The 71648-nt window shown below is 33.5% G+C and overlaps 5 protein-coding genes and 1 long non-coding RNA gene across 12 annotated transcripts; 2 read left to right on the top strand and 4 right to left on the bottom strand.

Annotated features, from left to right (window-relative positions):
• Window positions 1-2418: 2418 nt before the first annotated feature.
• LOC110600588 (A-kinase anchor protein 200-like) lies at window positions 2419-7063 on the bottom strand. Its single transcript, XM_043950740.1, has 6 exons — window positions 6858-7063; window positions 4676-4703; window positions 3793-4572; window positions 3226-3576; window positions 2856-3057; window positions 2419-2708 (listed from the first exon to the last, which is right to left on the bottom strand). The coding sequence occupies exons 1-6, from the start codon at window positions 7061-7063 to the stop codon at window positions 2419-2421; spliced, it is 1857 nt and encodes a 618-aa protein (XP_043806675.1).
• A 7616-nt stretch (window positions 7064-14679) lies between these two features.
• Window positions 14680-32202, top strand: LOC110631013 (aminotransferase ALD1, chloroplastic-like). Of its 5 annotated transcripts, XM_043950037.1 has the most exons (15): window positions 14680-14820; window positions 14942-15048; window positions 15149-16036; window positions 16110-16435; window positions 23180-23320; window positions 23400-23413; window positions 26092-26117; window positions 26221-26288; window positions 26485-26601; window positions 27113-27175; window positions 28574-28678; window positions 28805-28855; window positions 30142-30462; window positions 31135-31341; window positions 31703-32202. In XM_043950037.1, exons 5-15 carry the CDS (start codon window positions 23237-23239, stop codon window positions 31994-31996), a joined length of 1350 nt encoding a protein of 449 aa, XP_043805972.1. In that variant the 5' UTR covers window positions 14680-14820; window positions 14942-15048; window positions 15149-16036; window positions 16110-16435; window positions 23180-23236; the 3' UTR covers window positions 31997-32202. The 5 variants fall into 5 exon arrangements, with proteins under 5 accessions (XP_043805972.1, XP_043805971.1, XP_043805973.1 ...); XM_043950036.1 differs by having other exon boundaries at window positions 14717-15564; XM_043950038.1 differs by lacking the exons at window positions 23400-23413; window positions 26092-26117; window positions 26221-26288 and having other exon boundaries at window positions 14718-16036.
• LOC110631015 lies at window positions 19842-22300 on the bottom strand. Of its 2 annotated transcripts, none has more exons than XR_006348381.1 (2): window positions 22054-22300; window positions 19842-21886 (listed from the first exon to the last, which is right to left on the bottom strand). It is a non-coding gene; the product is annotated as an uncharacterized LOC110631015 (long non-coding RNA). The 2 variants fall into 2 exon arrangements; XR_006348382.1 differs by having other exon boundaries at window positions 19842-21875.
• A 1165-nt stretch (window positions 32203-33367) lies between the features above and the next one.
• Window positions 33368-35841, bottom strand: LOC110631012 (F-box/kelch-repeat protein At1g22040). The gene is made up of 2 exons (XM_021778703.2): window positions 35718-35841; window positions 33368-35315 (listed from the first exon to the last, which is right to left on the bottom strand). The coding sequence occupies exon 2, from the start codon at window positions 35072-35074 to the stop codon at window positions 33647-33649; it is 1428 nt and encodes a 475-aa protein (XP_021634395.1). The 5' UTR covers window positions 35075-35315; window positions 35718-35841; the 3' UTR covers window positions 33368-33646.
• Window positions 35842-51213: 15372 nt separating this feature from the next.
• Window positions 51214-56900, top strand: LOC110600270 (sulfate transporter 1.2). Of its 2 annotated transcripts, none has more exons than XM_021737082.2 (14): window positions 51214-51452; window positions 53347-53724; window positions 53814-53862; window positions 54155-54362; window positions 54446-54620; window positions 54709-54774; window positions 54872-54985; window positions 55085-55201; window positions 55299-55425; window positions 55600-55886; window positions 55975-56165; window positions 56263-56348; window positions 56431-56507; window positions 56598-56900. In XM_021737082.2, exons 2-14 carry the CDS (start codon window positions 53422-53424, stop codon window positions 56736-56738), a joined length of 1941 nt encoding a protein of 646 aa, XP_021592774.1. In that variant the 5' UTR covers window positions 51214-51452; window positions 53347-53421; the 3' UTR covers window positions 56739-56900. The 2 variants fall into 2 exon arrangements, with proteins under 2 accessions (XP_021592774.1, XP_043806064.1); XM_043950129.1 differs by lacking the exon at window positions 51214-51452 and adding an exon at window positions 51477-53256.
• Window positions 56901-59379: 2479 nt separating this feature from the next.
• LOC110600587 (chaperone protein dnaJ 20, chloroplastic) lies at window positions 59380-59919 on the bottom strand. Its single transcript, XM_021737453.1, has one exon. The coding sequence runs from the start codon at window positions 59917-59919 to the stop codon at window positions 59380-59382; it is 540 nt and encodes a 179-aa protein (XP_021593145.1).
• Between the last annotated feature and the right edge of the window lie 11729 nt (window positions 59920-71648).

Here is a 71648-nt window from a genome sequence, read left to right as displayed (position 1 = left end):
AGAGTTTGTCCGGAGGTGCGACGTATGTCAGCGATTTGCTAATGCCATCAGAACCCCCGCCACTCCTCAAGCAAGCATATCCAGTCCATGGCCTTTCTCACAATGGGGAATCGACATCCTGGGACCTTTCCCCAAGACTACGGGGCAAAGGAAATTTGTAGTGGTGGCTGTGGAGTACTTCTCGAAATGGCCAGAGGCAGAAGCAATAGCCACAATCACAGCTCGCAAGATGATAGATTTCGTATGGGGGCATATCATCTGCAGATTTGGCATACCTAGAGTACTTATCTCAGACAACGGCAGACAATTTGACTGCAGCGTTTTCAGAGCCTTCACGACGAACATAGGCATCTGGCATAAGTTCTCCTCCGTGGCTCACCCTCAGACTAATGGCCAAACAGAAGTCACTAACAGAGCTATCCTTCAAGGATTAAAGAAACGGCTGGATGGCGCAAAGGAGAATTGGGCAGAAGAACTCAATAGCATACTATGGGCACTCCGAACCACTCCCAGAGCGCCCACTAAAGAAACACCGTTTGCACTTGCTTATGGCACATAAGCCGTAGTCCCAGTTGAACTGCAGATCCCCACTCATCGAGTCCAATTTGCTGATGAGAATACCAATGAGGATAAGTTAAGAAGCAACCTGGATGCTCTTGAGGAAGTCAGGGAAGAAGCCCAAGTCCGAACTGCCGCTTATCAACAACGCGCAGCAAGATATTACAACCAAAAAGTCAGAGAAAGAAGCTTAAAAGTGGGAGACCTGACCCTAAGAAACCTGGAAGCTACAGGAAAAAGAGTGGCCGCGGGCAAGTTAGCTTCGACCTGGGAAGGTCCTTTCAAGGTGACAAAAGTGGTCAAGCCAGGGGTATACCGAATCGAAGATATGCAAGGAAACCCCGAGCCCCACGCTTGGAACATCCAGCACCTAAAGAGGTATTTTCCTTGAAGTAATTGTAAAGAAAAACATTGTATTTTGATGAATATGAGTAAATAAAATTGTTTATTCAACATGATTGTCTCTATGAATAATATTCTTCCATAAAAAAGAAAAGAACAGGGCTCAGAGAGATCCCCTGAAAAAACAAGACCTCAGTTAGGTCCAAAACCAGCTGAGATGACGAAGCGACAGTAAGGCCAATGAGCCTGAATCTTGCGCAAAACCTCAAAAGGTACAAAAAACAGCCGGCGGGGCCCCGAGGTCACCCCAGAACGGCCGGTGAGGATCATAAAGATGCCTCCCGGAGCATGAAGACCGGGATCCCCTAGAACTCCCGGGTAAACAAAGAAGACCGGGATCCCCCAGAACTCCCGGGAAAACAAAACAAAACAAAAAACAGCCGGCGGGGCCCCGAGGTCACCCCGGAACGGCCGGTGAGGATCATAAAGATGCCTCCCGGAGCTTGAAGACCGGGATCCCCTAGAACTCCCGGGTAAACAAAGAAGACCGGGATCCCCCAGAACTCCCGGGAAAACAAAACAAAACAAAAAACAGCCGGCGGGGCCCCGAGGTCACCCCGGAACGGCCGGTGAGGATCATAAAGATGCCTCTCGGAGCATGAAGACCGGGATCCCCTAGAACTCCCGGGTAAACAAAGAAGACCGGGATCCCCCAGAACTCCCGGGAAAACAAAACAAAACAAAAAACAGCCGGCAGGGCCCCGAGGTCACCCCGGAACGGCCAGTGAGGATCATAAGGATGCCTCCCGGAGCATGAAGACCGGGATCCCCCAGAACTCCCGGGAAAACGAAAAACCGCGGGAAGGGCCCTGAGGTCACCCCGGAACAACAACAGCCAGGATCTCGTAAGATCCCCTGAAAACAAAAATGGTCGGTGAAGGGCTTAAAAGCCTCTCGAAATGAAAATTTTCCATGCAGGGACAAACTCATAAAAACACAGTTCCGACCTCAAAAACGAAAGGAGCCCAGAGCTACCAAGACAAAAGCAGGTTTCGACCTCATGACGAGGTTCGGGGCACAATGGTTAAAAAAGCGTCGACCTCAAAATAGATGCTAACGCTAAAAGTTTGGCTATCGAGCAAAAGGCCGAGCTCCCAGCTCGGATAGACTTGCATCATCAAAAACCCAAGGCATGAAAGCCAAAACAAAAGGCCGAGCTCCCTCTCTCAAAAGGTTCATAAAGGAAGAAACTTGTTTATCTGGAACAAACATCCAAATTCACAACCAAGAAGAAAAGGCTAAAAGCAAAAGGCAGACATGCTAATCGCCATTAAAAGGTATGAAATTTGATTTCTCAGACTATTAGCTAAGAGCTGAGCCCGTAACTTAAGATCAATTCAAAGTTTGTGCATACGTGGCATACATTAAAAGTAGAGTTAAATTCCAAGATATACGTAGAACAAGAAAAGTTTGAGAAAAAAGAAAAATTGATATTTCATTAGAAATAATTATTACAGTTTATCTCTTTGACGAGGTGGGGGGATATATAGTCCTTAAAGGACTTACATTAGTTAAAACCTCCTCGCCTACATTATCTCTATTGGCAGTCATATCTGCAGGAAGCTCGGTATCCCTTGGATCAGAGCTCTCAATATTAACAGCAGGAGCAACCTCTGACCCAAGGTTAGGGTTCTCCCCCTCAGAAACAGGGTCATCATCCTTCGACCCAAGGACTTCCACGTCCTCTCTTTCTAGCTCGGACTCTTCCGAAGAAGACTCAGCTGGCCGGCATATGTCCCTCCGACAATCTCCTCGGGGCATAGGAAAATCATCCTCCCCATACAACACTGGCTCGCCATCTGAGTCCGCTTCGTACTTGCGAAGCTCGGCCAAAGGAGTATCAGGAGCGTGTTTGGCTTCTCTTAAACCGCGATTATAGCCGGTTACATACATACGGAAGGCTTTCTTAAGAACAGCCGCTTTCATTTCACCAGAAGCCCTAAATTCATCAAGATGTGCTTCACAGGCCTCAGCTACAAATTCCTTAAGCTCAGAAGAGTCCTTATAGTCCTGGAGGTGAGCCTCACAGGCCTGCTCGATCTTCCTTTTCAGCTCATCGGACTCCTGATATTCCGCTATGCATTGCTCACGCACCAGCTGAGATTTGTCTTCAAAATGCTTTACTACCTTAAGCAGGGCTGAACACTTACGCTCCAAGGTCCTGACTTCATGGTTGAGCTGCTGGTGGCGAAGGTTGAACTCTTCAGCCGATGAAGCCAGGTCTCTGATACGATCAGAGCTCGTACTCAACTCCTGCTCAAGGACCTCCATCCGAGCTAGGGCCTTTTCCTTCTGAGTTTTCACTTCATTAAGATGCGCCTGAAGTCCTTCAAAATCGGCCTTTACAGCATCACATTGACGCTGGACCTTAGCTTTTTGGCTCAAAGCCTCATTCCTCTCTTGACGAGCATCTGCCATAGAGGACAGCTGCTCCGAAACTCCTTTGCAGCGAACCTCCAAGGCAGCTGCCCTCTCATCAGACACTTTGAGGACCCCACGAGTTCGAGACAGCTCTGCTTCTAAGGACGAGGTATGCTTTGCTGTCTCAGCTGCTTTTTCCTCAGCCTTTTTTAGGGCTTCCAGTGCAGAGTGCAATTCCACTTGGAGGGACTGGATCTGCTCCCGAGCGGCTACCAGATTCCCCCTCGCGTCATTGGTTGCAGATATGTTCTCCTCCAGACGCGCCTCTTCAATCCGGCGGTCTACGGACTCCCGGAGGGAACGATCACGGATATCCACCTCCATAAGGAGGCCCGTCACCTAGTACAGGAGAACAACTGTCAGGAAAAGGAAAAAGAACAAACTGAAAAAAAAAGGGGCAAAATGATTTACCATCAGAAGCATTTCCCTAATCGAGGATCCGAGCTCCTCACGAGAGCGAGACTGGAAGGATGCTTGCTCCTTAGTAGAACTGGCTAAAAGACCAGTCAGGGTAAGAAGGCGAGGGTCCGAAGCCTCTGTAACTCCACCAAACATTTGCTCTCTGAGAAAGTCAGCAACAGCACTGGCCGGAGACTCGGAGGTAATGTCTGGTGCTTTCAGAGAATTGTCAGAAGAAAACAACGGAGGCTCGGCAGCCACACTTTTTCCTTTCCCAATGGAAGGAAGAGCCGGAGAAGACCCTGCAGCAGCCCTGGACTTCTTCCGAGCAGGAGATGGGGCAGCTGTTCCAGAAGGGGCTGGGCGCTTGTCCCCGGTCTTTGACGGAACGCCCTCAGAACCCTCAGGTTCAGTCCTCGCAGGGGCAGGGGCATCTTGGGTAGGAACCTCTAGAGCTGAGTCCTCTATAAGGACGATCTCCAGCCCTGTCCCTGAGGCCTCTTTGTCTTCAATAGGGGACTTAGATTTTCCCCCCGATACCTCTCCAGAAGAATGGGCAGTACCCCGCTCCACCTGTTCAACAACGGAGGACTGCTCCGCAATAGCCAGGGAAGCTTCCCTCACGCCCTCTGAGGAGGCTGGAGCAGACCTAGACCCTTCAACAGGCCTAAGAGCTGAGCTCGACCCACCACGGCTAGATGGCTGAGACGACTTGGTGCTGCGGGAGCTCGGCTTTGAAGCTTGAGAAGAAGCTTTGGCGGGAGGTCGGCTAACCTCCTTGGAGGAAGCAGCCTGAACCAACTCCGCAGCAATCTCAGTTACCGAACGCCCATCCCCAAAGGCATCAAAAATTGCATGCATATTGTCCCGAGAGAGGACAAAGTTCTTGGGAAACTTTATGTCGTCCATTTTTACTTCGGAAGCTGCAAAAATACAAAATTATGAAGAGTCATCATACTTTCTGATATTACGGGCAAAGAGAAAACAGAATAACTGGACAAAGTGCTATACCCATGGCCCGGACGTCCCTACGATTGGACACGAACAAACACTTCTCGACGTCATACTTCCTTTCAAAGGAAGTCAGTCGAAGCAACCCCACTTGCTCAATAAGACTCAATTGGGGCAGGTCGTTGCAACCCGGATAAATCTCTCCCCAACTTAGATCCACCTCCCACGTCTGAGCGGACCCTAATTTCAGCTCCGCCACAAGGAAATTCTCTACCCATCCCTTTATAGAATCCTTGTAGCCCGTGAGAAGAGATAACCCCCTACGGGGGGAAAAGTAATAGAAGTTTTGAACCGCCTTAACCAAACGGAAAAAAGTAACAAACAGACATGCTGTGGGTGTAAAACCCCAACTCAGGCAGATGGACTCGAAACAGGACATGAACAAAATAGAGTTTGGGGATAACATCCGAGGAGTCACCCCGAAGTATTCAAAAACCTCAACAAAGAAAGGGGTAAAAGGAAGCGATAAACCGAATTCTCTCTGCTTCAAGAAAAACACTATACTACGATTCTCTTGGGGATCCACCAAACCCGGAGGGGGAGGATAAGGAAGGACTATCCTTTCGTTTGAAAGGGGGGCTCGAATCAGATACAGAGGAGTATCTAAGAGCCTCCGAGAAATGTACTTAGTTATGTTGGAAGGAGTAATACGTGATTCAATGTTAACAACATCAGGAAGCTCTGAAAGGGCCATGGAAGAACAAGGAAGCGTACCTGAAAATGCAATAAGGTGAAAAAGCAGAAGGAGTTGCAGGGAGACAGAGAGCAGAAAAGAACTTGTTTCTTCAGAAGACAGAAGGAATTCGAAATGAAAGGCAATAATGAGACGGAACGTTGATCTGAACGGTTTTGTCTTGGAGCGGCGCGATCATTAATTACTCTCGAAGTTTACCCTCTCAACGGTTAGATAAATAACTGGTGAGAAGGTAAAGGGGCAAAGAGATAATCGCTAGACTCCTCCACATCCGTTAAAGGCCAAATTCGTGATAACAGCCCATCACTCAAGAGCCCATTTGCTGTCCACAATCCCAACTCGGCAATCAGAGCAACTTAGCCCACAGATGGAAGCATGATAAAGGTCAGACCTGCTTACTATTTAAAAAGTTATAAGTTCTGACTCGATTGTTATTGAACAAATACTGCGAGATCGGAGGCAATAAGGGCACCTCGAAATCATACAGAGCTAAGGGCTCTGAGTTCAACTTATAGAGCTCACAAGTCGGTATTAGCTCGGAAAAAGCAAACCGAAATAGAGCTCACAAGTCGGCCAGTCCAGTCCGGAAAACGAAACTTGAGAGCTCAGCCGGCTAAGGAGGTTCAGAGCTCAATCCATCAAATAAGGGCCGAGCTTACAGGTCGGTTGGTTCAGCTCGGAAAAGCAAACTGACCTCCCAGTTGGCTAAGTAGGTCCAAAGCTCGGCTCATTGATTAAAAGCGAGAGTTCATAAGTACGGTCAGTTCAGCTCGGACGAAACGAAACAAAGTTTAGTTGGTTAAAACTATGAAGAGAACAGTACCAGTACTTCATCCACAACAAAGAAAAGAATAAGCTCAAGTATGAACGGAAAACAAGAATTTCATTAAAGGAAAAGTACATTACAGAATGGAAGACTATCCTTAAAGGATTTACATGTCCGGACCTACATTACAGAATGGAAGACTATCCTTAAGGGATTTACATGTCCGGATATTTCACCACCTATCCTACTATTCTAATCTTTAGCTCGGAAGAACTCTCGCAGCTCGAAATGTGAGTTTGGCAGAAAAGGCCAAGATATGTCTCGCTATCATAGGGGAATTGAACAAGTTGATTCCCATAAGTATTTCTCACTGTTCCCCTATAATAGGTCGACACCCTGATTGCCCAGATGTGATTCACGATGCATACGGACAGGATATAATATCCGAGCTTGTCCGTATGTACCATGAAAACACGAGCTTTCAAGTTACGGCTCCAAGGAGATCGCTGAGCATACATTCGAAGGTATCGCCAGAAGCTTGACTGAGCGCAGCAGATCTCAGTCCCGCATAATACTGGTACTTCACACCAAAGTCTTGCATAATACTGGTACTTCACATCAAAGGGAACAATAAGTTGATCATTCTCTCCACTTCCATTTATATCAAAAGAAGGCGACGGGGGCATTAAGGAAATTTCCTTTTTCTTCTCGGAAGAAGGAGCAGACCTTTCATCGGCCCAGAACCTCTTTGGAGTTCGGACAGCAAACTGAGGAGGAGGCCGGCCAGACAACCTGGGTAAAACAGTTTCCATAGCTTGCCGAATAATCCCATACATCGGCCGTCCTACCAGCAGGATCTCCGAAGCACCGTCCAGACTCCTTAGAGGTAACATCAAATTTTCAAGAATTTTGAACTGACCCATTCTTATCTCAGGTACTGCAAAAAGTTTCAAAACAGAGACAAGTCAGAAACAATTCTCCATCGAGATGATAAAAACAAGATTAACCTTTGGGGCAACAAAGCAATGCAAACTCAAGCTCACCTCATTCCGTTTGAAGAAGGCGTCAAATGGATCCTTTGCAGAGAAACGGAAAGGAAGAACCTCTTGTTCCAACAGAAGATTTGAGAATGAAGAAAAGCTAGCGTTGATATACATCCAGAGCTTGAGACCTTAGCACGGAGCAGAGCTATGCTCTAAGCTAACGGTGTCAGAATTTTAAAAGATAGTCATGGAAAAGGAAAGAAAGGACATGTCCAGATAATGATGACAGGAAAATAAAGACAGCAAAGAACACGAAGAATGAAGAAAAGCCAGAAAAGGGAAAGAGCAGATAGGACTCGGAAACTGCACAATGACAGAAAGATGAAAGGATGTTATTAAGGCACCTGACCACGAACAGGCGCGGTCATAATGGTTCTTGATATTCACCCCCTCGGCAGTAGGGGCAATAACTACCGAGAAGGTGAAGGGGCAATTGATGACCGCTGGATTTCTCCATCCTGGCCCAGGGCCTGGATCATAGCCAAAAGCCCATCTTGCAAAGGCCCACGCACCTGATATGCACAACAAGCCTGGCTCATTCAACCTTCAAGGCCGGGCTCAACCAAGGTCCTTCACCCAAATCGGCCCAGTCCGCGACCAGCAGGCCCTCTCCTCTCAGACTCAGCGTCCGGCCCGACTCTCGGCCCAGTCTAGTATCCAGAGCCATATCCAGACAGCCTAGCAGATCCGCTCGAACGTACGCACGAGGAGAATCAGAGGTCGTTACGCATGAAGCAGGCTGCTGATACCCTCGTACATCCAAATCTGTATGTCAGAGACGCGTGTCCCAATCATGGAAAGGCCTTTACACGTCATCAGCAAGCATAGCGAAATGGATAAAAGGGGGAACCCCCAGAAAGTTTAAGTTTTATCTTTTAATACAAAAACCCTTGTAAAACCCTACTCTATTGGATCTCAGATCATCAATTTGAAATATGTTGAATGCCTAAAATTTTTAAGTTAATAAATTTAGTATAATTTTAAAAACTTTAACTGTGAATTATAGGCTTTTTTTTTTTGTAAGTTAGCAATGAATTTAAATATTTCTTAAAAAATTCTTTACCTATGTTTTTCTTATCAAAAGTTTTTTTAACGAAGTCTAAAATTTATTGGTAAATTTAAATTATCATACATTTTTAAATTTGTTGATAAAATAAAATAATTTAGTAATAAATTTTAAAAGCCATCAAATTTAATAATATAATTGAAAATTCATTTTTACTTTGTTGGTAATGAGAAAATTTGTACTCAAATAATAAATGAAATATTAATTGTAATTAAGTTGCTAACTTGCAATAAATGGTAATTCATTGTAAATCCAAATTTATATTGTGATTAAAAGTTTGTTTCCTTTGATTCAAATTCAAATCTCAATTAAAATTATTCATCACAAACCAATTAGTAAACATATTTTTATCAACTTAATTTTATTTTAATTACATATTAATAAAAAATTATCGTAAATTACGTATATATTTTAGAAGCTCTCTTCTCATTAGTAAATTAATCATAATTTTATTATATAATTAAAAGATTTCATCACTAGACTGAGAAAAGAAAGAGTATAACACCACCATCCCATACTCTTTTCTTGCACTTCTCACTTTTTCTCTGTTTTCCTTATTATTTCTTTCTATTCCTTTTTCTTCTGGAACCTCTGATTAAATGAACCATGATATTACTCAAACATATGTGCATTCTAATTTGTGGTTAAGAGAGGCCAACAAATTATGTAGAATTCCTTATTGGTATAACTTAGACATTATTGCTGCTCGTATATACAGGTTATTTTATTAATTTTTGTCTTATTTTCTGAGGAGTGGGAATAAATCAAGTTTTGATGAGCTATTTAAGATTCGACTCGATAAAAATTAGAGGAGTGAAAATGAATCAAGTTTTGATGAGCTATTTAAGACTCAGCTCGATAAAAATTAGACCACTTTTAGCTTGTTAAGAGACTTGCACGTTAGCTCGTTAAAAAGCTCGTGCGAGCTAAATTTATTTATAAGGCTTATTAATAGATTTAATAATAGTTTACAGGGTGAGCATTCGGTCGGTTCGGTTCAAAATCAAACTGAATTGAATAAACCAAAAATTAAAAATTTAATATTTATAAAAATTAAACTGAATTGATTTTGATCAGAAATCGAATCGAACTAAACCATTCTGATTCAATTCGATTTAATCAATTTGAATTTTTAATAAATTTTTTTATTTTTTACACTTTATTTTTAATATTTTAAAATTTAATTGAAATATTTTAACCTTAATATGATCTAACATCTCTATATTATTGAAAATAATATATTATTATTACTAATCGGTTCGGTTCAGTTTTTTCTATTTTTTCCTGATCAAAACCGAACTGAATTGAAATAACCAAAATTTTTAAAATTAAAAATCAAATCGAAACGAATCAAAATGAATAAAAAACCAAATTGAATTTTTAAATTAATTCAATTTGATCAATTTTTTCAATTTAAACCGAATGCTGCTCACTCCTAATAGTCTCATATATGAATTCATTAAATATGGGTATTATAAAAATATATATTTATAAAATATAATATAATTATTTATAATTTTATTTTAAATTTATAAAAAATTAACAAATTAATACAATCACTATATATAGAAAGAAATTTAATGTATCATATAAAAATATGTCTAATGTAAAATAATAAATACTACTAATAAATATTAAGTAATATCTCTTTAAAAATTAAGTAATTTTATGAATACTATTTAATATATATTTGTATTATTTGTCTCTCTTCCTTTATTTTTGAACTATTTTTGTTTTTTTGAAATGGTTATTTTTGAACTATTAAAAGGTTTAATAATACTAAATTATGTAACCATATATATTATTTATCTATATATTTATATCTATTTATTATATAATTATATTATTAATTTATATATTTATTATTTCATATATGTCTCATTTAAATGCATACTCTCTTTATACTTTTAGAAAGTATCTACATTAAGTCTCTCTTAATTAGCTATTGTTATTATTAAATGCACTTTATATAATTAATTTGTTATCAATATTTCAACAAATAATTATTGAATTCACGTCAATCAATTTTATATTAAATGCAATTTATATAATTAATTAAAAATTTTATAAGTAATATTTAATAAAAAATATTTAAAGTTATAAATAAATATTGAAACCTTAAAATATTTAATATTTTATCATATAATATTTTTTTATCTAAATAATAAAAAAATAAAATAAAACAAATTTCAACAAAATCCATTTACCGGGAATCAAACTCAGAACCACAACAAAAGAAAAGCTCCAACACGTTAACAATTAGACCATAGGCCCATCCTTGCATAACATTCCACTCCACGTAACATTACATATACATTCAAATTAGTTGCTGAACCATTTCGCACATTCCATATCGGAAACTTCTCGGTAAATAAAGAATTCCTATTCTATTATGATTCAAATTAAGATCTTGATTAGGAGAGACTCTAAATAAATTAAGTCAATTGATTTAAAAAATTCAACGTTGATGTGTATTTATATTTTAATTTTAATTTTAATTTTTTAATTTTGATTTAATTATCCTAACTTTTATATTTTAATATAATTTTAATCAATCTACATCAATTAAAATAGTTTAGTTGATATGCCACATGTATTATTATTATTATTATTATTTTTATATAAATTAATTACTAAATAATTAAAAAATCTCAATGTTATATTATTATTTTATATTTTAATCTAAATATTTAAATTTTGATTTAATTGATCCAATATTTACATTTGAATATCATTTATATTTAAATATAATTTTAGTCAATTTTCAAAAATTAAAATATAAGAGTTCAAATGGAATATCAAATGTAATATTTTATTATTTTTTAAATTAGACTAATTATATATATGAAAATGATATTAACTCATACTTAATCATAGTTAAATGGTATATTTAATTTTAAAAATAATAGTAATCTAACCGTAAATATGTCGTGGATAACTTCAATATAAATTTTATTTTGCATTAATAATTATAAAAATTTTATATAGATATATTATTTTTAAATATTTTATATATAATGCTATTTTGAATTAAATAATATATCTATTATAAAATATTCATAATTATTATTATAAAATAAAATTTATCACCGTTAAAAATGTAAACTTCATATTTAATAATTATATATTGTTTATTTTTAATTTTGATTTTGAAAATTGATCAAAATTATATTTAAATATAAATGTTAGGCCAAATTTAAATGTTTGGATTAAAATGCAAATGATACAAATGTTAGGTTTTTTCGATCAATTGACTAATTAAAAAATAATTATAATAATACACATAACATGTCAGCTAGACAATCAAATTGTCACATAGACTATCAAATTTACGAATTTACAGATTGGCTAAAATTGCACTAAAATATAAAGATTGTGCCAATTAAATCAAAATTAAAAGATTTAGATTAAAATATAAATACACACAAACATTGGATTTTTTTTTTAGGTCAATTGGCCAATAAATTATATTTAGTTTTATTTTAAGTCTTTAATTTTTAGTTTAAAGTTTAAAATTTTAAATTAATTAAGTTTAAACTAAATGAGTTTGTTAACAATTCGAGCTTGAGTTAGCTCATTTAAGTGATGATATATAATGCAATGTACCTTTTTTCTATGGTTTTTTTTTGGTGCAATCAGATTATGATGAATATTAAATACAAGATAAAACTCTCTTTTATCACTGGATAGGAAATTTACTATTATAAGGTGATGCTTTTTTATTTAAAAAATGTTGAAGAGATCTATTAAAGAACGACAACTATGCTTTTTTAAGACATAATTTACAAGGAGATACAAATATATATATAGACAACATATCAAGTCAGCTATAAAAGAAGATCACTTTGAATTCTTAGAGAAATTCCTAAGTATGTGTTTACGATGATTGTTAGGAAACTTTTAAGTCATTAAATTAATCAGAGATTAAATCAGTCAGAGGAGAATAGAAGTGAGTTCATTATAGAGATATATACACCACATATTGAAAAGCAAGTCGGTACATCAGAAGATTCATTGCCAAGCTTGCAACCATTTTTAAGCTGATTTTCAAGCTATTAAGGAAGATTAGCCAATCAAATGGAATGATGAATGTTAAGAAGCCTTTAAGAAGATCACGCAGTACCTGGCAAATCCTCTTGTGTTGTCTCAACTTGTGCTTGGTATTCCTTTAACCCTGCACTTGTTTATGGAAGAAATAGCCTTAGGAGCAATGCTTATTAAAGAGATAGAAAGTATTGAGAGGGTGGGTCGTGTACTACATTAGTAACAACTTGTTGCCTTACGAGCACATTTAAAAACTGATTCACGAAAATTAAAACTAAAGACTACTTTATTATAAAATAAAATCTTATAACTAAATTTATAAATATTTTAACTAAATTATATTTTTATAAAATTTTAAAGACTAAAATATAACTTATTCCCATTAAAATTATTTTTAAGTGTCATAAAAATAATTATTAATATTATTAAATAAAAAAAATCATTTTGCTAGTAAAATGAAAATTTATCAGCCTTTTTATTACAAAATTAAATTACAGAACCAGTTACTCCAATTATGAATTACTCCTCTCTTTCGCTTTTCCAGAGAAAGGAAATTCTATCTTTGAATTTTGTTCTTTTGTTTTTTTTCTTTCTTCGGAATACAATTGAAGCTTTCTCATCGGCTTCTGGAGCAAGGCAAGCGAGGCTTTGTTGTCATCGAAAGGAAGTCTCAACCTCGATTTTTTCTCAGCTTGGTTTTGTTGTCATAGATTTTGGATCACAGAACCGGTGTATGCATGGTGAGATTGTCTCTTTGGATTTGGGTTTAGTGTTTTGTATGTGGAGCTATCTTCATCCATTTACTCTGGTCGACTGACTGCTATCGGAGGCGTAGAAGATTGATGGACAGGCGTCGAAGTGCAGAAAGCCTCAAAACAGCAGCTCCATGGTTATAAAAGATCAGAAGTGCCATGGGTCGGACCTTCTCTCTGGTGGCAAACAATGTTAAGCTTGTGAAGTTTTGTTTCTGAGATTCGATCATTCAGTTCGAGCTAGGTGAGTTTCTTGTAGGTTTCTTTTGTGCTAATTCTAGTGCTTTTGGTTGTGAAACTGAGTTGTCTTACTGTGTCATTGGTATTCTGGTGTTGCTGGTGAGTGGAGATTTCTAGAAGGTGATGGAATTAGCTAGACTTTTTGGGTTTCTCAATTGGGTAGATTGTTCTTCTTGTGGGCTTGTTATTCGGCCTTTGGGCCTTAGTTCTTTTACTCAAATGGGCTTCCATGTTGTACTCTTACGTTAGATTAATCCAAATGATGCTTATTAAAAAAAAATAAGTGCATATATGAATTGAATACACCGAATAATTTCATATATAATATACAATAATAATCTGAAAATTGAGGCAGAATTAAGAAATTAAATAGTTATATTTTTATAAAGATCAGGTATTAAAAGTTAATAATAAAAATATTAGGATGTCAACTAACTTTCTAAATAAAAATTAATGGTCAATTATATTTGACCAATAAAATATGTTAATAATGTATTAGTCTATTAATAATGGTTGAGACTCTAAAAATTACTAAAGTATTTTATATTGCTATTATATATGATCCAGTCATTATATAATCTTTATTTTATTTTTTAATAAAAAAAATATTTATCAATTATAATTAAAAGAAATTCATACCGTTTGTTGACGTGTAAAATACTAATAAGTAGATATATATTAATTTATTATATAAATATATAATAATTAAAAATAAATTTTAAAATATAATTTTTTTATAAATATATATAATTTTTATAATATAATAATAAATATTATAAATTTAAAAAAATAAATATTATTGATGCTCGTTTGGTCTTTTTTCGGGTAATAGATATGCAAAATAATAAAAAATACCGGATGGTTTGGTGGGTAAAACTTTTGATCTTTAAGTCAATAAGTGATCTAAGATAAATTTCGAGAAAAGGTCAGATAATGAGATCCTCACATGCTTAGAAATTGTATTTTTAAATGGTTTGTCGGTAGTCTCATTCTGGTAGGATTTTGATTATGTGATTGAGTTTTAGGTGGACAAGAAATTTTACTATTTAGAACTTTAGTACGGGTCTTGAAGGTTTGTTTGGTTTGGAACGGATTATAGAGAGGCTCCATTCAGCCTTTTGGGCCTTTGAGGGTTCTTGTGTTGGTACCATTAGTCCGCCATTTTTTCATCTTTATGTTCAGGAAATTTTCTTCTTCTTCTTTTTCTTTTTTTTTTTTTTTTTTTTTGTAATACTATATTAAGAAAATGAAGGGTCATTTCATTACTCACATTGTTCACTTCCTATATAAGGGGTGTGTGGGGCTCATTTGCCCCACACCAACCCTCAACTCTCCTCCTTCTCTTTTTATATTCTCTCTCTAAAGAGTAGGCTTCTCGGTTGCTGAATTTTGGAACTTGTTTTTTTTGTGCTCTTTTGCTCAAAGTAATTTTTTTAAAAAATTTATTTATGAGTTTTGCTTGTAGTTTTTTCTTGAGTGTTTTCAATCTTTGGGGGTGTTGTGCCATTGAAAGTTTCTGATTTCTCGGGTGTTGGTGATTTTCAGCTTTTCCGGTCTTGTTGGGTTTTCGGCCTTTGGCTTAAAGCCTTTTTTGGGTTTCGACGATTTCAATTTTCGGCCTCCTGCTTTGCTTTTCGGCCTTCGAACTTCAGGTATCGGCCTCCGACTTTGGGTTTTCGGCGTCCAGCTACAAGCCTTTCTTTGAGTTTCAGTTTGTTGGGTTCTTGGTCAATTGACAAGTTGGGTTTTCAGACTCTCAGGTTTTCGGAATGGGGTGTTATGCCAAGGAGGTTTCTGGTCAGCTGGGTTTTCGGCCAGGGGTGTTCTGTGAAGGAGGTTTTTGGCCATTGCAATGCATTTCTCCTTGTCAGATTTGGCGAAAGATGAAGAATTTATTGGAGCCCATGAATTAGAACCAATAACAGCGGAGGCATCTCTTACTACAACCTCATCTAACTTGCCTTATGCTCTTCGAGGCCTCTACGGTCAGCCAAGAAGATATTGCAGATATAACACTAATCTTCCATATTTCAAAAGTGTTTAAGGGGTACCTTTAAGATGAAGAACAGATGGCCGATTGTATGGTGACAAAACGTAGATGTATTATAGCCTACATGGAGCAGCTGAAAGTGGGGCTGCGCTTTCCCTTAGATCCTTTTATTGTGGAGGTGTTGTCCCTTTTTCGTTCTAGCATAGCTCAGATCCATCCCAATAGTTGGAGGATTTTACTTTCATTCATGTCTCTTTGTCGGTTTCATTGCATAACGCTCTATGCTCGTGTGCTTGCTTCAATGTACCCCTTGTATCATAGGGGGGCTTAAGCTTTATACTATTTCATTCCTAAGAAAGAAAGTGGTCTTTTTGATTACTTTCCTCAGTCTCTTAAGAATTGAAAATTGAGATTTTTTATGTTGAGGCATTCTTCACTAAAGGGTTGAGTTAGCTTTATGAGAGTTGGAATTTTCATCCGCAGTGGTTCAAAGGAACTTCAAATAACAGATGATAAATTTGTTGTTTATTCGTGTCTCTTGGCCATTGCCTCATCCCAAGGGAAACAACCCTATCAGCCTTTTATTCATGCTGAAAAGAGGGCTCATCTGATTAATATTATTGGTCTATCTCCGGATGAGGCTGATGATGGTATTTATTTTAGTTTTTTGCCTTCTTATTTTCTTTTTTAACTTAATGATTTTTTTTTTATTTTTCTTTACAGAGATGGCCGGGGAGGCTTCATGGGTGAGGAAGCTTGCAGAAAAAAGAAGAAAAGAGGTGAGTCAATCGGACCCTTCTAAGAGATCCAAGATCGTCGGAGAGTCTTCCAATTCAGACCCCGCTCCTCAGGTTTAAACCAATCCTGAATCTCCTTCTCATATGGCTGGCACTAGGGTTCCTCCTATGCCTTCTTCTCCTACTTTTGACGGATTATTAAGGGGTTACTCTATGGTCTCCAACAATAGTTGGTTTCTAGACATGCCTCCCGAGGCGATTATGTCCGCGAATGAGGAGTCTCATCACAAGGGGAGCAGGGATGAGGAGTAGGTAACGAGGTTTCAAAATTTATAGTTTGGCTTTCAGACCCTATTTAGTTGTTCTTCTATGTTTTTATATTTCGTTTGCCTGTTTTCCTAGTCTAGTGTCCACTTTATGTTTACATTGTATCGAACTTTTTACATAATGAAAAAAGGGCGCCAATTTCCTACTTACATGATCTAGTGGTACTTTTGTATGAATGATTTAGGCTAAAACATTTTATGAAGTTTCTTGCATAATTGACTATTCCATGTGATAGATGTAAGAGTATGCACATGCTTTGTAACGATCCGGGAACCGGACCTCTACCGGCGCTAGGATTCAGATCGACTTAAGGTCGCCGGAACCCGTAGCAAGCCTAATATACATCTTGTACATCTGATAAAATCCCATACATAATCATACTTTTGCTTAAAAATTTTAAACTTTTCATACACCAAGCTTGACCTGTGCATGCACCATAACTATATACATAAAACCCCATACTAGAGCCCTCATCAAATGCTCTAGTGGGTCAACATAACATACATCAAGGTTGGTTCAACATTTCTCATCATTAAAACATTTCATATAGATCATATACAAAAAGGATTACCACTACTGATAGGACCAAGCACAATGCTAAACCATGAAACATTTCTCTACATTACATTACATTATACCATTTTACATTACATGTCCACTACTAATCTATTACATAAACATAGCCTTGCCGACTTTCTCATAGCTACCTGTGCTCCTGCAAACCTGGGGGTTAGGGGAGAGGGGTGAGCTACAAAAGCCCAGTGAGCAGAACAATAAAAACAATTTAATAAACATATGCTTTCATGAAATGCATCACATCACAAACAAATCACATCACAGATGGATTGACCCAAAAATCCCTCTACTCTGTGCCCGGCCCTCGGTGGAGCTCCTCAGGACTTCTATTACATACATAAGCTCTGTGTCCGGCCCTCGGTGGGGCTCCTCAGGACTTCTATTACATAACATGATATCTAGAGGGCTAATGGGTAGTCCTGTTGTCCATCCACACCCACAATGAATAATGCAATGCGTCATATTCGTGAATTCTAATGCAAACAACCTGTTATATATCATGATGCATGAACATGCTTAAAACATTCGATTCCTCAAAATAAAAGATTAGTTTAGTTCCACTCACCTCTGGCTGACTCTGAACTAACTCTGAAGCAGTTACCTCACTGCTGATCACCTCGGTTCCTCAGGTCCGATCCTACACAGGTGGACTCAAATGAGGGACCAAACATACTCTAACATGACTCTAAACAACTCCCCAAAAACCCTCTAAAACATCATGAAACATGCATGCAAAACAAATAAAGGAAGGCTGGGCAGGGGACTTTTGGCGGCAGGTTCGGCGGCCGAAGGTCCCTCCAGATCCGAAAGTCAGGCACTTTCGGGGACAGGTTCGGCGGCCGAAACTCCCCTCCAGAGCCGAAAGTCAGGCACTTTCGGGGACAGGTTCGGCGGCCGAAACTCCCCTCCAGAGCCGAAAGTCCAACTTTCGGGGGCGAGTTTAGGCGGCCTAAAGCTGCCTCCACAGGCAGGTTCGACGGCCGAACCTGGGTTCTCCAGAATGGTAGAACCCGATTCGCCTCTCTCATCTAGCCTCCCAAAACCCTCCAAACTTGTACTTAACACTCAAAGGCATGCATAAACACATCATCAAGCATATAGGGGTATAAAACTAGTCTATACCCCAACAAACATCACATTTAACATCAAACTAACATAAACCCTAACATTTTACAACTAGCCTAAACATGCATTAAACACCCCTAAAATCCCTTAAAACTTACTTAAAATCTAAAAGAAGAGGAGGATCTACACTTACCTCTTGAAGATCGAGAGGAGATGCGATCCCAAACTTGGAGATATGGAGGAATGAGCTCCGGGGGTCTCCAAGTTTCAAAACTTTGATCTTAGCTTAAAATCTTCAAAATAAAGGTAAAAACTCATAAAAATCATGAGAGACTTGAAGGAAAAGTACAAGATCGACAAGGGGTGGCGGAGACTCTCCTTGCTTGGAAATCGAGAGAGAAAACTCGCCCATTTTCGGACAGGGGGCCCTTTATAGGTGGCTGGCCAGACTACTTTCGGGGGCCAAAAGTGCCTCCGCATCCGCCCCATGTTCGACGGCTGAACATGAGGTTCGGCGGCCGAACCTGGTTTTTTCCCTCAAGCTTTTTTCTTTTCAAAACTCAATTCTTTCTTCATTAAAACCATAAAACATAAAAACATTTTAGAAAACCTTTATTTTACCCTTCTAGAAGGCTCCAACATCCGAGAATTCCGGATTCCAATGGAGATTCCGTCGGAAGGTAGGAATTCCGATGCCGGGGTCTAGCTGGGTATTACATGCTTCTATAAAGATACATGCCTCAATGAAATCATGCCAACACCAAACAAGCCTTGACGAATCATTTAAGTCTTTAGAACAACAAAGACATTTAAGTCAAGAAACATTAGTGAAGGAGATGGGAGGCGCCAGGCAAGGTGTCTCCCACTAAGGCAAGCGCCTCAGATGGCGAGGCATTGCTTGGCGCCACTCCTTTGTTTTTCTACTTCAACAGCAAGAGAAAAGGGGAAAAAAGAAGAGCACAACAATAGAATCTCGTTGGAAGAAGAAGAAAGAAGATGCCTTGGTGGAAGAGAAAGTAGTTTAAATGCTATTTAAAAGTTGCTTTTTGTCCTTGGAAGAAAAAGAGACATAGAATCTTTTGACTTTTTATTTTTTTATTTTTATTTTATATAATAAACTGCTTTTGTATCAGAAACATGAAAATAAAATATTAATATTGAAAATATTAATATATACTATAAATAGTCTTTATTTATAGAAATTTAATATTAAATTATTTAGTTATATTTATATATATTTATTATTATTTTATTTTTTATTTTATATATTATATTATTTTTTATATTATATACTATTTATATTCTATATTAAATAATAATATTATTATTTATCATATAGATTATATTATGTATAATTTAGAAATTTATATGTTATTTTATTTTTATATATATATATTAAAAAATTAATATTAAATTACTATTAATATCATATATATATATATATAAAATCAAACTATAGTTTATATATTTTAATTTAATATATAAAATATTATTGATGATACATTATGCCCATATATACATGTATATTTAAAATATATAAGAAAAATTTAATTTTATCGCATTTTTTAAAAAGGTATCGCCTCGCCTCTCGCTTAAAACCATAGGAGGCTCTATCGCCTTAGGATCACCTTTCACCTTGATAACAATGGGTAACATTTAAATTTCCACTTATTGAGACATGTATCTCGACAGAAGCATGTGTATATTTTAGTCTAAATCATTCATGCACAATACCACTAGATCATACAAGTAGGAAATTGGCGGCCTTTTTTTATTATGCAAAAAGTTCGATATAATGTAAACATAAAGTGGATACTAGACTAGGCAAATGAACAATGAAATTATAGAAGAACAATTGGATAGAGTCTAAAGAGCTAAAATACAAATTTTGAAACCTAGTGACCTACTTCTCATTCCCGCTACTCTTGTGATGAGACTCCTCATTTGCGGTCATAGTCGCCTCCTGAGTCATGTCTAGAACCTAACTATAGTCCCAACAAGATCCTGATGATGTAACTTAGTCATGATTGAACCTTGCAAACTCATATAAATATCCGCGATCCTGTCATTAGCAGCATCCACTTTCCTTTCAGGCTCCTTATAGCATGTTCTCTCGGCATCCCTTGAAAGGGTCATCTCCTTAAGCTGGATTAAAACTTCACCAGCTTTGCCTTAATGTTCTTGTGAGAGGTTTGCAGATTACCCATTTCGGTGCTGAGGAGGATGTTCTATGCTTGAAGCTCCCCATAGGCTCTCCTCTAAGCCTACGTAATCTCTCTTTTTCTGTTTGAACAAGTCATAGCCTCCAAGCTTGTAGCCAGAGCATCCTCTGTGTCAAGTCATTCTCAGTCTCTAGGAAGCATAATCTTCCTTCCTATATGTTCGGCCAGAAGGTAATTGTTGACAACCATAGAGTGACCCCTCAATAATCTGTCAAAAGTAGGAGAAGAAGGCATAGGAGGAACCCTAGTGCCAGCCGATTGAGAAGGAGTTTCAGGATTGATTTGAACCTGAGGAGTAGGATTTGGATTGGAAGACTCTCTGACGGTCATGGATCTCTTAAAAGGGTCCTATTGACTCGCCTCTTTTCTCCTTTTTTCTACAAGTTTCCTCATCCACGAAGCGTTATCCCCAACCATCTTTGCAAAGGAAAATGAAAATCATTAAGTTAGAAAAGAGAATAAAAAGATAAAGAACGAAGAATAAATACCATCATTAGTCTCCTCCGGAGATAGACCAATAACACTAATCAGATGAGCTCTATTTTCAGAATGAATAAAAGGCTGATAGGGTTGTTTCCTTTGGAATGAGGCAATGGCCAAGAGATGTAAATAAACAATAAATTTATCCTCTGTCATTTGAAGAGTCCCTTTGAACCTCTACGAATGAAAATTCCAACTATCAAGAAAGCTACCCTAACCCTCCTGTGAAGGATGCCTCAAAATAAAAATTTTGATTTCCAGCTTTTAAGAGACTGAGGAAAATCATCAAAGAGACCGCTTCCTTTTTTAGGAATGAAATAGTAAAAAACTTCAGCTCTCCTATGAGACAAGGCATACATCGAAGCAAACGCACGAGCATAGGGCGTTATGCAATGAAACCGACAAAGAGACATGAACGAAAGTAAAATCCTCCAATCATTGGGATGGATTTGAGCTACACTGGGATGAAAGGGGGACAACACCTGCACAACAAAAAGATCTAAGAGAAAGTGTAGCCCGTCTTCAGCTGCTCTACGTAGACTATAATACATCTACATTTTGTCACTATATCATTGACCATTTGTTCTTCTTAACAAGGGTACTCTTTAAACACTTTTGGAATACGGAAGATTAATGATATATCTGCAATATCTTCTTAGCAGACTGTAGAGGTCAACCGGGTAGCTGAGAGGCGAGAAGTATAAGGCAAGTCAGATGAGGTTGTAGTAGGAGAAACCTCTGCTGCTACTAGTTCTGACTGATAGGCTCTAATAAATTCTTCGTCCTCTGCCAAATCTAACAAGGAGAAATCCATTGTAATAACCGAAAACCTTCTTTGAAGAACACCTTTGGCCAAAAACCCAGCTGACCGAAAACCTCCTCGGCAAAACACCCCAAGCCGAAATCTCGGCAAAACACCCCAAGCCAAAATCTCAGAGTCCGAAAACCCAATTGGCCAACTTACCAAACCCAACTGGTTGAAACCCAAAGAAAGGCTTGAAGCCGGAGGCTGAAAACCAGAAAAGGCTCAAAGCCGGAAAGCTGAAAACCAGAAGTTGAAACCCAAAGTCGGAGGCCGAAAACTGAAATCAAACTTGAAAAAAGCTTGAAGTCAGAGGCTGAAAACCCAACAAGGTCGGAAAAGCAAAAAATAACCAAGACCCAAGAAACTAGAGAGTTCCAATAGTACAAAATCTCAAAAATCGAAAACACCTAAGAAAAAACCATAAGTAAAATTTAGAAATAAATTTAAAAAAATACCTTGAGCAAAAGAGTACGAAGAACAAGTTTCAAAATCGGACGACCGGAGAAGTCTACTCTTTAGAGAGAGAATATAAAAAGAGAAGGAGGAGAGTTGAGCAATGGTGAGGGGCAAATGAGCCCTATGCATCCCCATAGGAAGTGAACAATATGAGCAAGGGAACAACCTTTCATTTTCTTAACCTAATATCCTTCAAAAGCAACGTAATAATATGATATAAAAAAGAAGAAGAAAAATAAGAATAAAGCTTCTTGAACCTAAAGATTCATGGATAAATAGAGGGACTAATGATATTAACAAAGGAACCATTAAAGGTCTAAAAGGCTGGATGGACCTCTTTACGATCTGTTCCAAACTAATCATACTCTCAAGGCCCGTTTCAGACTAAAGTCTTAAATAATAGGATTTCTTGTTTCACTAAAACTCAATCACAAAATCAAAATCTTACCAGGATGAAACTACCGACCAACTATTTAAAGAGGCAATCTCTAGATATGTGAGGATCTCTTTATCTGATATTTTCTCTAAATTCTTCTTGGATCCCTTACTAACTTTAAGACTCGATATTTGTTATTTTGTAGATCCACTACCCAAAGGAAGGATCAAAGTACATCATTTAATTATTATTTATTATATTTTTAATTTGTTTACCTTATCTTATAATTTTAAATATTTTTTTTGAAAATTTAATTTAAAAAATAAAAATTTTAAATAAGTAATATAATTATAAAAATAAAGTCAAAACAACTATAACAAATAACTTTAATTGAAATACAGTTGCCTATTATTTTTCTTAAAACTTACGAAATATTTAATTTAATTGTTTGATATTTATCAACTATCTTCAAAATCTAAACCAAACACCAAAAATCATCCTCTTATTTTCAAATTGGCAATTAGCTTAAATATTTATTTATTTTATACAAATTATATTTCCAAATTCATCTGATATAAATTGTAAAAATAATAAGCATTAAAAACTCAAGTAAAGTGTAAAACTTTAAATAATATATAGAGGCAATGGGTATGGGAGCGATGCTTAGTGATAGATTATCAGGCAGCAAGCCAAAATTTCTCCGGCTTACGCAGATTTCTTCTGGGAAGATAAAGCTTTGTGTCTTGCAGGCTTTTGAAAAGCAAAATTGGTAATCTAGGAGCAAGTATCTCAAAAGGGAAGGGCAAATGGCAATGAAGATGGTGGTTCCCTTCTTTCTATTCCCGATCCTTCGCCTCCATTTTCTCTTGCTCCATGACCATAGCCCATTGGTGAGCGATTCTGAAGCATTTGTTTTTTTTTTTTTTTAAACTCATTGTTGTTTGTTAAGTTTTGGTTTCTTGTCTGCAGTTTCCAAGTCTGAGGTTAGGTGTTGATCTCTTATCTTTGCATTATAAATATTATATTAAAATATGTTTCTTGACTGTGTTTTATTGATTTTATATATTGAAGATGAAAGAAGTGTGTACAGTTCTTTGAACCTTTAATGATATTGACCCAGTATGACTTTGAATCTCATAAGAGTGTCCTTCCCTGGCATTTTGCTTCTGGGTCTCCTTTGACTTGTGTTTTTTTAACATGTTTAAAATGCTGGATATTGCCAAATAACTAAGCAGGAGAGCGAGGTCTTATTTTTATTTTTTTTTGGGGGTCAGATCTTGGTATCCAACACTTTGTTTTTGTGAATTAAATTTGTTTGTCTACATTGATTTTAGCTCTCCTCTTTTTAAATGCGTTTGGGAGTCTTAGTCAACCTTCTATATTGTTCTATAGACAATGAATTTTGTAATGGCAACCTTGTTCAATCTTTCATACTGGCAGGAGACTTTTCCTACACCCTTCGTTTGGCATGTATGATTTTGCAAGAAAAGAATTTAAATAAGATTTTTACAAAGTCATGCATGATTACATTTTTCATGCATGATAAATATTTTTTGAAGTTTTTTTTAAATTTTGAACTTTTTTATTCCAAACAAGAGAATTGCAATAAAAGAAATCAATTGAATTGAATTGAATTTCTTGTGAAATACTTAATTCCAAACTGAGGAATTTTGCAGCTTTTGAGTTAAATTGGTTTTGTGTTATATTGTCCTAACTATGGTGCTCAACTTTCTCTTTGAACCATTAAGGTTGAATAAACTTCAACTTTATGCAAATGGTTTGAGAATTGTTAGTCAGTTCAGCTTTCTGGACATATTGAGACTTAACTGATTTGAAAGTGTTGGTAGATGTCTGATGTGTTTATGCCTTTAAGAATGTTTCTCCTGGAAAGTTCTCATATAAATATCTAAAATTTCAGAAATAATTCCATGCATATCATTTAGACTTAGGTAACTTGTATTAAAATTCTCTGTGGAAAAATGGTTTTGACTTTTCATAAAAAGCTCCTTTCATCCATTGGTCAGTGACTTTTGAAGTTAAGATGTTCCTTGATGTTTCAAATTGTTTGGTGGAATACCTCACAGAGTAAATGCTCCATTTCCTTGTTAAATGGGACAAAGATACTTGGACAGTGTTTGGTTGGAGTCTAGAAGACTAAAAAGGCAGAACTTTCTAGGTAGTGTAAAAAACTTTCCTGTTTGGTTTGTATTATTAAACAAACTTTCTGGGAAATAGAGTATTCTATTTTACATGATGGAAGTAACTTACCTAGGAGGAAATTCTAAGTTGTATTTTCCTGGTTAAGTTCAATGGAATTTATCAATTGTTTTTTTTTTTTTAATTTATTACTCTTTAAATTATGGTAAAGATTGTGGATATTATTGTCCTCAATAACTCAGAGACAAACTTACTTCCTGCAAAGTTTATTTATACACCAAATACATTTATATCATACTTTCCACAAAGTGAATTCTCTTAACATGTACTTCCTATGAAATATACTTCAAAATAGAATAGTTTGAACTAAACAAAATCTTATTTCTTTTTGCCAATTTAATCTCTCCTATGATTCGTATTAGCTTGAACTTCAAATTTAGTACGATTCCCCAGAAGCAACAGTATAACTGCAGCTCTAGTGGTAGCAAGTTAATATCCTTGCCTTGAAATTCCAGGGATGTCTAATAGCAGCTTGTTCTGCTGTCGAGGAGCATGCGAGCCTCAAGACAGCGTTGCACTAACAAAAAAAAAAACCTGAAGAAAAAAGAAGGATTTTATTTTTTGATGACAATTTATTTTACAACAAGTGAAAGTGAATTTATCCATTAGACTGCATGTTCTATGTGTGTTCATTGTTCATACCCAAGTATTTTCTATGATACAGCTGGCATCAGGAGCACTTTCGCTGAAGAATGCCAAAGTTTACTGTTAATTAAATACATTAGTTGAAGTGGTATCCTTTTCCTTGTCATTTTCAAAGAGATTGTAGGACTTAAAGCATATTACAAGTGGTATGGGGCAGGAATCTTGATAAATTTTCCAAGCATTACACAAGTCAAGATTATATCGCCAATGAAAGATGGAAAACTGAACAAACTAGGTGGATATGTGGAACATAGACCAGTCTTAGTTTGCTAATTTTCATTTATGGATTACATGGACACCCTAATCCAACCACTATTGTCAGCAAATGATACATTGACATATTGTGTGAACCGTCTGATTTTACATATCTATTCCAAGGGATTGGATATTATTGTAAGGAAAACCTGCACTAGTCACCTTTTACATTTAAAATAAATTAGTTAATTTGAGGGGGCATCATTTGTCCTGAAACTTTTTTTTTTGTGTTGATTGACTGTGGACATCTATATATATATCTGTCGATATGGATACATTATCATGCTTGCTACTGCTTATCTCACATCAAAAGTGAAATTTTTAAAGAGTCTGTCCTTGAGTAAACTTTCCAAACTCAAAATGCACAACTTTTCAATATCCAATGCTATGCCATGTAGAAATTTCTTTTGGCCTATGATTCACCAGGCCAGGTACTGCTATGTGATCTCAGAAACTATAACTAATATGCCTTCTTTGTCCTGTGCACACATTTTTTTTTATATGTGTTCATTATATTGTCTTTTGGCTGCTAATTGTTGCACAGATTGGAAATCCAGAAGGAACAACTTGGTATGTGCTTACATGTTTTATGATTGCTTGAAGCTTCGTATATGTTTACATATTTTTTGATCTTTTAATAAGAATATCAACAGCTATCATTTTGTGATCATAGCTTGTCATACAAGGGTACAACGTAATGTCAATTTGGAGAAGCTAAGAACTGGGTATTTGTTTCCTGAGGTATCCTATTAGATTTTTCATACATTAGCTTATATTCCTGCTTTCCTTTTCTTTGGCCACTTCGTCGCTATTCTTCTCTTTTTTACCTGGTCATGAACTCAGCAATGCATTCAGATATTTTGCTCGTCATTTAATTTAACATGATGGGGGGACAGGCTAAGATTTTGCTAATGGTTCTGTTTGCCATTGGGACCAGATTTCAATGCATGAGCTTCAGCACATCAGGAAGTACCCAGATGCAAAGTTGATAAACCTTGGGATTGGTGATACCACAAAGCCTATACCTGAGATAATATCAGTGAGCATGGCAGAAGTAACTATTGCTTCCCGAGCCTTTCTGCTTTTTTTCCCATATTTTATTGCTTTTATTTAAAAAAAAAAAAGAACTTAAGAGGTAGACAATATTGTCCTGACTCCCATTGTACCAATTCCTAAGCAATCTTCCCAAAGAAAATGAATTCCTCAGCAATTAATCCAAACTCCCTTAGCCTTTATGCATGGATGTTAATGAGCTGACTGGCAAGGACATGTGATTAACATTATGAATTTCATTAGTCAAAAGCATAATAGGTTAATTCCAAGGTCTAAACATATGCACATACTTTAATGATGCAAATTTTGACTGAAAGTTCAATCTCCTCTCATCTCATTTTACCATGTTTCTATCATTAATAATGACTTGAGTAAAGAAGTTGGGAGTCAATGATGAATGGTACAGGATAATGCTTTGTGATTTATACAAAAAAAAAAAAAAAAAAAAAAAGAAGAAGAAGAAGAAGAAGAAGCTTTTCCTTCCTTAAGGATGATGAAATTGTCTTTTGCAGTATGCACGTGCCCTTTCAACAGTAGAAGGTTATAGAGGATATGGAGCTGAGCAAGGGAACAAAGTAAGTGGTCGTTTGATTGGCCATTCCTCCTCTGTTACTTTAGTGAAACATTTGTCTTTTATCTGCTAACTGGATTTTTATTAGTTCTCCCATATTCACCAGGTTCTTAAACTTGTTACATACTTTTTCTGATTATGAGCATACATTATTATTTTTTTTGTGAATAGGTCATCTGTACAGTTTTCGCATGAAAGGTTCCCATGCAATTTTTCAGCCAAAGTTTTCTAATTGAGGCAGTATCATGGGGTACAAATGGCAACATTATGATTATAAAGTCTAATGCCATGTCATGTATAATTTTTGCTATCATTTGGTGTTAGGCATTGGAGAGGAGTTAACACTTTGGGCTCACTTATTATTAGTTCATATATATTGCCATTCTTAACAATTTAATTTCTTGGAAAATAAATTAGAAATATCTTCAACATTCAGTTCCATATACAACAGAGACCCTTTGTTTATTTTAAGTCCATTTATCTATTAGTGTTGACAAAAAGTCTAAAATACCTTCACTATTATTATTGACAAAAGGGTAATCATTATTTCATCTTCGAATTTTGTTGTTATTAACATTTCTATATATTTATCTTAGACTTTTCATCTATGGCTAACGCTTAAGTAGACTCTACATGGACGGAGGGACCATTTTGTAGATAGAACCAAACATTGTATACATTTTACTATATTTTCTAAAATAGACGTCCAAAAGTATCAATGATGACAAAACCCTGAGATTTGCCCTAATACTTTCTCAAGTAGCTTAAATTATGATCAATTGAGAAGAGAAGTTAACATCTCTTTCTTCTTCTTTTTTTTTGGGGTGGGGGGGTGGTGGGAGGCGTTGCAAAATTAAAAATTTCATTTCTATTGCATTTTAAATCTAGGATAGTTATAATATAATCCCTGAGATTTAGCAAAACTCAACTCAGTTCCTATATTTTTAATAGTAAGAGATTTGGTCCCTGAGTTTTTATTTCGTTAACAAAATGGTTTCTGCTAAATTTAACGTTAATTAACATAAAATTTAAGAAGTCAACTTAAATTAAAGAAACTAAATTATTACAAATATTAAAACTATAAGGACTAAATTATTATAAATTATTAAAAATTAAGAGACTAAAATGTTACAAAAAATGAAATTTGATTGACTAAATTATTATAATCTAACAATTAATTTTAATAAAATTATTGTTTTGTTAAAAAAGAGTGAAACGTCAAGAACTAAATTGTTTCTCATTGAAATGGCATGAACTAAGTTGTGGGTTTTATTAAATTTGAGGGACTATATTATAAATTACCCTAATCTCTACGTGAAAGAATTGGTATCAGTTAGCAATATGTTATTTCCTACATATCTTTACATGTATTGTATATTAAACTTGTGCCTGTACATGGCAGGCACTGAGAAAAGCAATTGCAGAAACATTTTACAAAAATGTCCAGGTAAAAGACTCCGAAGTTTTTGTGTCAGACGGCTCACAATGTGATATAGCCCGCCTTCAGGTAAACAATTATATAACTTTCTGACACTGACATTTTTGTTTTACAAATTGAAGTAAGCTGTAGGTTTTGATTAAGCTTAATTTTTACTTAAAATACTAAAATATTTATTTCTATCCATATCTACAGCTGCTCCTGGGTTCCAATGTGACTGTGGCAGTGCAGGATCCATCATTTCCAGTAATACTTTCTTTCCTTTTTTGTTGATTCTGGGCGTGAGGGGATGTGTTAATGTGCCCCTTATATGGGCTATAGGCACTCCTCCCTTGAGCTAGCTTTTGGGGTGAGTTAGGCTTGAGCTAGCTTTTGGGGTGAGTTAGGCTTGATCCAAATTTAACATAGTATCAGAGCCTCCCATTCGATGTTGGGCCTCCCATAAATATGTCACGCACCACTAAAAAAATTCTGGATGTAAGGAAGTGTGTTGATTCTGCGCACGAGGAGTGTGTTGATGTGCCCCTTATATGAGTCATAGGCATTCCTCCCCCCTGAACTAGCTTTTAGGGTAGATTAGGTCTGGTTCAAATTTAACACTTTTTATTATGTTTTAATTGTTTTTATCAATTTCTGATAGTGTAGTGGAGGCTACTGAATAAAGATGCAAAAATTGCACAATCTACCTTCTTTTTTTAGAAAAATATATCTTGCTTTTTCTTGAATGTTAGATATAGAAGCTTTGATATTTTTATTATATTTGCATGCTTTATTTTACAATATTGCTTTCTTTATGCTCCTTAATTTCCTCAAGCTAGTCTTAAGCTCAATAAGAATTTGAAACAAAATATAGCAAAATATTTGAAACTAAATTGCTAGAAAATTTTTTGGTCAATTGGGCCAGCCACAGTCCAGTTTCAAGCCAGAATTGGAATTGGACCAGCAGTACCGGTTCTAGAGGGACTGGAACTGGGACTAAGGATCCCTGGTTGCAGATCTGGTTTGCTCCAATTTTGATCAAATCCATTAGTCTTTGTTTGTTCAGAATTTTCCATTTTGCAAAGAGTAGAATTCAGTTTTGGCCTGAAACAGGACTGTATTTGCTGATTCTGGTTCATTTCAATTCTGGTTCAGTCAATCCAAGTTTGACTGGTTTTGGTCCAGGTTATCCTGTACGGTTTGGTTCCAGTTCCAAACTTGATCATGGCCACCTCTAAGTAACCATCCTAGCAAGAAACCCGTATGTTTATAGAGCTCATGTAAAACCATCCCTACCAGATGCTGTTTGGTCTGTTAGTGATAAGCTACTGTTACAGTTCCTCAAAGTATACAAAAGAAAATTTTGAGGAATAGTGATATTTACTTGAAATGTATCTAAATCTAATTTCTTCACATATTATTTAATATTCTATATTCTTTCAATTCCATGTTACTATTTTTTTTTTTTTTAATTTCTTTTTCAGTAGTACTATAGATGTTCAGACAATGGCATTAACACTGTTGAGTTTGTAATGAAAAAAATTATGAAACAGGCTTATATAGATACAAGTGTCATAATGGGGCAAGCTGGTGATTTTGAAGAAAAAAGTGGGAAATTTGGGAACATTGAGTACATGAAATGTGGACCCCAAAATAACTTCTTTCCTGAATTGGCCAAAACCAGAAGAACAGATATAATCTTCTTTTGTTCTCCAAATAATCCTACTGGTTATGCAGCAACCAGGCAGCAATTGGAAGAACTTGTGAAGTTTGCCAAGGCGAATGGTTCAATTATAATCTTTGATTCTGCCTATGCAGTTTATGTCACAGATGATTCGCCTCGATCGATCTTTGAAATTCCCGGAGCCAAAGAGGTAAATGCATGATGGTGTTCCTGCATTAGTGATAGAGAAGCAGCTTGTAAGCTGAATGCTTCTGCTTGTGGTAACTCATTGAATTATATAATGTTACTATTTAGCACCTATAGTTTAGGGAAACTAACCATTTGGTCCCTTTATTTTCGAAAACATATTAATATCTTGTCAAATTGTTAACTATTTAGTCCCTCAAGTGAATTGCTGGACTAAATAATTGTTATTTGAAAATTGTAGACCAAATGGTTATGATTTAAAATTACATGGACTTACTAATTGTGATTTTGAAAATTGAAATTATAGAGACTAGTTAGACACAAGTGCATTTTAGTAATTTTGGACATTGTTAATGAGATAAGTAAAATAGAGAGATTAAATAGTTTATAGTTTGAAAAGATAGAGACTTAACTAATATGTTTATATAAATAGAGGGACCAAATAGTTAGTTTAATTAAATCACAAGGACTAAATATTAAATTTCCCTTGTATTTACTAAATTGTTGTATGTAAGTCTCTACTTATTAAACATGACCATCAAGGCTAGATTCCTGCAAAGTGCACTGAGCTTTTACTTGTATCATCATGCTGAGCTTAGTGAATCTGCTTGCTACTTCTTGGAACAGTAATAGTTATTTTCATCCTTAAGATTCTGTTATTATATTCTTTTTCCAGGTTGCAATTGAAGTATCTTCTTTCTCCAAGTTTGCTGGCTTCACCGGCGTTCGCCTCGGTTGGACGGTTGTTCCAGAAGAGCTGTGCTTTTCAAATGGTTTTCCTGTAATAAACGACTTCAATCGAATCGTATGCACTTGCTTCAATGGAGCATCAAATATAGCTCAGGCTGGTGGATTGGCATGCCTTTCCTCAGAGGGTTTCATGGTAAGATTAAATGCAGGAAGTGAATTCCAGCAAGAATGCTATCTACTAAAATTGTTCAGCTCTAGCATTTAACCCTTAAGACGGGAAAATATCAATTGGTTTAATTTTCAATTTCAACTTGCACTTATTGAGAAAGTTAATTTAAACTATTCTTGACTTTTACAAGAATTTTCAATTTAAGCTCAATGTAGCTCAAAAACCAAGAAATTGAGTAAAAATCCAGGAGTCTGATAGTAATTCTCCCTAAAAAAAAAGGAAGAGAAAAAGCTAAGATGCTGCACTTGTGTTCCTGTTCAATACTATACTTTTCAAGTAAAACACAATAACAACTGAACTTAAAGTTAGCAAAAAATCCTTGCAGGCGGTTTGTTCTGTGGTTGACTACTACAGGGAGAATGCAAAAATACTACTGAAGACTCTTAAATCTCTTGGTCTAAAGGTGTATGGAGGTGAAAATGCTCCTTATGTTTGGGCACAGTTTCCTGGTTCAAAATCTTGGGATGTGTTTGATGATATTCTTGAGAAGGCACATGTTATAACTGTTCCAGGTTCTGGATTTGGTCCTGGAGGTGAAGAATTCATGAGAATTAGTGCTTTTGGACACAGGGAAACTATTCTGGAAGCTTCAAAGAGGCTAAAAGGCCTTTTCTCCTAAGAAAAGAAAAAAACCTTACAACAAGTTTAAGCCACAGCTTTAAGGACTAAATAAAGGAATTCACACTGCCTGGTGATTATTATTGTTGTTATTCTTATCTAGCTAATAAGATCATTGAGTTGTATTCTAGCTTGATGGATCAAGTTCATCCATCCATATTTCACATTGGGGTTATTTAAGTAATTTCGAAATGCGTGTTCACTGTATTATCCTTCTGAAAATTTTCTTAAACTAATATGTTTCTTTCTAAAAATATGAAGATCATCTCAAAATGCTAATGGGACTGTATAAGAAGACCAGGTCTATAAGGAAAACCATGTATTTGTATCATTGGTTAATTCTGGCTGAAAATTATTCTATGGTAATGGAGAGGAAAGCGTCAAGCTTTTCTCCTTGTCCCTTGCTTAAGAATTTTCATAAGGTTTAAAAGGAAAAATCCAAATCCTTGGATTTTTCACGTTTTGTCTAGTATGCCTACTATAAGCTTAATATACAAGAATTTAGTAATTCTTAGGCCACATTTTAATTGATTATGCATGAATTTCTATATAAATATTGGTTATAAAAAATATTAAATATGTTTTTTTACAAAGTTTGGCTTATTTAATATAACTTCTCAATTCTACATACATTATGCACTCATTCAAGGATATAAATTCAAAAAAGAGAGATTAATTAATAGCTGCCTTGAAGATTTTGAAAATTCAAGGTTGGATGAAAGGAAAAGCCCATCCAAAGCGCAAGGATATTTTGGATTTTGTCCTCAGAGTTATTCTGTAAATCTACAAATTTCTCATTATTTTACTATAGCAAGTTCTTAATGTCCTTGAATAGTAAGTTAGCAGGTGCAAATGCAAGATGTCTTCATATTGAAAAGTACATGGTTTCAATAGCACACAATTGAAGAATAGAAGTTCAATCGTCAATTCTCAAAAACTTCAGGGACCTGTAAATAGTTTTCCAATCTTAAATGAGGTGAGCTTTCTGTGAAGAAATAGGTTCTACATGCCTCAAATAATGGTCTCATTTAACATCATAAACTAACCCTAGCATGAGATAAGAAGAATATTTCCTTCACAGCAACAAATTCTTAGTTTATGTAAGCTTTACCAGTAAACCCAGGATTTCCCAGATGACAAAATTAGCAATAAATGTGAAAACTTAGAGGTAACACACAGTTGTTAAGTATCAAACATGTTCTTTCTAGTGGAATTGGCAAGTAAAAATCAATACTAAATCAATTGAAGAATGCACATCAAGCATCATGTATTAGCTGCTAGTATAACCTTATTATATTGCAAGGCAAAGGTGCTAATGCCCCGTTCAGGTTGGCGAGTAATTGAACATCAAGAAAATGTCATAGAGAAGAGATCATTCAAAAGGCAACAATAAATCTATTCGACCGATAATCGACATGCAGGAAGAGGGGCAAACAATTTCCTTCCATTAAATTATCCACCCCTTTAAGCACACAAGAATTCAAGAAATGTTTACAAGTGCTTATATATAATAGATCACATCATAGATATTGAATACTGAGATCATTTTCTTTTCCTTTCAGGTATCATCTCTTCACAACCGTAAGAAGAATGTAATAATGCATACAACACATTTATCAGCAGACTGAATTACAGAAACGATAAGATGAACCTAAAGATTAAGTGTCTGACAACTAACCAGATCAACAGACCTACCATTTCTAGTCGCAATGACACTCCAAACACATGTTTCTGATTCTGCCGCAGACTCAGCCTCCTCCTGGGAGGTGTTATTAATTGAAAATGATGAAGATGAGGAAGCTAAACGGTTCCGTACATCTGTCTGTAGGACTGTAATGTTGTTGTTGGAATCTTTAGTGATTACATGGAGCTCTCCAAGTAAACCAGCAAGCAAATAGGAGGACTCTGAATTACTCATGTCACAAATAGGAATATCTCCAAGCAAAACTTTCCAGGTATCATTTCGGTAATCATATACCTTGATTCTAGCACTATCAAGAGAACTAGATGGCTCAAGTGCAAACAGCTCATCTTCAACCGTTACACTCAGTTTCGTTCCTGCTTGCTTCACTGGCCAACCCTCACCCATCCCGGTTGGCATTTCATTCCATGAATTCAACTCCGGATCATAAACCTCTCCGCCAACATCAACAAAAAATGGCCAGCAATATAAACTCTGAGCCACAAATAACCTTCCTCTATAAGATGTCATTCCTGTTGCAATGGGCTTAAGCAAATCTGTTAGAAAAGCAGTAGGCAGCACCTGAGCCTTTGAAAATGGCATGGTCGGAATTTCAGACCAGAGACCAGTATGAGGATCAAACACTTCTGCAGATTGAAGTGAAGTCACTCCACCACGGCCTTTAGTGACTCCTCCAACAACATAAAGCTTGTTGCTTAAAATGCCTGTCTTACAAAAGGCTCTACCAGTGGACATTGGACTCATCTCACTCCAAGCATTTAGAATTGGATTATACTGCCACACATTTCTCATGGCTGAAGCTTTAGTAAGTCCCCCTAACACATAGATGCGGCCATCAATAGCACCCACAGCACTGCCATAGAAGGGTAATGGGTCCATTGTAGCCTTCTTCCCTAGCCAACCCCTTACTGCGTCTGCAATTTTGATACTTGGGCTCACTACATTCCACATTCTAAGTGCAGCCAAACCCTTCTTGGGCTCATCTTCAAAAGAAACACCAGGCATTGTTGGCAATCTTTGCCATCTTCGGGACAATGGATCCAAGGCATACCATAAATACTTCTCATCTTCAATTTTCACCAATATATAAAGCCACTCCTCAGTTGTTCCAAGTTCTTTTCTCACATTGAACAGTTCGGTGCTTACAATAGCTGCTTTCCAAGCCCGAGACACTAACTTCATTTTCATGTAACAAATCCTAGGAAGTCTGGCAAGGATCTGAATTGATATCTCATCAGGAAGATTGGGAATCAATCCTGGACTCCCCTCACAAGAAATCGATGACAACCTCTGTCTCTTGCAAGTTTCATTCTGTGATACTTCAAATACCTCACTAGCCATAGTCCTCGAACTATTTACACTCAATAAAGCGCCCATCGATAAATTTCAGATAAATAAAGATAACTCCAGCTTGTTTCTCTTGAAGTACTCTTAACTCAGGGCTACTTCACATCTGAACTATAAAACAAGAAGGAAAGCTCTCAGTATCTCCTTACTTGCCAAGTCAAGTCAACGCATTATCTAAAGCACAAATATCTAAAATGCTTCATAAAAACAGCACATAGATACCCATTCACCTATTTAGAAAGTTTTCTTTGCAACCAAACAGAAATTTCACCTGGAATTCAAAGCATTTTGTAAAGTCAACACAAAAAATTCCCGAAAAGGAAAAAGAAAAATAACCCAACTATAATTTAGCAGGCAATAACATAGTTTTTCCCCTAACCAGAGGCAAATGAAGCCCAAGAACTTATTAATCAAGCTAGCCTCAATTATACACTGAAATCCAAAGGCAAAATACCAACGAAAAACTTAAAATACTAGAGATACCAGGAAACTACAATACACAACTCCTAAACAAACCCATAACTCAAAAATTCGAAAAAGGCTCGGTAAACCTGAGTTGTTTGGTTCCAGGGAAAATCTTTCCCAGAAAATCACAATGGAACACTTCCACCTTTGTACACTTAGAGGGATCAAAACCAGAAGAAGAAGAAGAAATCAAAAAAGGAAATATTACCTCTAAATTCACAAGAAAACTTGAAGAAGAAGGATTCTCGCCATTACTACAACAAGCAGGTTTTTGTTTACAATCCATGGCGTAGAAGCGTGAACAACCTAATGCAGATCTTGTTTTTTCTTCTGAGTAATTACTGTTAGCTCCTTATGGTTTGTAAAATTAATTATTTCATTTTTTTTAGAAATTTAATTAAAATGTAAAATCATACTCTATAATTATTTTATTAAATCTGTATAAAAGCAATATAAATTTATTTTAATTCTATAAAAAAATTAAATAATATAAATTATTGTTATTATATGAACTAAAAGATGTATAACTGAAATTACTAAATTATTTATTCATATATTTATTTATTTATGATAAAATTATTACTAATTCCTATAATTTGTTTAACTTTTTTCTTATTTTAAACTTAATTAATGTATATTTTTAAAATTAAATATCTTAATTTTTCTAAGAATATGTTAATAAACTTATTATACATTTAATATTTATATCATTTCTTTGTCTATATAATTTTAATTATTTATATGATTTATTTATAATTTTAATTATTTAGTCTTTCTGATAAATATTAAAATTAATTAATTAATATTTTATATAAAAAAATCAAATTTTATTTTATAAAATATAAATACAAATTCATTGAATTTTAATAATAAAGACTAAATAAATAATTTAAAAAAATATAAGTACTTTATAGTAATTTAATATTATTTATATTAATGAAAAAGGACAGCATTAATAGACGCAACTTGACACATCACTATTCCCACGTCAGCCAACTACGACATGCTGAAGGAGATTATTTGGGTAGATTACGTTTTTTTATTTTTATTTTATTTTTAATATACAATAATTAATAATTAATAATTAAACATATATATTTAATATTTTAAAAATAACCCATTAATTCAAATAATTCATTTTATTTTATAAATTAAAATTAAATAATAAAATATAAATTATTTTATCGAATAATATTTTTCTTATAGAAAATATTTTTTTAAAAAAAATATTTTTTTAATTTAAATTATTTTTTATGAAAAATAAAATCTAAAAATTTAATATATAATCATGAATCGAGAAAAATGTTTAAATTATTTTCATCGATAAATTTTTTAAAATAAATATAAATATTTATATACTTTTATTCTTCCACACATTTTATTTATCTTCAAAGTAACCTATTATTTAATTTTTAAATTTTATAATATAAATACTTCCATCTCTTAAAATTGCGATGTATTTTTTTGAAGAAAAAAATATAAATAGATTGTATATTAACTAAATATAAAATTACATTATATAAATTTTCCATTTTTTAAAAAATAATTTTGATCCTTTATTTTAAATTTGATTGCAGTGTAAATAATAACCACATTAAGGTTTAAAAATAATTTATATTTAAAAAATATTTTCAACAAAAAATAATTTTTTAGTAAGATAATTTATTTTTCATTACTTAATTTTAATTTAAAAAATAAAATATATTAATAAATTTATATTTAAAAATTTTAAAATATGAAAAGTAAAGGAAAAAGTCATTATTAATAAATTTATACCTGAAGATTGTCCGCATACGTAACTTGTTGGAAGTTTTATTCTAAAAATTTAGTCTCTTATTGAATTTTGTTTAGAATTTCAGTTCGAAGTGAAATTTCAAAATAGTCCAAGAAGCATTTGGGCTTCTTCTATTTCGGGCTTTTGGGTCCATGACAGTATTTTATATACCATGTTAATATCAATTAATATTATATTTTAAAGTAATATTAATTTTACTAAATAATGATAATATTGGAATATATTATGTTTTTAATGTATTAACATGATATAAAATTATATAAAAAAAAACATGATATAAAAATTTTTAATATTTTAAAAAGATAAAAATTCATTATATAATTTAAAAAGATTTACTATTTAGTACTTTGATATTGCCAACACGTGAGTTCCAATATTTTCAAAAATTTATTAAAATATTTTTATTTTTTCTTTCATTAATAAAATAGTCATTAAAAATAAATGAGTGATTAAAGAGAAAATTTTTAAAATCCAATTCTACCCTAAAATAAAATCTCTTATTTAATTCTTGGATATTGCCATTACTAGCAAATCAATCCTTATATTTTCAGAAATCTATTAAAATGTTCTTATCTTTTTTAAATCTATTAAAACGTTCTTATCTTTTTTTAAATTTATTAAAACGTTCTTATCTTTCTTTTCATCAAGGAATCCTCTTAAAAAAACAAAAAAGAAGAAAAAAAAGAAAATTTGGAAGACCATGGAAGCTATACAGTTCCGTCCAGACTATTACATTGCGAGATGCCTACATAATTCTAGTGGCCTAATTGGATTAGGGCCTAATCTACAAAGAAAATTTTCAAGCTTCTAGAATTATTCTAAACTAATTTAATTTATTTAGATAATAAATTAAATTAAATTAAATTAATTGTTATAGACTTAAGTCAAATAATTAAATAGCAACTCAATTAATCTATAACAGTACTGAAGTTCAAATTTAGTGATAAGATAATAAATTTATTATTAAATAATTTTAAATAAACAAATATGTTTATTAAGTCAATAAACAAAATTATTTTTAGAGATGAGTTCACGAATGTTAATCATTAACAAATTAAATATCTATAAGTTAATTTGAATTTAAATTATTTACTTAATAAATTTAAAATTTAACTCAATATTTAATTATTAAAAAAATTAATTAAATTAAATTAATCACAAAACACTCAATCCTTTATAGATTTTTATAATTTTATTTTATACTAATTTCATTACCGATTAAATCTTAAATTTTATTATCTGAAATGTATTCTATTATTATTTCGCTAATAAAATTGTCATATTATTGTCATATTATTTTATCTGGTAAAAATTTAAAAATTTAGAATTTAATTAATAATTTTTTTAAAAAAATATAATTTTTTGATTAACTCTAAAATTAATTTTTATAAGTTTTTATGGAAAAAATAGTTTTATAATTTTAAAATGTTAAACTTTCATAATTAATTGTATTTAAAATTAATTTTATGTTTTTATTATTTTATCAATATCTCATAAATAAATAAAAATCTTATTTTGATCCTATCTTAACTCAAACCATACCCATTATTTTTTTTTAATTTATTCCGTAGATTTACTATTTATTATTATTTAAAAAAGAATTTTATTGTATATATTAATTACAAAACATTAAAAATTAATTTAAAATTATTTTCACATAATTTATTTTTAAAATATATAATAATAAATTAGTTATAACTATTTTTGTTACAATATATTTTTTTTTAAATAGAGGTCTTTTTTTTATAACTTTTCACTATATTGTTAATCATACACTCCTTTTTTTTAACTACAATAACAATTAGAGAGAATTTTAGAAAAAAATAATTTAAAAAGTGGGTTAATTCAAAATTAAATTAAAATTAATTAATATATTTAAATCATTAATAAACTAAAAAAATATAATATAATAATATAAATTATTTTTTAATATTATAACTTTTTAATTTTAAAAAAATGATAACAAAATCTTAGCTTTTAAAAAAATTTACATTTTCACTTTAAACTTTAAAAATTTATCAATTAAATACTAAATTTTTAAAATTTTTTATTTATTGTACCTTAAATATTATTGACGTGGCAACTAATAATAGATTGCATTTAGAACAAGATATGAAGTTAAAAATTTAATTAGTAATAAAATTAGTATAAGGTGCAATTATAAAAATTTATAAAAAATAAAATTTTTTTGTGATTAATTTTTTTACGATACTTAACCATTAAAATTAAGGGAGAGACTAACTAGTAAATTTTTTTAAAACGTTAGAAATATTTTAATATTTTTTTAAAAATTAATAAATTAACTAATGAGTTTTTACCTATTATAAGAATTAAGTAATAATTCTCTTTAAAAGTATTTATTTTTTACAAAAAAAATATAAAAATTTTTTAAAATTTAAAAATAAAAAATTACTTTATATGACAGCATCAATGCATAACCACATAAAAAATAAGAAAAAAGATCGAATTAATGAGAGGTTTCTAAATTTTTAAGAAATTCATTAGTTTAATTCTATTTTAAAATTACTCTTATTAAAATATTTTTATATTTTATTTCATATATTTCTTGCTTCAAATTCAAATGTTAGAATAAATACCTAACAAAATAAAAGTTCATCTCTATCGAGATGACATATATACTCTTTGTATTATAGGATCAATTATAATGAGGCACACACTTATATTTCAAAAATAAATAAATAAAAAATTTCATGTTCCAACTACTAAAACTAAAATAAACTAAAAAATTTGAGACCAAAATGCTTATTTTTTATTGAAAAACTAGAATTTAGTAGCTCTTATAAATCCAATCCATTGAAATTTACCTAGTAAAATGAAAAAAATTATAAATCTTCAAAATAATAGATAAGAATATTGCATATAGAACCATTACGACAACCGTTAAAGGAGTAGTTTCCACATGGGAGCTACTTTTCTAAAATTTTTTTTTTAAACACATTTTAAAATACTTTAAATTTATTTTATAAAATTTTATTTTATCTTTTTAAAAATTTTAATTTTGAAATTTCGAATTTTAACAGAGATTCTATTGAAAAGTTAAAATTCTGATGCTAAAATTTAACCGAATATTATATCCCAACATAAAATATTTAATGAATTCGAGATTGGTTTGAGCCGACTCATAATAAACTCATATTGAAGCTCGATAGTTAAATAGAGATAAAAAATAATTTAAAAATAAAATTAAATAAAAGTATTTTAAAATTAAAATATTTAAACAAACGAATTCACAAAAAGATATATAATCAATTTATAAGGTGTAGAATCAATTTGTAAAATTAAATGGATATAATTGACTTCCCAAATTGATATGTAATCTATTTATAGAATTTAATAAAAGCAAATAAATTCGCAAATGAATATATAATTTATTTATAAAATTTAATTTACACACATATTTAGAAATAAACTTATAATCTATTTATAAAATTAAATGAATATAAATAGATTTAAAAATAAATATGTAATTCGATTGAAAAATTAAATAAATATAAATGAATTTATAAAAAGACTTATAGTCTGTTTTTAAAATTAAATGAAAATATAATCTTTTTACAAAATTAGATATATATAAATAAATTTACAAATAGACGCATGATTCATTTAAAAAATTTAAATGAATTTATAAAATCGTAATATGTTTGTAATTAATCGAATATAAATGAAATAACAAATGGATATATAATCAATTTGTAAAATTAGATAATAAAAAGGATTCGTAAGCGAATTTTTTATAATTTATATAAATTTTTATAAAATTATATATTATTTTAATTTATTTTAAAATGGTAATTTTTAAGGTATAGTTTCAGTTCTACCCAATCCCCAATTCCCATTTACAAAAAAAAAATAGTGCAATACAGTTTTCTCATTAATTTTTTCATCAATTTAAAATTTTAATGGTTTTCTTCTCATAGTCTCTTTGTTATTTTAAAATATTTCCTCTGATATAATTCATTCACAGCTGTATTTGTTTATGAAAAATGATTTATAATTGAGAAATATTTTTTTTATAAACATGTGAACAAGAGGTTAGAATAATATCATTTTTATTTAATTTATAGTGCTTATTTTAAAAAATATAGATTTGAGGTAAAATAAAAAAGATATTTTAATTTTATGCCATCACTATATTTTAAATTTAGTAATTGTATAATATTATATTGTCTTTTTGAATTAATAACAATTTCAATTAATTTTTAACAAGCCCAATTTTATTCTAAAAAAATAATTAAATTAATACAGTATATATTAGTGAAGACAGATACATCTGTACTCAAACTGTTGTTATTAAATTATAATTACAGTTTAAATTCATTTTTATAGTAATATGTCATCAATAAATTATAAAAATAGCTTAAATTATTATTATGTATAGTCTAAATTTTATTGATTATAACTAAATTTTCATAAAATACAAAGTTATTTTTAGAATTCATTTATTTACAGAAAATAATTTATATTTTTAAAATATTTTTATAAAAAATATTTTTCAATAAAATAATTTTATTTTTTATTATTTAATATATTAATACCAAACAGATATTTTTCATCTTTTATCTTATATTCATTTTATATTTATTCTTCCCTTCTCATTTATTTTAAAACAATATAATGACAATATTGATTACTTTATTAAATTCAAGCATTAAAGAAATCAATCCTTACATCACTATTCAAAAATTGAGTAATTAAGGCTCCATTTCTTTAATAGGAAAATATTTTTTAGAATTATATTTTTTATATTTTTTAGATTTAAGATATTTAAAAATTTTAGTTAATAAAAAATATTTTTATAATAAAAAAATAAATTATTTTAAGAAAAACAACTATTCTTTTGAAGAAAAAGTTATTTTCTGCATCTTAATATTTTTATTAAGGTTTTTATATATAAATTTTTTAATAATTTTATTTTTTAAATTAAAATTAAATTATTTCATTAAAAAATATTTATTATAAAAAATATTTTTTAAATATAAATTATTTTACCAGCACAACCTAGGCAATGAAGAGAAACTCTCATCACAACCACCTGCAACCAAATACATCAAATTTATTATATTGTTAAAATTTATTTGAATTCAAATTTATTATATTGTTAAAATTGAATAATATATATATTAAAATTATATTATCAATTATAAAAAAATTAAATATTAAAATTTTATTATGATAAATTTCATATATATAAAAATAAATTATTTATTTTAAAATTTTGATAAATTTTGATTAATATGTTTATGTAATAATTGATTGATTTTGCCTCTCAATTAATTTTAATAAGATTTATAAATATTAGGATAATAATCTAAATTACAATATTATTTAATTTATTAAATATAATAATAAAATATTCAATAATTTTAATAATAAATTTATTTAATTTTTAAAAAATGATATTAAAATATTAGATAATTAAAATTAAGATATTATATAATAGGTTTAAATTTTAGTTTTTTAATTATTTATATTCAAAATTCTTTTATTTAATTTTTTATTATAATATATATATATGACAAAAGAAAGAAAAAACATGCTATGGTGGTTGGAATGTGTCCAAATTATTCTTAATTATAGTTGAGTAAATTTACCTATTAGTTGTTATATTCTAAAATTAATTATTTAATTTTTGTATTTTAAAAATATAATTAAATTATCATTATTATATTATATTTATTTTAAAATTAATTTTTTAAGCTACTAAATTAAATTGTTGCAATCTATAAAATTATAGGGATCGAATCATAAAAGAAATAAATGAATGAGTAATTTTTTTAATTATTTTAAAATTATAAAAATTAAATAATTAATTTTAGAGATTAATATGCAAGTGATATTAAAGAGTATAAGCACGGATTTAGATCGAAAAATTAATTTTAATTCAAATTTATCAATTCACTTACTGCATGTGTGAATAAATAGATCTGCAAGAAAATATATTAAAATATTTCATTAATTTAAAAAGTTTATTAATTAGCCTATCCATTAATTTTAACCATTAAAGTGTTGTAATACATTTAATACGGAGGGATTAATTGGTATATATTTTTATAAAATTGAGAGACTAATTAATAAAAAATTTTTATGCTATAAAAATTAAATTGTAATATTTTAAAGATTAAAACTAGCAGAATAATCAATTAGTAAATTTTTAATATTTTATAAATATTTTAATATATTTTTAAAAATTAAAATATCAACTAATGAATTTCTATATATTCTATATATTATAAAGATTAAATAGTAAATTTTTTTATAATTAATTAATTAATTAATTAATTAATTAAATGGAGATTCATTAAGGTCTTAAATTCAAAATCTATCACTAGAATTTTACTGTGATGTCATATCCACCGCAAGTTAATCGTGCAAAAGCAAGAAGAAAGTGGTGGAAATAGAGATTTTTTGTCGATCTAATTTTTCCTTAAGTGGTGTTGTTTGTTTTAATTTCTTCTGCTGAGTGGTTAATTTCTCTTGTCACTGTCCCCCACCGTTTTATTTGTTTGTTTTCATTTTCTATCCCTCCCAGCTCTTCGTCGTTTTTAAAGGGATGTTTTGTTTTATTGTTAGTTTTTAAATTTCTATAAGTGTGTTTGTTTTTAGGTTGGTGTAGCTTCGGGAGGGAAGTTCTTTTAAGGAGAGGGCTCTTGATTGCACCTCATCGACATCTTAGGACTGCATCGATGCGTCCGATGGTATCACTCCCATTTTTGGCTAAGCTCTGTTGCGACTACCTACAGTTGGCTCTTTGATCGGAGCTTTGATGGTGGTTGTTGGGGCCTTGATTCTGCATGTTAACTTTTATGTCCTTTTGGTTATTTGTAGTTGTATTTGTTTTGGCTTTGTTTCTCGCTGCTCATTCTTTGCCTACTATGATTGGAGTATTTGTGTTGGTGTAGAGTTTGTCGGTGCGTGGTGTGACAGTGCATTGCAGTGGAGTAGGTGGAGTTAGTGTGTTTCTAAATTGGCATGACTATGTATTTTTATTTTGATTTGGATTGCATGTCTATTTTTTATTTGGTTTAGACGCGTCTAATTTAATTTAATTTTTTTTATTTAATTTATTTCGGTCTAAATCTTCATAGTGATATTGTAACTGATAAACTCCTAGGAATAAGGACGGATCCAAGAGAAGGCTACAAGTCCAAAACCCGTCAGACCATACGCTTAAAAGACGGCCCAACTTCACAAGCCCGGAATCAGCAATCCGAAGCAATCTGGATCAGATACGAGCACAAGCCCAATAGGAGAGTGGGCTCAATCACTCACCAACCCTGTTCGCATGCGTGCCAGGGTGAATTAATTGACCGTCTGGCGTGGAGAAGGGACCTGGCATGTCCGTACGTACGGGCCTGAAGGATACAGACAGGTAACACTATAAACGTGGGGGGACAGGAAAAAAGGATCTCCTCTCTCTTCTCTTCCTCTTCTTCGGGGCCTTCCTTATTTTTCTCTGAAACTCTGGCCTATTCATGAAATATTACATCGCAAACCTGACTTGGGCATCGGATCCCCGGTAGACCCCTGACCATTTTTCCCTATTTTGCAGGTCCCTTCACCAAACAGAACATTGAGAGATCCATCTGATGGGCCCATATGATGAAGCAAGCCAGATCTATCATGGATCAGGTTCATGGAGCAAGAGAAGAAAAAGATTTCTCAGTAACTTTTTAGCTCTTTTATAGGCATGGTTAAATACAATATCTATAGCATTGATAAAAAAAATGACAGTAAGATCAAATTCACCTTTAAACAATTAGTTGAGGGTCAAATATATTCATTTTATTCTTTAATTTAAATCTGCCCAAAATTTTTCATTATTGGCCAAATAGAACTAATCTAACCATACGCACTAAAAATGGAGTGAAACTTATTATTATAAATATTTACGTTGCAAAAAAGACTATAATTTTTTTATTTTATATAATTTTAAATATTCACGTTGTAATTTTTTTTTATAACATTCAAATGAGTTGACTAACTGCTTTTTTTAATAAAAAATAATTAAATAATTTGATTTTATAAGTTCGTAATACAAATAAAAATTTTGAACTTTATTCATTTTTATATTTTAATTATAAACTTTTAAATTTGGAACCCGTTCAATATAACAACGCATTTTTTTAATATTTTTAAATTTTAATAGCTAAAAAAAAGATAAATTTTAATAATCAAGTAAATTAAAAACAATTTGAATATAGTAAGAGTTTAGCTGATATGTTTGTAAAATTAACATAACAAGAGAGTTTATCAACTAAGAAAATATTTAAAAAATGTCACATGTATTGTGCTAAAAGTATAAAAACCACATTTTTTAATTTTTTTAAAATTGGATAAATTTTTTTAAAATTTGAAATTTGAAATTATGTTACTAAAATTAAAAATTAAAATATAAAAATATAAAAATACATAAATATTAAAAATTATTAGTGTTATTAAGTCTTTTATAAAATATGTAAAGTTTTAATTGAATATTTTAAATGGAGAAAAAAATAATAATTTTTTTTAAAAATTTAAAGATTTTATAATAATTTTTTTTTAAAAAATTTAAGTGGCAAAATGGAAATAAATTGCGAATAAAATAAAAAATTCTAAGTATGTTTCTCATTATTTGAATTAATGATCTGGATGGTTGGTCGTGTGTGGTCCGGCTCCAACTTGCACGACACGTTTTTGTAGATAAGTGAAATGTGACCGCCGACGACTTACTTTGAAGGCAACGGATTACGACTTGGTGGAAAATTATCATTTCGACACAAAAAGGACTTGTGGAAAATTCACATTTCGACTTGCAATCATTTTCCAAACTTTATTTTATAAAATTTTTTAAAATTAAAAATTTTGTAAAATTTTAATTCAATTAATTTATTTTTTTATACTTTTTTTATTTGAAATAAAATAAAAATCATATTTGATTTTATAAAAATATAAAAATGTTTTGATTTAATTATTTAAAAATATGAAAGAAATTAATTAATTTCATAAAAATTTAGATATTTAATAGTAATTTACCCTATATATTTCGTGCACGATGAGGTACTGAGCAAGCAGCAGAGGATACGTCGTGAAAATAGACTTCACAAGAAAGCATTACTTGAAATAGAGAGTCCATCATTCCCATTGAAATATTAATTTTTTTTATTAAAAATTAAAAATTAAATAGAATTTGAGTCTTTTTCTTAATAAACTCTCATATTTAACTGTTAAAATATTTTCGATTAAAACATTTGAAAATTAGATATTGCCCTAGAGTTAAACATTTGAAATAATATTTTCTATTTAACTGTTAAACAACATTTGAAAAATAAACTCTCATATTTTCTATTTAACTGTTAAAATAATGTTTTCGATTAAAACACTCAAATTAGATATTGCCCTAGAGTAAAACATTACTTAGAAAATTTAAAAAGTAAATTAATGCTATTCAAAGGGACCTTGAAGCTCTCAGAGAAAAAATATGCGATTTCTACATATATTGAAAATGGGCTTAAATAAGATCTTAATAAAGTTATTGCGAAAGAGAAAGTTTATTAGAAACAATGGTCTAAGTCCTTTTAGCTTATGGAAGGTGACAAAAAGACCAGATTCTTTTATGCTCAAGCTTCCACAAGGAAGCGTACTAATTATATGGATGCATTGCAAGCTTTTGATGATAGGTGGTCAACAAGGGAAGGTATGAGCTGTTTGGTTATAGATTACTTTCAGGATCTCTTCTCATATTCACCAGTGGTTAGTCAGTTTGATGCGTGCTTCTCATGATATGAACCAAAAGTTGTTAGCTCCTTCCAGTGCTCTTCAATTCAAGAGGGTTGTTTTTCAAATGCATCCCAACAAGTCTCCTGGCCAAATGGCATAAATCATGCATTCTTTAAAAAATTTTGGCATATCACAGGGGATATGGTTTTCTCAAGTTGTTAGGGTTGGCTCCAATCAGGTAGATTTCCTGATTTACTTAATGATACTCTCATTGTTCTTCTCCTAAAAAGAACAAGCCCTCATCCATCTTTTTATATAATGTGTTATATAAGATTGTGTTCTGACTAATCGGTTGAAGTAAATTCTATCAACACTCATTTCGCCTTTATAATCAGCTTTTATTATTACTGATAATTTGTTGATTGCATTTAAGCTTATCCATCATATGAAGCGTAAAACGCGGGATCTGAAGGGTAGTTCTGAAAATATACATCAATAAAGCTTATGACAAGGTAGATTGGAAGTACTTGAAGTTATATCTGTTGAGATTGGGATTTGTGGCTCAATGAATGGACTGGATGATGATGTGTGTTGGCTTTGTTAGCTACTTTGTGTTGCTTAATGGTGTTGAGGTTAGCCCAGTCCATCCTCATAGAAGTCTTAGACAAGGAGATCCCCTTTCTGACTCTTTTTCAAAGGGCTGACTCTAGAGGACTCATTCATGGTAGAGAAATAAAACATAAATTTTTTATTTTTTGAAGGAGAGTGTTTGGAGGTGCATCAGTCGTTGGAAATAGAAATTTCTCTCTCGAGCAAGTAAGGAAGTATTATTACAATCCATAGTACAAGCCATTCCTTCTTACTACATGAGTGCCTTTCTCCTATCAATATCGTTGTGCAATGAGATCCAGAGAATAATGAACTCCTTTTGGTGGGATTCAAATGGTCAATGTAGCAAAGGTCATTGGTTTTTCTGGGATGAAATGTGTGTTGGAAAATTTTTAATGGGCTGGGCTTCTGTAATCTCCATTTCTTTAACTTAGCGATGTTGGCAAATAAGGCTTGGGAGACTGATATGTTAAGTGCTGATTTGAGTTCTAACCCAAGTTTTGTTTGGAATAGTATTTTACAAGGAAGAGATTTGTTGAATAAGAGCATCAGATGGAGGATTGGAGATGAGTCAAATGTAAGGTGTGAGAAGATCTAATTTCTTTGTGGACATTCCTTCTATTGAGGGACTTGAGGATTTCATGTTGACATGCCTTCTTAACAATGATGGGCAAAGCTGGAATGTGGACTTACTTAATGAGTTTTTTACTCCAGAGAATGTCACGCATATTTGTAGAATTCCTCTTAACTTCTCTAGAAGAGTAGATAATCATATTTGGAATTTTACTAAATCAGATATAAACTCTATAAAAATACGTTATTTTTTTACAACTATAAGACATCCTGCTCTTTCAGCTAATGTTATTGCAAGTAACTGAAAGGTGTGGAATATTCATCTCCCACTTCAGGTGAATAATTTTATTTTGTGAGCTGCTAGAGGCATTCTTCCTTCTTGTGATAACTCGAAAGGAAGAGGTGTGGACATGAATATGTTTTGTATGTCTTGCAATGATGTTGAGACTAATATCCATATTTTTCTTCGAGTGCTCTTTTGCTCAAGAGTATTAGAGGTTGATTGGGATTAATCTTTTTGTGTCTTCAAATACTTTATCATTGTTTGAGAAGAATTTCTAGAGATTGTTTATATTACTTGTTGGACTATTTGGAATAGGTAGAATAATCACCTTTGGAATAAAAAGCTCTTAGTTGCACAGGATATTGTGAATTTTGGCCTAAAACTCTTAAAGAAATAGTAAGAGGCTCACCCACAAGTCTCATCAAACAAAGATCATCCCAATATTCAAGTTTGGTATTGCCCTACAACTGGTAGATTAAAATACAATATAGATGCATCGTTGCATGCTCAAGAATATTGTATATCTTATGCAGCCATTGTCTGAGATAATTAGGAAAACTTCCACATTAGAGTTTCAGAAGTTTTTTGGGGTTTTACTCACTCTTCATACATCAGAGATAGTTGCTTTAAGAGAAGCCCTTTTCTTATTAAAACAACTTAACATGCAAAGAGTTGATTTTGAAATGGATTCCAAAATAGTTGTTGATATTTTCTTGTCTTCGAAAAATGACAAGTCTTATCAATTAGATCTTATTTCAACAAGTCAATATGATTGCTCATAGACTGTCTAAAGTATATTATGCTAGTTCCATTGTCTGATTTATTTTTTTTTTATGATGTTTTATCTGTTTTGACTTCTGAATATCCTCATGCGAGAGAATTATTGACAAAAAATAATGATTTTTGTTATTACTTTATATGATTATCTGAGTTTTTTTTAGATTAAAAAAAAGTATTTTTATTGTAAATGTATGAGAAGTGACTATTTTTTTTTTAGTTAAATAATCTTTATTTTAACAAATTATACCTAGAAATTTAAAACATAAAGTTAGGTATATATTGTAAAAAAAATATAAAAATAATACCATTTAATTTTTAATTTTTAATTTTAAAATTGTTTAATAAGGTTTTTTTTTTATATTTTTAATTTATATACCAAGTTGCAAATTTTTAAACGCTATTATTATTGATAGTCTTTTTCTCTACCTTAATAACTCTGTGACGGAGAGATTCATATTAAAAAATTTATAGTTTCTTATACTTTTAATATGAAAATTAATCCGATTACTTTAAAATTATTTCTAAAAAATAAGCACACAAAATATCAAAGCCTAATTAATAGAAATTAAAAAATTAATAACTTTTACAAATTTCACTAATTTTGCTCATATTTAAACATCTAAATTATATATATCTTTTTTTTTTTGTATTATGTTACAATTTTTTTAAAATAATTATTATATAATAATTAGATCTTATGATAAAAAAAAAACTAGTTATGTGAAATATCATTATCTTATAATCCTCATAAAAAATGTTGGTGAAATTAGTAAAATTATTAATATTGATAATTAATAGTTTGAAATTTTAGTTATTATCGTGAATTTATTTATTATTATAATTCTTAAAGATTTTATTAATATTAAAATTGTTAATGTTTAAATTAAGTTAACCCTTCAATTTAATTATAAAATAATCAATTAATAAATATAAATCATTAACTTAATTATTTATTATGTATAACTAAAATCTACTACCACTTATAATTTTTATTATTTTTTTAGATTTGTCTACTTTTCTATATTACATTATAATTAATATATAAATTAACTATTATAATAATTAATTTTATCATAATCCCTCTTTAATTAATAGAAAAATATTATTTTTAACTAAAAATTACAGAACTGAGAGAATAGATATTTTAATAATTTATAATTATAGATAATTTTAAAATCACAAATTTAATAAAATTTTATTGCAACAAAATCTTTTTTATAATTATCTAGTATTTAAAATAAACTTATCCCAAAATTTAACTTTGTTATATACCAAAGTTCGAATTTTTTTGAAATATCAAGTTTTTAAATAATAAATTCATTATTCATTTAAAAATATAAACGGGTGGCCTTTGAAATGTGTGTGGATGTAAAAAACACAATATTCTCTATCAAGTGTGCCGTCAGCCTATCTACATCCATTTCTATTAGAAAATAAATTAAAATTAATATAGAATTTTCTAAAATTATTTAAAAACATTAATTTTATTTATTTTTAAGAAATAAAAATATTCATCCAGCCTGCAAATAAATTAACTATTTTAATAACACATTAATTATTTTAATATTTATTATCTAAACATTATTAATATTATTGTTCGACAATATTAATTGTTGTAATAATAGCTAGCTGTTTTATTAGCTGATATATATTTTGATAGTAATTAATTAAATGTTACAATAAATAATTTCTCATAATTTATTTTTTAATTATTAAATTAATCAAAACACTAAATATTATTTAAAAATTTTATAAAATTGACAATTTTTGCAAGTAAAATTTGTAAAATAAAAAAAAAAATATCTTTGATAATTTGGGGATAGAATAGAAGTTATTATGAATAAAATCACTGTATTGAAAGTCTCTTTCTATAATCCATTCAATAAAAACAAGTTGGCCTTTGTTGTGTTCCCTTTGTTGATATATGTATGTGTTTTGTTCTACGCGAATTGATCTTTTCTTGTTTCAATCACCGAAGAACAAGGAGATGATAAATTCAACTTCCTTCATCATCACATCCAACAAATCTAAATTTGATCTCTCTCTGTATTCAATCTTCTTTTCAGGTTCCATACATTATCACCCTCTTCTTCTTCTTCTCTCTCTCATGTGATCATCACATGACTACTCATATTCATGCATAGATATTCAAGATGGATGATGGAGAAGCAGCCACTACAAGGAAGGTTGTATTGTATCTTATATCTGGTTTTTCTTCTCTTTCATATTGCCTTCTCCCTCTCTATCTCTTAGTTTTATTGAATTTTTTGTCTTTGTTTTTTCAGTTTTGGCTATCATTTTCATGCTTCTATAATTTCCAATTTTTCTTGATTAGATTAAGAAGTATAATCAAACACTATGAGTGGTGGTTATGAAATAAGTTGTAAATTTCCATTTAAATTAATGTCAGATAGGGAGAGATTCCTATTAACATGTTTTTAGGTTAAGGATACTAGAGTTGAACTCATGATGGTGTACTGAGTTAACCAATAGATGCTCTTTATTCTCAGTCTACTATCATCTGTTTCCCATTACTATTAAAACTTTTACTTAAAAAACATTTCTTTCATATATGTTATTCTAGTTAACATTAAAAAAACACATATCCGGACTGACTCACTCCAAGAGGTTTTCAAAGAGAGCAGTGGCTAAGTCTCTCATAAGGGTGCATTACTCTTATTCAAAACTGATATGAGATTTAAACACACTCCTCACGCCCAGTATTATACTGAAACTTGATATATTTTTATTGTGAGAGATTTTATTAAATTTGGATCAAATCTAATTAAAAAAAAAAAAATAGTTTAAGTCCTTATAAGGGCAATCGATATCCAAAAAACTAGTTTAAGTAGGGCAATCGGATTAGACCTAATTCACTAAAAAAATTAGTTTAAAAAACTAGTTTATGTTCTTATAAGAGCAACCGATACCCAAAAACTAGTTTATGTTCTTATAAGGGCAACCGATACCCAAAAACTAGTTTATGTTCTTATAAGGGCAATCGATGTGAATACCAAGGTAGAGGTATCGAATTCAAACTTCAGTCGAAATTAATCATATTTGAAAAAAAAAAAAAAATTTTAACTTATTAGACGTGTGAATAAAAATTTATTTAGAATTTTAAATTGTTAATTAATTCTATTGATGGAATGGATTATATTTGAGTAAAAGATTTTGCAGAAATAATGGCCAATTTTTGCTGAAGATTAAGAAGGTATCTTTGTAGAGTAGAAAAATCTTTATATTTAAGTATTGAAAATAGGCAAAAGAGAAAGCACTTCTGATGGCTGAACGCGGAGAACAGAAACCGCAATTTCACCGTTTTCAACTCTCTTATTCAAATGCATAATTATTATGAGTGGCTCAAATCTCCAAACTCAACTTCTACCCAACATTTGTCCCAACATAATCTAAAGTACCTTTTTGTTTAGTTTAACATCATTCATTGGTGGGATCTGTTAGGTCTACTTACAATCTAAGATTCCAACACAGTTGTCTGAAAAGATCCTTTTTATCAGAATTATTAAAATAAAAAAATTTATACTGGACGGATCTAGATCAAAATACTCACTTTGTATAGTATGAATTTGGATATAGTTTTATGAACCTAAATTATAATTCAACTTAAAAAATTTTAAATTGTGATTTGAATAAAATATTTAAATAAGATATATATAGAACTTGGTAAACAAGGTAGGAAGCAAACTCTATAGCTAACCAGGCTACTCCTTCAGATTAAAGATTTTAAAGTTTACAAATAAGAGTATATATAGAACCAAAGAGATGAAATGAGATGTGATAGGTCTCTTCTTCTTTAATTAGAAGTATCGAATTCGATTCGGTCTGAGCGGTACGAATCTAAATTAATTTAAAAAAAAGTGTATATATAGAGAAGCTCCCTTGCTTCTTTTGAAATGAAGATACTACTGCTAGCAAGTTCTATGTAGAAATCATCAGCTGCTGAAATCACCAGCTGTCTTTGATTCTGTTGTTAGTGAATCAACCCATCTGAATGTAATCTGATTATATTCAATGCCATGATTCTTAGGTGTTTTAATTATTTTATATGATTCTTGGCAGGAGGAATCTGAACTTGGGACCTCCTCCTGGATAGAGGAAAGGCTTGGTTGATTGCCTTGGAGATCAGAAAAATATATGGAGATCAACAACAATGAATCTTCTTCATTTCACAGACATTCTGAATCTTTGCCTTGTGTTCACAAGGTTGGATTGCCTCCAAAGCAAAATCTTTTCCAGGAAATTACTGCAGCTGTGAAAGAAACCCTCTTTGCTGATGATCCCTTGCGCCAATTTAAGGATCAAACAAGATCAAGAAAGTTTGTACTTGGAATTCAAACTCTTTTCCCTATTTTTGAATGGGGAAGAGACTACAGCTTCAGTAAATTTAAAGGAGATTTGGTTGCTGGACTTACCATTGCAAGCCTATGTATTCCACAGGTAAGAATCTTGATTCATTTCAATGTATAGAATATTATCTTTATTTTTTTTCTCCAGATTTTAATGATTTTTCAGAATTTTTATTTCAGGATATTGGATATTCACAGCTTGCAAACCTTAAGCCTCAATATGGTTTATGTAAGTAATCTTCTTTGTTACCAACAGATTGATGTTTCTTGGAATCCTTTGATAACCTGAGAATTTATTCAGTTCAACCATTTTATGTACAATCGATTATGACACGACTCGCGTGGAATCCACCATGTTCAATAATTATGATAGAACTGTTGTATATACATCGGTTGTATTTTAAAGCTTTCTCCGAAAACGCATCCTTTTCCTGCTTTTTCATGCTTTGATTAATGGGTTCGAACTCGTAACCTGAGTACCACTGAGATGTTTTACTTGTACTGAATTTCAAACGTTGCAGATAGTAGCTTTGTTCCACCTCTTATTTATGCCTTCATGGGTAGTTCAAGAGATATTGCTATAGGACCAGTGGCAGTAGTATCCCTCGTGCTTGGAAGTCTTCTGCAGAATGAGATTGATCCTTCCAAGGACCCCGTTAACTATCTTCACCTCACGTTCACAGCTACATTCTTCGCCGGAATCACCCAAGTTACTCTAGGATTTTTCAGGTTATACTTGCTGCTACTGTAATCACTAAAGCCTCTTTGAACTCATTCCTTCATCTTTGGTCTTGTTTGAATATGGCTTTCAGATTGGGATTCTTGATTGATTTCCTATCTCATGCTGCTATTGTCGGGTTTATGGCTGGAGCTGCCATTACTATTGCTCTTCAACAACTAAAGGAATTGCTTGGTATAGCTCATTTCACTAGGAAAACCGATATAGTCTCTGTAATGCGCTCCGTCTGGACAACAGTTGATCATGGTGTAAGTGATTAATTACACAAGTTTTTTTTTTCTGATTTTTATTTGGATTTTCTGTGAAATAATACTTGTACGTGTTCTATTTTTCCAGTGGAACTGGCAGACAATTGTCATAGGAGTATCATTCTTGGTCTTACTTTTGTTAGCCAAACAAATTGTAAGAACTCTAATCCTTTCTAGTATATATAAATATATTCTACTTATTAGAAGTGAAAATTTTTCTTTATTTAATGCTTTATGCAATATTGTTGCAGGCTAAAAAGAAGAAGAAATTGTTCTGGGTAGCTGCTATTGCTCCATTGGTCTCTGTGATTCTTTCCACTCTTATAGTGTATGTTACTCATGCTAATAAGCATGGAGTTAAAATTGTAAGTCTTGTTTCTTCATCACTACAAAAAAATAAAAATAAAAATAATTACGAAATTTAATTGATAAATTGTAAATTCTTGTCTTGTTGTAATTCCAAGGTAAATGAGATTAAAAGAGGGGTAAATCCACCATCAGTGAATGAAATTTTTTTCTCTGGAGAGTACCTTGGCAAAGGCTTCAGGATTGGTGTTGTTGCTGGTATGATCGCCCTGACGGTGAGATACATTTCAGAATCTTGTTCTATAAATGCTTTAAACAAGGAGTTTTAACCTGAGCTGCATGATATATGATTCCAAGTTCTCTAATCTTCAGGAAGCAATCGCTATCGGAAGGACGTTTGCTGCCATGAAGGACTATCAGATTGATGGAAACAAAGAAATGGTAGCATTAGGAACCATGAATGTTGTCGGTTCAATGACTTCATGCTATGTTGCTACAGGTTTAATAACATTATTCGTGTTAAAACGAATTCTTCTTTGCCTCTCATCTCATATATATCGCCTGCTTTTATGGTATCAAAACCAGTATCTTTAGGCTTATGTGGAGGGAGGCTGTTTCGTCGAAACTTTTTCTTATTCGATTCTTACGAGGTGGTTTGCTTATCTTTGTTCAGGATCGTTTTCTCGATCAGCAGTGAACTTCATGGCTGGCTGCAACACTGCCGTCTCAAACATAGTGATGTCTTTAGTTGTATTATTAACATTGGAGCTTATCACTCCATTGTTTAAATACACTCCAAAAGCAATAATTTCCTCTATTATCATATCTGCTGTGATAGGCCTAATCGATATCGAAGCAGTGATTTTGATATGGAAGGTTGATAAATTTGATTTTGTTGCCTGTATGGGAGCCTTCTTTGGTGTGGTATTTAAATCTGTGGAGATCGGCCTCTTAATCGCTGTAAGATCGAATCGTACAAAACTTTCAGCATTTCCTGTTGTGATTTTTTGTTTTTTCTGGGTTTTGTTACTAAAGTTTGCCAGAACAGGTTTCAATTTCATTTGCTAAAATACTATTGCAAGTGACAAGGCCAAGGACTGCCATACTTGGAAAATTACCCAGGACCACTGTTTACAGGAACATTCAACAATATCCTGAGGCTTCAAAGGTTCCAGGCATCTTGATTGTTAGAGTTGATTCAGCAATTTACTTTTCCAACTCCAATTACATCAAGGAGAGGTATTTTTCAAACATCTTCAATCCCTGGAATTCGCGCACGAACAAGTTCAAATGTCTATTTGATGGGCTTCTGTTCTTTTCTTTTTTCTTGTTGCAGGATTTTGAGATGGCTGACTGACGAGGAAGAACACCTGGAAGAAAACAACCTACCCAGAATCCAGTTTTTGATCGTCGAAATGTCTCGTAAGAAGTTCATAAAATGCAAGAATTTCTAGTACTGAAGCTTCAACATAATTCTGTGATCTTAATATATGTGTTCTTGCAGCTGTAACAGATATTGACACTAGTGGAATCCATGCCTTGAAAGAGTTGCATAGTAGTCTTCAGAAGAGAAATGTTGAGGTAATGCATACTAATGAATATCTGTGAATCTTGTTCATAAAATTACATCAGAAAACTAATAATCCTGATAATCAACTGTTGTCCCAACAGCTTGTGCTAGCCAATCCAGGGCCAGTTGTGGTGAACAAGCTCCATGCTTCTAGTTTTACAGAACTGATAGGGGAAGACAACATTTTTCTTACAGTAGCTGACGCAGTTCATACATGTGCTCCAAAGATGGAGGAAGTGTGAAATCATGATCATTCCTAAAACATTGGAAGCTGCTTTCTATAATACAATTGTAACATTTTGGTACTGTCTACTGCAAATGGATCAATTTGATCCTGATCCAAGGGGATAAAAGATGCACTTTTCATTTATGAGACAATTAATATCACTTTTTGTTCACAAATTTCTCATAGTGTGCTTCCTATAAGTTCAACTTTCTATAAAAATGAGTATATTAGCTCTTAGATTAAATATTTATATTTAGATTCATGCGACTTTTGATTTTCAAGATATTTTATTTTGTCTGAATTATTCGGTATTAGAAATCACTAATAAAATTAATTTAAATTGATGTCTGACAAACCACTATAATAAAACACTTATTCTGAAGTTTTTAAAGGTACTTTAGACCAGGACTCGAACTTGAGACTATTGATTAAAGGAAGAACAACCTGTGCTATCCCCAGGGGCGGAGGGAAGGTACGGCAAGGGGGCACGTGCCGTACCGGCGACCGGAAAATGCTTAGGGGATAAAGGTGCCGCAGCGGCGCAGCCGGTGCCCTACCAAAGGGAAGCTCCTGGCTCCGCCACCTATCCCTCACACCTATTAGAGGTATTATTGACACTTTTTTATTTCTATTGAAATTTGTACTATTATTTTTATTATTATTACAAAATATTCATAATCATTGTTATATTCTATTATTATAATAGTATAAAACAACTATTTACTTATTCTTTTATAATGAGTAAAAAATTTATAATTATTTTAAATTATTGTCAAATTGTTATTTAAGTAGTATTAAGATAATAATTTTGCAACGGCTACTATGATATTATTATATGAACCTAAAATATAATAGCGAATTAAATATATTAGTTAATTATAGTTAAACGAGAGTTAGTATTATTTTTTATATTGAATTAGTTTATATTTAAAAAATAATAAAATATTAATATTATGACACTTCAATTTTTATAATTTTATTTTTAATATTTGTTAAAATTACATCCTAATGACTTATTAAACTACCATTGTAGTTAGTTTTAAGGAAAAGTATAAAAATATACCACGTTGTTTTAGTTATCTTCACTTTAAATTTGTAGTAAATTTATGTTAAAATAGTGTTTATTAATAAATTGTTGTATTTTTCTGAGGTCGCTAAAAATTGCAAGAAAAATATAATTGCTAATTAAAATTTAAAAGTATAAAATAATCATATCGTTTTACTCATTTCATTTTAAAATTTATGGTTAATTTGTATTAAATTAATAATTTGTGATATAATTTTCAAATTAATATGTTTTTAACGGCGTCCAAGAATTACCACAATTACTATTTTTATACAAATTGAACCATAAATCTTGAAATAAAAAATTCATAAAGTATATATATATATATATATATATATATATATTTTCCTTCTTTCTCTTTAGTTTTATTAACTATAAATCAATGACCAATTAAGTTGTTGCTAAATATTTAGAGACAGAGTAAACGTCATCTGCAATGAACCTCATTGTGTGTTTAGCGACAATTTTTAATTGTTGCTAAAACTTAATTGAATTTTCTATATTTCCATTAACAAAATACGCTTATTTTATTCAATTTTCCTAAATTGAGAATAAACTAATGAATACATAGTTTAATACAATCTGGTTTTATTTTTAACTTTAATTTTTAATTTTTTACATTCACTACAGTTTTGAATTTGATCAACTTTTATTGTAGGTTTTTTTTTTTTTTTCAATAAAAGTCTAATTGGTTTTTGTTTTGGATTAATCGACAATCAAATAATACTGATCATTTGTTAGCTTGGAAAGTATTATCTTACATTAATCTTACACTCGAGTATCTTGTAATATTATTTTAAATTTTTTCACTTAACATTTTAAACTTTAGATTAAATATATTAAGGCCGATTTATTCATCTGGATTAGTATGAATTTATTATATTAAATTTCAGAAAATATAAAAAAAAATTTTAAAAAAAATTTTAAACTAAATTTAATTAAAAAAATTTCCTCAATAATATTAAATATCCCTAATACATATTTTATATTTAAATCATAAAATATTATATAATACACTCAAAATATCCAAATACAGAACTTGGAAAATCATCACTTGAATTATATCTTATTTTGGGCTTGTAAATATAATTCAAAATCAAAAAATTCTTTTATATATGTATGAATATGTATATTCAATTAATAAATAAATAACATATTATCTAAAATCATAATAAATTTTATATTTAAATTTAAAATAATAATATTTTATTAACCTGAGTGTATATACAAACGGGTTCGTGTAAGAAACCATCATATTTACCTAACTGAATGATAATTGACCTACTCCAGCTCCATTTATTGAGAATAATCATCCCATTTTCTTTGGAATTCTGAATTAATACATGAGTATAATTTCTATATGTATATTTTTTCAGAAAAATATATAATAAATAACACTAATACATTCGTAAATTTAATCTGATGATACGTGTCGAGAGATTCTACTTTTTAAATTTATATTTTAAAAAAATAAATAAATAACACTAATTCAAATAAACAAACAAATGAATTTGAAAATGTAGAAAAGAATTTAATTAGGACAAAAATTAAATATTTGTCAAAAAAAAATAAAAGAAAGGAGAACCCAAACTTATTCCTCCATCTTTGTGTTCTGAGTTGCAACCCTACGAGCCCATGAACCTTCCTTCTGAGCCACACGAAGATTAGATCTTCTCTTCAACTCAACAAGCTGCTCTTTCCAGCTGCAACTTCCGGTCCCTGCATGATTATCTCCGAGGTTTCTTGTCAACCCTAGAAATAATCCAAGATCATATTCTTCACGTAACACAGGATCAGACAGAGTCCTATAAGCTTCATGAACTTGCAAAAACATCCTCCTACATTCTTCTCTACTCATTGTAGAGTTTTGACAAACATCCGGGTGATATCTCAGGGCCATTTTCCTGTAAGCTTTCTTTATATCTTCTGGTTTTGCCTCTTGGGGATTCAATGATAGAACCTTGTAAAATGTCTCTTTCTCTGTAGCTTCCTCCTGCTGCTTCTTCTTGTTGATGGCTCTGCATGAAAACCCTTGTGCCCATTCTCCATAGAAATTTTTGTTATTAGGGTTTTGATGAGAAAGAAACTGTGTGGAACTTCTCAAACTTGATGAGCTTAGCAGTGAATCCATAGGGTTGTAATTTTGTAGTTTCACCTAAATTTGCCAATTTCGATAGCTATATATAAATATAAGCGATTAGATTTTAATATTAAATGAGAGGATAAAAAAATAAATAAATAAATAAATAAATATAATTATTTTTTAAATATTTTTTTAGGTAATATTTTTTTAATTTTTTTTTTCAAAATAATTAATTGTTAATGGAAATACCAATTGGAGACAACTTATTTCCCAAGATGAAATCTAGGTTTTTCGGAAATATGTATAAATATATTATGTTGCTTTCCAAAAGTTGAAGCATTACCTGTAAATCCAAAGCATATACGCGTTTTATATATGGTAAGCATCGAAGAAATGAGATGCAGTTTTGTGGTAATATTTAGTTGTATTTACTTTTTATATTCGAAATATTTTCACTATGGACAGTAGGCCTCCTGAAATTTTTATTTTTTAGTAAAATTAAATTGAATATGAGATTATTTTTAATAGAATGTTATATATATATATATATATGAGTTTTTAATAAAATATTAATATTAATTTAATATAATTATATTAAATTGCTACCGAAATTGATATAAAAATTGATACGGCTGAAATAAAATTGGATTGTGATTAGTCAATTCTGTAAGAAAGAGAAAGTAAAGTGATTGGCATTTACATCAGCCACTCCAATACTCAAATAAGTAAATAGAAGAATACATATAATGTATGAAATTGCTTATAAATCAAGAGTAGTTGCGTAAGAGAATACGTACATTTGCTTATGTAATCGTTAGTTTTTATACGATAAGAAAATAAAGTTAATTATAGTATTTTCTGAAAATCCGATAATAATGTGGCTGCGAATTGATAAGAAATTTTTCCCAGCTAATTAGTTCAAGATCTCACGATTATAGCCGTAACGGAATTTGTTGAGTTATACCTGTCAACTGTAATTTTCTATAAAAATTTGATCTTACAAGAAAATAGTAAATTTTGATGAAAAATCGAGTGTTGCAGTATCTGAGTCTTTTTTTTCATGGGTGAAACTGTATATTAGTTTATCAGATTCTTGTCACATAATCCTATTTTATGGTAATAGTACATAACTTATTTTAGACGATTATTGTATAATGCTAAAAATTAAATTGTCAGAAAAATTAAATAATTTAGCTGCTCTTAGTGAATTTATAAAAAAGATAACCTCTCTCCATTATCAACTAATTAATTGATTTTGTTGGGTGTCATTCACCAAATTAATTGAAACTGAAATTTAAAATTTTAAAGTTTTGAAGGTAACTCTAATATTATTGAGCTAATTTTTCTTCTTAGTTAACATTGCTTTAACAATTTTTTACAATATTGGTTTAAAATTTTATTTATAATTTTATACTTTAAGAAAAATTTAAAAAATGCTATTTATGAAAATAAAGTCGTTAATATTTAATAAAATATAAAATTTACTATTGGCTATTTCTAATTTCACTCAAAAGAATTTAAATTTATTTTTAATTTTAATTTAATGCAAGAAATGACAATTAGCTTGTCAAAATTTGATAAACCCAATGTGGTATATTTTCAACAGCAGGCCTCGACAGTCAAACCTTTGCTGGAACGAATTCGTAAACGGCTATATGAAGCGAAGTTGTAAAAGACTACCAGAAGCGAAGTAAGTAGGAGCATATGTAAATAATTTTTTATCAAAAATTGTGATTCACAACAATTGAATTATAAATATGGATCTTTAAAATTCATGATTTTCACATGATAAAATAAGAGAATAATTATTATAAAAATATACAAAATAATAGTTTGACAGCAATTTAAAACTGTTATAAAAAAATTCATTCATTTTATTATATATAATAATACACTTTAATAAAAAAAATTTAGTTTATATTCAATAAAATTATAATTTTAATCGTATTTTTATCCACTACGAAAAAATAATTAAATCGTTGTCCTATATTTATCAGCGGAGACAGATATAACGGCTTTGAAACCATTGATATTGACTTCGGATTATAATTAAAATATATAAATAACAATTTACGACTGCTACCTTAAATCTGTTTTTATAATAGTGAAAGAAATAATACGAGTCATGATAGTTATACATCACTTATTCGATATATTCCTTTTTCATGTACTACGGGGATTGCTTTACATTTAATATTTTTAATGAAGACAAAATCTATTATTATTATTATCATTGGATTATGTATACAATAGATTATATAAAAAAATGTATTCATAAATGAGCGCAAAGTGTTAAATACATAATCATTAGAAGATCATGACATAATACATCAATAGCACTCGATTATACTCATTCTTTCAACATGATCATTAGAAGTCTTAGAAGGCAATTCTTTTGTGAAAAGATTAGCAACCATAAGATTGGTGTTAACACGTTTAATCGATATTTTTTATTTTTCAACTTCTTTAATGTACTAGTATTTCAATTCCATATGCTTTAGCACCCTTGTGAATACTTATCGTTTTTAGAAAAGAAGATAGCTATAGAATTTTCACATTTTCAGTAGTTTAATAATACTATCGATTACTCCAACACCTGAAATAAAGTTCTGCAACCAATTACGTTAAACTGTAGCCTCAAAGTTCGCCACAAGTTCAGTGTAATACCCGGCTAGACTCCGGTATCGGAATTCCTACCGTCTGATGAAATCTCGGATGTTGGAAGCCTCTAGTAGGGTAGAAACATGTTTTCATAAAATGTTTTAATTTGTTTTATGTTTTTAAGTAAAAAGGAAATGAGTTTTTGCATGAAAACAACCTTGGAGGAAAACTTAGGTTCGGCCGCCGAACCTCAAGTTCGGCCGCCGAACATGCATGCATTTCGGGTGTGCCTTAGGCCCCCGAAGGCATAAGTGAGGGAAGTCCAGGTTCGGCCGCCGAACCTCAAGTTCGGCCGCCGAACATGGCATGCATGTGGAGGCACGTTCGGCCCCCGAACGTGGCCTGGCCAGCCCATATAAAAGGGTCCCTTAGCCGAAAACGGGCGAGCTTTTCTCCCCATTGTCGGCCAAGGTGAGCTCTCCGCCGTCCCTCACCAATCTTTGAGTTCTTCCTTCAGATCTTTCAAGATTTTCTTGAGTTTTTGCTTTGTTTTGAAGATTTTCAAGTTTTGAGCAAGTTTTGGAGCTTTGAGGTTCAAGGAAGCCCAACCCCTCCCATCTCCGAGTTTAGGTCGTCTCTCTCTCGATCTCCACGAGGTAAGAGCCGATCTTAAGCTCATGGCATGTTTTAAATAAGTTTTAAGTAGATCTATGGGGTAGAATGCATGTTTAGCTCATGGTTAGGTTTATGGGTTTTAATATGTGTTTATAAACAATGTAGATGCTTGATGTGTTGTAGATGGGGTTTAAGGTAGTTTGAGGCCCCTAGGAGCTTGTATGCTTGTGTATTTGTGTGGTAGAATATGTTTATGCATGATTAGAAAGTTTTGGAGGCAAATGTGCATAGAAGAGCTGAGTTTCTGCCACTATGGGAGAAACCAGGTTCGGCAGTCGAAGGAACTTTCGGCCGCCGAACATGCTTGTGGAGGCAGCCTTCGGCTGCCGAAGCTTACCTCCGAAAGGAGACTTTCGTCTCTGTCTCGGAGTTTCGGCCGCCGAAAGTGCCGCCGAACATGCATGAGTTTCGCCTCTGTCTGGGAGTTTCGGCCGCCGAAGGTGCCGCCGAACCTGCCTGACTTTCGGCTCTGGAGGGACTTTCGGTCGCCAAACCTGCCCTGTCCAGCCCTCTCTTGCATGTTTTTCTATGATTATTTCATGATGTTTTAGGGGGTTTTTAGGGAGTAGTTTAGAGTTATGTTCTAGTTGTTTGGTCCCTCATTTGAGTCCACCTGTGTAGGTTCGGACCCGAGGAACCGAGGACCCCAGCAGTGAGTCAGCTGCTCCAGTGTCTGGTCAGAGCTATCCAGAGGTGAGTAGAATAAAACCTTTACGTTTTAAAGTAAACCAATTGTAAAGTTTTGAGCATGTTCATGCATCATGAATGCCATGTGATGATTTAGGTTGTTTGCATTAGAATTCATGAATATGTTGCATTGCATATTTTAATGTTGATGTGGATGAATGTTGGATGATCCATAGCCCTCGATCTATGATATGACGATGTGATATGTACGGTACGGAATGTAAGACCAGTAGGACCCATTCTACGTTCGCTGACACTATGTAAGAGAAAGACCAGGACCCATTCTACGTTCTGGCACAGTTGGACTGTTATGTTATGCTATGTAAGAGAAAGACCAGGACCCATTCTACGTTCTGGCACAGTTGGACTATGTCGAGGGCTATTGGTGACAAGTTCATCCTTGATGTGATTAGCTGTGATGTGATGCATTCCATGTTATCATAAGTTTTGAATGTTTTATTATTTTGCTCACTGGGCTCTTGTAGCTCACCCCTCTCCCAAATTCCCCAGATTTGCAGGTACAGAGTAGACCAGGAGGTCAGCAAGAGTATTGAAGTCGTTTGTATGTAATAGATAGAATGTGGACATGATAAATTGTAAAGTTATGAATAGTTATGTAATGTAATGATATTGAGGATTAGAGGTTGTGCTTGACCTATGTGTATGGTATCCCTTTTAATACATGATCCTAGATCTTTTATGATGTTTATGTAAACCAACTCAACATATATTGTATCGCCCATTGGGGCATTGATGAGATCCCACAGAGGGGTTATGGTTATGATTATGATTATGTTCAGTGCATGCACATGTTGAGTTTGGTGTATGAATGAAAGAAAAGTTTTAAATTTTTATGTATGTTCTTGATCATGTATGGGATTAAACAGGTTTACAAGTTGTATGTCAGGCTTGCTACGGGTCTCGGCGGCCTTAAGCCCACCTGGATCCTAGCGCCGGTAGCGGTCCGATTTTCGGGTCGTTACAGAATGGTATCAGAGCCCTAGGTTCATAGGATCGGACCTAGAGTGTCGGGCTCATAGATGTTCTAGAAGGTCAAGCACAATAGGAAGATCATGTCCACTAGGATAGGATGTTGAGTCCTGTCTTGTATGATGATGTGAAATGCCATGATTATATGCATGTGCATTGATGCTATGATATGAATGATGTATATGTGATGCGGGTTCATGTGTTTCCACATGAACCATATGATGCTAATGTTTGTGTGATGTGTACTGTTTTTCAGAAAACAGGATGAGGGGAACCCGTCGATCTGCAAGATTGACTGGAGTACCACCTGAGGATGAGGGCACGAGCGCCCGTCCTCCTACATTGCCTAGGGCAATGTCATGTAGAGCAAACAGAGAAAGAGTGTCAAGGGACCCTAGAAGGTCTTTCGATGCTAGCAGAAGGGGGACTGATAGAGGAGGAAGTTCTTCAGATGTGAGGGAGGTTATGGAAGAGGACCAGAGGAGGGATGGGAATCTAGATGTTAGCATGGAGGAAGAAGGGACATGGGAGTCACAGGGAGGCGTTCAGGCCTCGGGGTATGGTTTTCCACCCCATTATCCACCCTTCCCACAGGGTTCAGGGTATCCGATGGGAGGCACATCGGATTACTCCAGCTTTAACCCCTACCCTACCTACATGCCTTATCCACCTTTTTATCCACCTTACACACAGTACCCAGCTTATCCACCCTCACCCTTCTATCCAAGCCCGGCAAACCCCACCTCGGGGAATGCTGCACCCCCACCTCCACCACCTACAGAACCAGCAGCCCCAGTTACTCAACCTTCTAGACCTAGCTCAGCCGGTGGGAGCAAGGTAAAGATGACAGATTACCTTAAGCTGGATGCTCCCAAATACAAGTCAGGGGATGATCCCTTTGAGTATCTGAGAGTAGTGAAGACGATAACTGATGAGCTAGGGGCAGATGACAGCAGGGCCATTCAGATGGCAGGGTTCACTTTGAAATGCAAAAAGGCACGGGAATGGTTCAAGTGTTATGTGGACCCGAGACTAGACGGCATGACATGGGAGGAATTTGCGAATGAGTTCGCTGGATGGGCTTTTCCAGACAGTTCTAGGGAACTGAAGATGATCGAGTTTGAACAGTTGAGGCAGACAGAACACATGAGTGTAGAGGAGTTCACAGATAAATTTTTGGAGCTATTGCCTTTTTCAGGGCAAGCTCTAGATACAGATTCGAAGAAAGCCAAGAGATATGTTATGAAGCTGCATTCTAGGTACTCCTCTTTGATTCAGTCAGTTGAGAGGGAAAGTTTCCACACTGTGGTGGATATGGCGCGAAGGATGGAGGCTAGTACTATAGTTGAGGGGTCAGTGAAGCAGTCAGTGACTCAGTCTTCAGGGGTTAAGACCCCAGGCAGAGGAGGGCCAGGTCCCTCTTCTCAGAGCTCAAGTAGCAAGAGGTGGGATAACACCACCAAAAAGCCGAAGAAGAACAAGTTTTGGAGTAAGTTGAAATCCGGTCTGGGATTAGGCGGTGGCTCGAGCTCAGGCTTAGATGGTACAGAATGCCAAAGATGTGGGAGGCCGCACAAGGGAGTGTGTCGAGCTGGGACTAATACATGTTTCAGATGTGGACAGGAGGGACACATGGCTCGGGAGTGTCCTAGAGCATCTTTTATGGGCCAGCCCCAGCAGACAGCTTCTGGTAGTGTGGCACAGCCAGCAGCTCCAGCCACAACTCAGGGCAGTGGCAGAGGTAGAGGGAGAGGGGCAGCCTCTTCTTCTGGTTCTCGAGGTGAAGATCCATCAGCTCCAGCCAGGATCTTCACCATGACTCAGCAGGAGGCTAACACATCCAACACCGTGGTGTCAGGTAATCTCGTCATTGGGTGTTCTGATGTGTATGCATTAATGGACCCGGGTGCATCTCATTCTTTTATTGCTCCGAGAGCCGTTGAGAGGTTGGGTCTGATAGTCTCTGGGTTAGAGTGTCCCCTATGGGTCAGTGGACCCAAGTGTGACCCGTCAGTGGCAGAGTCAGTCTGCCAGTACAGTCCAGTTTTTGTTGAGGAAAGATGCCTCTCCGCCGACCTTGTGGTTCTAGATTTGACAGACTTTGACGTCATTCTAGGGATGGATTGGCTATCTACCCATGGTGCTACCTTGGACTGCAGAGACAAGGTAGTCAGGTCAGAACGGGTCAGAGGTCGTCTTCAGAGGAGACAAGAGGGGTACACCTAGAGGTCTGATATCAGCTCTTCAGGCTCGTAGGTTGCTTAGGAAGGGATGTCAGGGGTATTTGGCTCATGTGAGAGAGCTAGATAGTCAGGTCAGGGAGCCAGCCTCGGTGCCAGTTGTCAGAGAATTTCAGGATGCTTTTCCAAACGAGCTTCCAGGTTTACCACCTGCTAGGGAGATAGAGTTCGAGATAGAGTTGATGCCTGGAACTAGACCGATCTCTATCCCTCCCTACAGGATGGCCCCAGCCGAGTTGAAGGAATTGAAAGAACAGTTGCAAGAACTGGTAGAAAAGGGCTTCATCCGACAGAGTACCTCACCTTGGGGTGCTCCGGTCTTGTTTGTGAGGAAGAAGGATGGATCCCTTAGACTTTGTATCGACTACAGGCAGTTGAACAAAGTCACTACCAAGAATAGGTACCCTCTGCCAAGGATCGATGATCTATTCGACCAGCTAGCCGGAGCGGGTTGTTTCTCCAAAATAGATCTGAGATCTGGGTACCATCAGCTGAGGATAAGAGAAGAAGATGTGCCAAAGACAGCTTTCAGGACCAGATATGGGCATTTTGAGTTCCTTGTGATGCCGTTCGGGTTAACCAACGCCCCTGCAGCATTCATGGATCTCATGAACAGAGTGTTTAGTCAATACCTGGATCACTTTGTTATTGTCTTCATAGATGATATCTTAGTGTATTCCAGGAATGCAGAGGAGCATGCCCATCATCTGAGGTTAGTTCTGCAGACCTTGAGGGAACATGGCTTGTATGCCAAGTTCTCTAAGTGTGAGTTCTGGCTGAGGAGCATTTCATTCTTGGGGCATGTTGTGTCAGGAAATGGGATAGAGGTGGACCCCAAGAAGATAGAAGCTGTGGCTAACTGGCCTAGACCCACTTCAGTGACAGAGATTAGAAGTTTCTTGGGTTTGGCAGGTTACTACAGGAGGTTCATTCAAGACTTCTCAAAGATTGCAGCTCCTCTGACCAGATTAACCAGGAAGAACCAGAGGTTTGTGTGGACCAACCAGTGTGAAGAGAGTTTTGAAGAGCTTAAGAAGAGGTTGACTTCAGCACCAGTGTTAGCTTTGCCAGCTAGCAATGAGGATTTCATAGTTTTCTGTGATGCGTCCCGTGTGGGACTGGATTGTGTGCTAATGCAGAATGAAAGGGTGATTGCTTATGCTTCTAGGCAGCTGAAGAAGCATGAGTTGAATTACCCCACACATGACCTGGAGATGGCAGCAGTAATCTTTGCACTCAAGATGTGGAGGCACTACCTCTACGGGGTTAAATGTGAGATCTTCACGGATCATAAGAGCCTGCAGTACATCCTGAGTCAAAGAGATTTGAACTTGAGACAGAGAAGATGGGTGGAGCTGCTGAGTGACTATGATTGCAAGATTCAGTACCATCCGGGTAAGGCAAATGTTGTGGCAGACGCCTTAAGCCGGAAATCACTCGGCAGTTTATCCCACATATCGGCAGAGAGGAGGCCAGTAGTGAAAGAGTTTTACAAGCTCGTTGAGGAAGGTCTACAGTTGGAGTTGTCTGGTACAGGTGCTTTGGTAGCCCAGACGAGAGTGGCACCCGTGTTTCTGGAGCAGGTGGCTTAGAAACAGCATGAGGACCCAGAGTTAGTGAAGATTGCCAGGACTGTTCAGTCAGGCAAAGATAGTGAGTTTAGATTCGACAGCAAGGGGATCCTCCGCTATGGGAGCAGACTATGTGTACCAGATGACATAGGGCTAAAAGGAGACATTATGAGAGAGGCTCATAATGCAAGATACAACGTTCACCCTGGAGCCACCAAGATGTATCAAGATCTGAAGAAGGTTTATTGGTGGCCAGCTATGAAGAAAGAAGTGGCACAGTTTGTGTCAGCCTGCGAAGTGTGTCAGAGGGTGAAGCTGGAACATCAGAAGCCGGCTGGAATGCTTAACCCGCTACCTATTCCAGAGTGGAAATGGGAAAATATAGCTATGGACTTCGTAGTAGGGTTACCGGCGACGTCCAACAGATTGGACTCCATATGGGTGATTGTGGACAGACTCACCAAATCTGCTCACTTCATCCCTGTCAGGAGTGGCTATTCTGTAGACAAGTAGGCGCAGGTGTATGTCGATGAGATCGTCAGGCTGCATGGGGTCCCTGTTTCGATAGTGTCCGATAGAGGGCCCCAGTTCACCTCCAGATTTTGGCGGAGTCTGCAGAACGCCATGGGTACCAGGTTGGATTTTAGCACTGCTTTCCATCCACAGACGGACGGACAATCAGAAAGGACTATCCAGACCATAGAGGATATGCTTAGAATGTGTGTGCTGGACTTTGGCGGTTCTTGGAGGCAGCATCTACCCTTGGTGGAGTTTGCCTACAATAACAGCCATCATGCTAGCATCGGGATGGCTCCATATGAGGCTTTGTATGGGAGGAAGTGCAGATCACCTATTTGCTGGGAAGAGGTTGGAGAAAAGGCCTTGGCAGGGCCTGAGCTAGTAGAGATTACCAGCAGGGTAGTACCCATAATCAGAGAAAGAATCAAGACTGCTGCAAGCAGACAGAAGAGTTATGCAGACATCCGCAGAAGACAGGTAGAGTTTCAGGAGGGGGATCTGGTATTGCTCAAGGTGTCCCCTATGAAAGGAGTGGTTCGCTTCGGGAAGAAAGGTAAACTAGCCCCACGATACATCGGACCCTTTGAAATCTTGCAAAAGATTGGGAATGTGTCGTACAAGCTGGATTTACCTGCTTCAATGGAAAGAATCCATCCGGTTTTCCATGTTTCAATGTTGAGGAAGTTTGTGTCAGATCCGAGCAAGGTTCTTAGTGAGCCTGATGTGAAGGTCCAAGAGGATCTCACTTATGTTGAACAGCCAGTACGGATCATAGACACCCAGATCAGAAAGCTAAGAAAGAAGGAAATCCCGATGGTGAAAGTCCTTTGGAACCACCACAATATGGAAAAATGCACTTGGGAGACACGGGAGTCCATGCTCCAGCAATACCCTTATCTTTTCTAAGGTTAGTTCCCTATGAGTTCATGTGTTTTATATGTATGTTATGTTGATTGCTATGCTATGTGTTAGTTGGTGAACATTCGGGGACGAATGTTCTTAAGGGGGGGATAATGTAATACCCGGCTAGACTCCGGTATCGGAATTCCTATCGTCCGATGGAATCTCGGATGTCGGAAGCCTCTAGTAGGGTAGAAACATGTTTTCATAAAATGTTTTAATGTGTTTTATGTTTTTAAGTAAAAAGGAAATGAGTTTTTGCATGAAAACAACCTTGGAGGAAAACTCAGGTTCGGCCGCCGAACCTCAAGTTCGGCCGCCGAACATGCATGCATTTCGGGTGTGCCTTAGGCCCCCGAAGGCATAAGTGAGGGAAGTCCAGGTTCGGCCGCCGAACCTCAAGTTCGGCCGCCGAACATGGCATGCATGCGGAGGCACGTTCGGCCCCCGAACGTAGCCTGGCCAGCCCATATAAAAGGGTCCCTTAGCAGAAAACGGGCGAGCTTTTCTCCCCATTGTCGGCCAAGGTGAGCTCTCCGCCATCCCTCACCAATCTTTGAGTTCTTCCTTCAGATCTTTCAAGATTTTCTTGAGTTTTTGCTTTGTTTTGAAGATTTTCAAGCTTTGAGCAAGTTTTGGAGCTTTGAGGTTCAAGGAAGCCCAACCCCTCCCATCTCCGAGTTTAGGTCGTCTCTCTCTCGATCTCCACAAGGTAAGAGCCGATCTTAAGCTCATGGCATGTTTTAAATAAGTTTTAAGTAGATCTATGGGGTAGAATGCATGTTTAACTCATGGTTAGGTTTATGGGTTTTAATATGTGTTTATAAACAATGTGGATGCTTGATGTGTTGTAGATGGGGTTTAAGGTAGTTTGAGGCCCCTAGGAGCTTGTATGCTTGTGTATTTGTGTGGTAGAATAGGTTTATGCATGATTGGAAAGTTTTGGAGGCAAATGTGCATAGAAGAGCTGAGTTTCTGCCACTATGGGAGAAACCAGGTTCGGCAGCCGAAGGAACTTTCGGCCGCCGAACATGCTTGTGGAGGCAGCCTTCGGCTGCCGAAGCTTGCCCCCGAAAGGAGACTTTCGTCTCTGTCTGGGAGTTTCGGCCGCCGAAAGTGCCGCCGAACATGCATGAGTTTCGCCTCTGTCTGGGAGTTTCGGCCGCCGAAGGTGCCGCCGAACCTGCCTGACTTTCAGCTCTGGAGGGACTTTCGGCCGCCGAAGCTGCCGCCGAAAGTGCCCTGTCCAGCCCTCTCTTGCATGTTTTTCTATGATTGTTTCATTATGTTTTAGGGGGTTTTTGGGGAGTAGTTTAGAGTTATGTTCTAGTTGTTTGGTCCCTTATTTGAGTCCACCTGTGTAGGTTCGGACCCGAGGAACCGAGGACTCCAGCAGTGAGTCAGCTGCTCCAGTGTCTGGTCAGAGCTATCTAGAGGTGAGTAGAATAAAACATTTACGTTTTAAAGTAAACCAATTGTAAAGTTTTGAGCATGTTCATGCATCATGAATGCCATGTGATGATTTAGGTTGTTTGCATTAGAATTCACGAATATGTTGCATTACATATTTTAATGTTGATGTGGATGAATGTTG

Source organism: Manihot esculenta, chromosome 14 (genome assembly GCF_001659605.2).
Source record: "Manihot esculenta cultivar AM560-2 chromosome 14, M.esculenta_v8, whole genome shotgun sequence".
Classification (NCBI taxonomy): Eukaryota; Viridiplantae; Streptophyta; class Magnoliopsida; order Malpighiales; family Euphorbiaceae; genus Manihot; species Manihot esculenta.
Note: the sequence above shows the minus strand (reverse complement) of the source record. Positions and strands in the feature narration are given on the sequence as shown.

Bases quoted from the DNA above. Each gene is read 5' to 3' on its own strand.
- LOC110600588 (XM_043950740.1), bottom strand. From the start codon at position 7,063: ATGGAAACTGTTTTACCCAGGTTGTCTGGCCGGCCTCCTCCTCAGTTT. The intron at 4,573-4,675 runs GTTTCCCAAGAA...GAGTTGGTTCAG, and splicing joins GTAAAAATGGACGACATAAA to GCTGCTTCCTCCAAGGAGGT. The intron at 2,709-2,855 runs GTATGTATGTAA...TGCCCCGAGGAG, and splicing joins TGTTCTTAAGAAAGCCTTCC to ATTGTCGGAGGGACATATGC.
- LOC110631013 (XM_043950037.1), top strand. From the start codon at position 23,237: ATGGCAATGAAGATGGTGGTTCCCTTCTTTCTATTCCCGATCCTTCGC. The intron at 26,602-27,112 runs GTAACTATTGCT...TGTCTTTTGCAG, and splicing joins TATCAGTGAGCATGGCAGAA to TATGCACGTGCCCTTTCAAC. The intron at 30,463-31,134 runs GTAAATGCATGA...TTCTTTTTCCAG, and splicing joins AAATTCCCGGAGCCAAAGAG to GTTGCAATTGAAGTATCTTC.
- LOC110631012 (XM_021778703.2), bottom strand. From the start codon at position 35,074: ATGGGCGCTTTATTGAGTGTAAATAGTTCGAGGACTATGGCTAGTGAG.
- LOC110600270 (XM_021737082.2), top strand. From the start codon at position 53,422: ATGGAGATCAACAACAATGAATCTTCTTCATTTCACAGACATTCTGAA. The intron at 54,986-55,084 runs GTAAGTCTTGTT...TGTAATTCCAAG, and splicing joins ATAAGCATGGAGTTAAAATT to GTAAATGAGATTAAAAGAGG. The intron at 56,349-56,430 runs GTAAGAAGTTCA...GTGTTCTTGCAG, and splicing joins TTTGATCGTCGAAATGTCTC to CTGTAACAGATATTGACACT.
- LOC110600587 (XM_021737453.1), bottom strand. From the start codon at position 59,919: ATGGATTCACTGCTAAGCTCATCAAGTTTGAGAAGTTCCACACAGTTT.